General features: G+C 37.2%; 2 protein-coding genes and 1 long non-coding RNA gene across 3 annotated transcripts; all 3 read right to left on the bottom strand.

Annotated features, from left to right (window-relative positions):
- Positions 1 to 414: 414 nt before the first annotated feature.
- LOC102809236 (uncharacterized) lies at positions 415 to 7,448 on the bottom strand. The gene is made up of 4 exons (XR_014929890.1): positions 7,309 to 7,448; positions 3,308 to 3,400; positions 910 to 1,052; positions 415 to 621 (listed from the first exon to the last, which is right to left on the bottom strand). It is a non-coding gene; the product is annotated as an uncharacterized LOC102809236 (long non-coding RNA).
- A 13,815-nt stretch (positions 7,449 to 21,263) lies between these two features.
- On the bottom strand, positions 21,264 to 27,972 carry LOC102809353 (chymotrypsinogen B-like). Its single transcript, XM_078009660.2, has 8 exons — positions 27,717 to 27,972; positions 27,244 to 27,371; positions 25,320 to 25,470; positions 24,341 to 24,509; positions 23,797 to 24,095; positions 23,025 to 23,170; positions 22,291 to 22,447; positions 21,264 to 21,526 (listed from the first exon to the last, which is right to left on the bottom strand). The coding sequence occupies exons 1-8, from the start codon at positions 27,970 to 27,972 to the stop codon at positions 21,519 to 21,521; spliced, it is 1,314 nt and encodes a 437-aa protein (XP_077865786.2). The 3' UTR covers positions 21,264 to 21,518.
- Positions 27,973 to 29,782: 1,810 nt separating this feature from the next.
- LOC146740233 (collectin-11-like) lies at positions 29,783 to 32,592 on the bottom strand. The gene is made up of 5 exons (XM_085501068.1): positions 32,423 to 32,592; positions 31,424 to 31,448; positions 30,935 to 31,247; positions 30,571 to 30,650; positions 29,783 to 30,196 (listed from the first exon to the last, which is right to left on the bottom strand). The coding sequence occupies exons 1-5, from the start codon at positions 32,507 to 32,509 to the stop codon at positions 29,961 to 29,963; spliced, it is 741 nt and encodes a 246-aa protein (XP_085357194.1). The 5' UTR covers positions 32,510 to 32,592; the 3' UTR covers positions 29,783 to 29,960.
- Between the last annotated feature and the right edge of the window lie 28,356 nt (positions 32,593 to 60,948).

Raw genomic sequence — 60,948 nt, 5'->3', positions numbered from 1 at the left:
TTTTTTACACTATGCCCGCTTTACTCGCACGACTTGCCAAAGCACGCTGAGCGTGGTCCATAACCCATCGATATACCAATGCTCATCTGATTTAAGTCTACGCCCGTTTCTAAACACTATAATTTTATACTTGTTTGCATTGATTTTAAGCTTCCATTTTTTTTACAGTAAACACATAATTTATCCAAATGCCACTTTCCAGTATATCGCCTATATCATTAATGAAAATATTCAATGAAAGAGGGAAGAATGTAAATGATTCATTTGAACAAAATAGTGAATATAATATAAATGAAATTAGTCCATTGCGCAGATAACGTGGCAATGTAAAGCATTACAGAAGAGCCATGTAACACATGCGATAGAATGGGACTATGATATGCGAAATACAATACAGATAAAATCACACAAATATTTGAAATTATTATTTTAATAATGAAAATACAATAACATCACGTACATTTTGTCTAATTTTCCATGAATAGATCAATCCAATCGCGCGTGGCAGTCACCCGGGCAAAGGCTGATGGTAGCACATTCTCCCATTATCCACGATGTAATGCCCGCTAAATACCATAGGCCATCCGACTTCTTACATACTAGTGGGCCATCACCGTCTCCCTACAGGGAAGCAAGTAAGCGAGGTTAGTCACAGAAACTACATTATTTTCTCTATACGCCGCGGCAGTAATAGGAGCGATATTGCGATATCATAGCAACGCCTTTCATATTTATACTTCAAATGTGCCCCATTTTTTATGGTTCTCGTTGATGAGATGGAGTTCAGAGTTTACTGGTGAATATCTCAATACATTCATTTGACTCTAACAACGGGTAGAGACCCCCTCTACTCTCAACTGGAAAAAAACAACAATACTTAGCATCAGTGAAAATATTCAAGAAACTTACGAAACAGACTCCACTGGATCTATTGTCATGTACACACAGCATGGCATCAGTGACACTCGCACCATAGTTAGAATACAAAGTGGTGCAGGCAGCGCCGTCTAAAATAGATACTACTACTTGATGCAAGATATCCGGATAGCCAACTACACAAACGAAAATGGAAGCAATAATTGGAAAAAGTTACTTCAGGCACCCACATCTAACCTGAACCCTAACTCCCCAGCACCCAATGTAATTGTTCCTCCAGATAAATATACTGATGAGGGGGTACACGTAGTTAATATGGTTTAGGATTAGCGTTATGGGAGAGGGGCTATTAAAAATATTTCCATGAAAAATACGCAGAGCCTTTCATGATTTGTACTAGTGCACATTCATAATGCAAATCTTGTTATTATATTGGAACCTATTAAATTCCAAAAGAATCTCTTATATTTGGTTTTCAAAAGTATGTTTTGCAATTTATGACCAGAACGTCAAATTTAGCCTAAAGTATGGTTAAAGACAATTTGTAGAATTGCTAAAATGCTATCAGTCTTCCCGGAATATAATCACCAGCATAAGTACTTGTCAGGATACTAATATGTACAAATTATTTATTTCATCCATTCAAATGATTTCGAATGGATGAAAACTACGTTTGGCTTACTTTTGATGAAAACTACGTTTGGCTTACTTTTGATGAAAACTACGTTTGGCTTACTTTTGATGAAAACTACGTTTGGCTTACTTTTGATGAAAACTACGTTTGGCTTACTTTTGATGAAAACTACGTTTGGCTTACTTTTGATGAAAACTACGTTTGGCTTACTTTTGATGAAAACTACGTTTGGCTTACTTTTGATGAAAACTACGTTTGGCTTACTTTTGATGAAAACTACGTTTGGCTTACTTTTGATGAAAACTACGTTTGGCTTACTTTTGATGAAAACTACGTTTGGCTTACTTTTGATGAAAACTACGTTTGGCTTACTTTTGATGAAAACTACGTTTGGCTTACTTTTGATGAAAACTACGTTTGGCTTACTTTTGATGAAATCTACGTTTGGCTTACTTTTGATGAAAACTACGTTTGGCTTACTTTTGATGAAAACTACGTTTGGCTTACTTTCGATGAAAACTACGTTTGGCTTACTTTCGATGAAAACTACGTTTGGCTTACTTTCGATGAAAACTACGTTTGGCTTACTTTCGATGAAAACTACGTTTGGCTTACTTTCGATGAAAACTACGTTTGGCTTACTTTCGATGAAAACTACGTTTGGCTTACTTTCGATGAAAACTACGTTTGGCTTACTTTCGATGAAAACTACGTTTGGCTTACTTTCGATGAAAACTACGTTTGGCTTACTTTCGATGAAAACTACGTTTGGCTTACTTTCGATGAAAACTACGTTTGGCTTACTTTCGATGAAAACTACGTTTGGCTTACTTTCGATGAAAACTACGTTTGGCTTACTTTCGATGAAAACTACGTTTGGCTTACTTTCGATGAAAACTACGTTTGGCTTACTTTTGATGAAAACTACGTTTGGCTTACTTTTGATGAAAACTACGTTTGGCTTACTTTTGATGAAAACTACGTTTGGCTTACTTTTGATGAAAACTACGTTTGGCTTACTTTTGATGAAAACTACGTTTGGCTTACTTTTGATGAAAACTACGTTTGGCTTACTTTTGATGAAAACTACGTTTGGCTTACTTTTGATGAAAACTACGTTTGGCTTACTTTTGATGAAAACTACGTTTGGCTTACTTTTGATGAAAACTACGTTTGGCTTACTTTTGATGAAAACTACGTTTGGCTTACTTTTGATGAAAACTACGTTTGGCTTACTTTTGATGAAAACTACGTTTGGCTTACTTTCGATGAAAACTACGTTTGGCTTACTTTTGATGAAAACTACGTTTGGCTTACTTTTGATGAAAACTACGTTTGGCTTACTTTTGATGAAAACTACGTTTGGCTTACTTTTGATGAAAACTACGTTTGGCTTACTTTTGATGAAAACTACGTTTGGCTTACTTTTGATGAAAACGCTTCTACCTTAGAAAAACACTATTCAGCTATTTTGACAAGGAAAATATTTGGAAAAATTGTATGTTCTCAAGAATACAAGGAGTATATCGTCAGATAGCTTTGTACTGGTAATGTTTACCACCCAATATATGTCATACAAACCTCACAGGATGGTGAGTAAAGGATTAATTGTAAATCAATTTATTGTTTCATATGTGTGCATGTCGAAATATCACACTATGACGTTCACCGGAGTCTAGGTGGATGACATTAGTAACATGCCAGACAGTCCTTGGGTTGGCTATGAGCGATGCGTCTATTCGTGGGCAAAAAAGCGCCACTGCTCAAAAATATCATTTGTAAATACTATCAACTTACGTCCATCGTCCAATGCTCCCCATCCAGTAGTGTAACATATGTCAGCATTGTGAAAGAAGTTGTCAAATTCAGTATTCGGCAAACCTACTGGCCCTATGAAATCATTGAAAAGAATTCTCGTCGATGTGTATAAGAGGGAAAAGTCCCAGTTCAAGGTATCTGGGTCGTATCTAGGATGGACACTAATGGATGCGATGTCTGTCCAATTCTCATGTGGCGATGTTGAGTTCAAAGCCACCATTCCCATCCTTAGGTCGATATGTTCAGGACGGGTTTCTGTAGTCGTATGAGCAGTATAATTAAAGCTGAAATTACATGCATTGGGTACAGTTGAAGTTAGGCAAATAGTATACACGTTGGCACAGGTAGAAGGTAAGCGAATATTGTACCAAGATTACGAAAGATATTACACAACAATTCCAGAAAAGTTTTCCCACAGTCACTCTATCACCGGTCTGAAAACTGCTAGCGTTATTTTGCATCGAACCGCGTTGCGGGTAAACAAACTGTTCAGACCCGGGCCGAGGAAGTCATGTTACGATAACGTCAGAATACTAGTAATCATTCAAATCGGCAAATTTACCGTCATTCAAAGCGATATTTCGTTGTGTGATTTGACCTCAAATTACAGGCAACTATAACGTAAACAAAACATGTAAACTAATTGTGCGTTATTGAACCCTGATACGCATCAAAACCAACCTACCATCTCATACACATTCAGTTCATGCCATGTAAAAATTAATATCGGGAATTATGTTCATCTTCTTGTTTTAATAGGAAAAAACGGCGCGTAACAATATATAAATTAATGAACTACTCGTCGGCTAAAATATGACCTTATAAAGATATCCTGGTTAAACAAGTATGTGAAAAAGCTATAATTCTGGAATATACAACTAAATGGTAAAAAAACACATAGCCCTGACGATGTCGAAAATAGTGACCGGCTGTGTACTGATCACGTGACAATGCTTCGCGCATACCCGCAACACGTCTTTGCCAGGGAGGGAGGACAATTCACATCTAATACAATAGCTGTTTTCAGACCGGGATACATAGACTGCGGTTTTCCCAATTGCATTCAAACTGAGTTTACCATACTTAAGCAATACACCATCACCCAGTATACCACAACCTTGTATGGCTTATATTTGTTAAATGCCATATAGTTTTAGTGTACTTTCTAGGAACCCCCCCAAAAAACAAACAAAAACAAACACACGCCATCAATCAAATCATGGAAACAACATCGACCTCTCGCGTTATGTGTATTCTAATCATTTCAAAACTCATGAGCATATTGATTAGAGTTCAAGTAAGTTTAATTAATTAATATAATTCAACTAATCGAACAGCTATATCCATTGTCCGAAATCAAGTTTACATTAGTGTAGCGATAGCGGTGACGCATAATAGAAGTTGTAGAGGTGGTAATTTGATCATCTGGCGCAGTTTGTGTTATTCAAAACGCAATTTTCCATTTCCCCAATTCCCCAATTTAGTTTTAATTGTAATCGAACAATATTTAACAAGATTCTCGAATGTTACTGGTTTAGTATTAATAATTTCCATTCTTTCTTGTGGAATAAAAAGAACGTCATCATGGTATACTCTCATTATATGCACAGTTAGAATTGGCCACAAGTATCACAGCGATGTATGTTGACCACAAGTATGACAGCAATGTTTTAAAGACGTTGGCCACAATTATCACAGCAATAATTTAAAGAAGTTGGCCACAAGTATGACAGCAATATTTTAAAGAGGTTGGCCACAAGTAACACAGCAATAATTTAAAGAAGTTGGCAACAAGTATGACAACAATGTTTTAAAGAGGTTGGCCACAAGTATAACAGCATGTTTTAAAGAAGTTGGCCACAAGTATGACAGCAATATTTTAAAGAAGTTGGCCACAAGTATCACAGCAATATTTTAGAGAGGTTGGCCACAAGTATAACAGCAATATTTTAAAGAGGTTGGCCACAAGTATAACAGTGATGTTTTAAAGAAGTTGGCCACAAGTATCACAGCGATGTTTAAAGAAGTAAGCCACAAGTATCACATCAATGTTTTAAAGAAGTTGACCACAAGTATGAAAGCAATATTTTAATGAGGCTGGCCACAAGTATCACAGCAATGATTTAAAGAAGTTGACCACAAGTATGAAAGCAATATTTTAATGAGGTTGGCCACAAGTATGACAGCAATAATTTAAAGAAGTTGGCAACAAGTATAACAACGATGTTTTAAAGAAGTTGGCCACAAGTATGACTACAGTATTTTAAAGAAGTTGGCCACAATATGACAGCAATGTTTTAAATAGGTTGGTCACAAGTATCACAGCGATGTATGTTGACCACAAGTATCACAGCGATGTTTAAAGAAGTTGACCACAAGTATCACAGCGATGTTTAAAGAAGTTGACCTTAAGTATCACGGCGATGTTTAAAGAAGTAAGCCACAAGTATTACAGCAATGTTTTAAAGAGGTTGGTCACAAGTATCACAGCAATATTTTAAAGAGGTTGGCCACAAGTATAAAAGCAATGTTTTAAAGAAGTTGGCCACAAGTATCACAGCAATATTTCAAAGAAGTTGGCCACAAGTATCACGGCAATGTTTTAAAAAAGTTCACCACAAGTATAAAAGCAATATTTAAAAGAGATTGGCCACAAGTATCACAACGATGTTTTAAAGAAGTTGGTCACAAGTATGACAGCAATAATTTAAAGAAATTGGCCACAAGTATCACATCAATATTTTAAAGAGGTTGGCCACAAGTATAACAGCGATGTTTTAAAGAAGTTGGCCACAAGTATGACAGCAATAGTTTAAAGAAGTTGGCCACAAGTATGACAGCAATGTTTTAAAGAAGTTGGCCACAAGTATGACTACAGTATTTTAAAGACGTTGGCCACGTCATGACAGCAATGCTTTAAAGAAGTTGGCCAAAAGTATCACAGAGATGTTTTAAAGACATTGGCCACAAGTATCACAGCGATGTATGTTGACCACAAGTATCACAGCGATGTTTTAAAGAAGTTGACCACAAGTATCACAGCGATGTTTAAAAAGTAAGCCACAAGTATTACAGCAATGTTTTAAAGAAGTTGGCCACAAGTATCACAGAGATGTTTTAAAGAAGTTAGTCACAAGTATCATAGAGATGTTTTAAAGAGGTTGGCCACAAGTATCACAGCAATGTTTTAAAGAGGTTGGCCACAAGTATCAAAGCAATATTTTAAAGAAGTTGGCCACAATATGACAGCAATGTTTTAAAGAGGTTGGCCACAAGTATCACAGCGATGTATGTTGGCCACAAGTATCACAGCGATGTATGTTGACCACAAGTATCACAGCGATGTTTAAAGAAGTTGACAATAAGTATCACGGCGATGTTTAAAGAAGTAAGCCACAAGTATTACAGCAATGTTTTAAAATAAGTTGGCCACAAGTATCACAGAGATGTTTTAAAGACATTGGCCACAAGTATAGCAGCGATGTTTTAAAGAAGTAAGCCACAAGTATAACAGCGATGTTTTAAAGAAGTTGGCCACAAGTATGACAGCAATATTTTAAAGAGGTTGGCCACAAGTGTAACAGCAATATTTTAAAGAAGTTGGCCACAAGTATCACAGCAATGATTTAAAGAAGTTGGCCACAAGTATCACAGCAATGTTTTAAAGAGGTTGGCCACAAGTATCACAGCAATATTTTAAAGAGGTTGGCCACAAGTATCACAGCAATAATTTAAAGAAGTTGGCAACAAGTATGACAGCAATGTTTTAAAGAAGTTGGCCACAAGTATGACAGCAATGTTTTAAAGAAGTTTGCCACAAGTATCACAGAGATACTTTAAAGAAGTTGGCCACAAGTACCACAGCGATAGTTGGATGTAAATCTGGTGAGATATATTTAAAATAATAAAGTAAGGATAAATTAGAGAGTGAAAAATCAATGATAAGTTAGTAGGTACCATAGTATCAAATGTATACTTACACACACTGTGCGCTTGTCATGATATAGTGCTCATCAACGATAACACCACTACATTTATGCAAACCCATAACGTCGATTCGGACATGCCATGGCCAACTGCCAATGGAAGCGTCGGAACCACCAACAATCCTCCGTCTCGGTAATGTTCTTGTGCCACATTCTGCGGGCCCCGAAACATTGATTAAAGACTTGATATGTACAATAACGTCCAGGTTTTGAATTGCTGTAGAAGAACTCTATCTTGCTGTTTGTTTACAACCTACATATATAAACGTTGCTGTAAGCGTTGCTACACTTAAATGCATACGTAGCTATTATATTTATAATAGCTACGTATGCATTTAAGTGTAGCAACGCTTACAGCAACGTTTATTCATATGTAGGTTGTAAACAAACAGCAAGATAGAGTTCTTCTACAGCAATTGAAAAACGTTGGCCAAGGGAGGAACCAAAAATCTATCATACCAGGTACAACGCTTGAGCTGTCGAAAATTTGGTCGGTCCATTAATGTAAATGCTTATGTAAATTAATTACATGTATTCAGGCAAGTATTTGCACAACAACCATCTTTTTCGCAAAGACTTCGTGATATACTAGTAATCGGTAGTTGTACGCTTTGTTTTGTGTTTAAGCCTATTTTATTTACAACTGCAAAGCCACTCCAAACCGTGCAATTATCAGCTTGTCTTGTACACTGTGTGTACATACATACATACATACATAATACATACATGTGACTCGCCTTTTCTTATTGTGTCCTGTATCCAGTCACTTGAAGACGTTATGCGTGCATACAACATCGGTTCTTCGCAGTTAGTCACGTGACCACCGATTCCGGCGAGGTACCATCTACCATTACGTATCCGGCACACCAAAGGGCCTGTATTCTGCGTTTATTAATAATAACTGTATGTAATGCTAGAAATATATTTCCAAGACACCTGAACAAACATCACTTCACTCACTTGACAGGTATTGTTGTCGCCATCAGTTTGCAAGGCACACATGTTTGATTTGAATATCTCTCTCCCGTATTATTACACGCGTCATCATTGATCGTCTCAACCATGGTTTCCAGGGAGGGTGACAACCGAGTAGCCAGAATCTGTGGAAAACCAAAACAAATTCGTACTGAATTGTGTAACATGAATGCAGCTTATAGTTAGTTGTATACGTGGTTTTACTATGATATACTAAATTACAATGATTAAAATGTATTATTACAAAAAACGATGAACACGGCGTCAAAACTAACCCGTGTACGCCACCAAGCTAGTTGTAACTGTATACTCACCACTCGATACCGTCGGGTTCCACCCTGTGATCACACAAGCTTTGTCGACCGGATCAAAACCATTGTTCAGCGGTGGAAGACATATTGGACGGACATAGTTAGTATATGGGATTGGCGAGTCCACGTACAGGATCGCAAAATTACATTGTAAGGTTGTTGCATCGTACAACGGGTGAACTGCTATATACCGGGCAGCGGAGGCGTATTCCTCAGGTTCCGACAGAGATGACATGCCCATGCTAATTTCAAATGTATCTACGAGTGTAGCTGTGTATCGCTTTCATAGAATCTGCAAACACAATAAAATCAAGCTGCTGGCGAACTGTGGCCAACACGATGCTTATACGGTCATTGAAACGTATCATATTGATAACCTTTTCGCAAAATCGATACATGCACAAAAAGTTTACACAAAGCCCCCTTACTAGATTGCACATACGGACTGTGGTTCATGGCACCAAAATAAGCAGCTTCAGTGAGAATCAGCCTGTGAGAATTTGCACGTTATTTACGGAAGTTTAACAACATACCCACGAGTTCGCAGATAAAACGTTTTCTTTTTCCACACATTTCGAACGTCCACACGTAATCAGGAATGTTTCTGGCAGACCTACGGAGTGTCACATAATTGTATATAGTAAGCAACTTTTAAATACATTTCATAATTTGATATCGCATATAACAATGATTTATTGCAAACAGATAATGTTATGGTCGTGCTATACAGACTTTAGGGCGCATGCGTGTTTGAGTGATTCGGCATTTTCTGTGCGAGCATATCGATATGTTAAGAGATGTACTAATATAGAATATCAATCAAGCACGGTACAGCTTGATCAATAAAGCTTCCTATATTTTAAGTGCCACAATTTCATTTTAAATTGTTTGTCGTTTTTCCACATAGAAAGTAGTTTTATGTATTGCCACAACATCAGCTTTTATTGTTTGTTTGTTTGTTGGTCTGTTTATTTATGTATTGTTTAATACGGACACGGACTCGAATGGTTTGAAGTAAATATTTCCGCGCCCCACACCAGACTATTTTTATTACTATTCATTACGAAGCCGGTCTTGACTTTTCTGATTAACTTAGTAGATGGAAATTGACTATTTCATAAGACAGTGGTTAAGTCAGAGTAGGATGCATAGGTCATTTGTGTAACAACAATGGACACATATTGTCATACCAACAGTGTAAAAATAAATATAAAATCAAAACAGACTTTAACTAGTGTTGCATGCAATTCCAAGACCTTGGAAGATAAAGAGTTGCTGGCCGATAATGCATGTGAACAGGTACAAAGAAGTACCTCTGATCATAATTTCATAGGAAAAACACGCGATTTTTATATTTTATTTGGCCACAAGTATCACACAATGGAATGATACAAGATACGCAAATCGTTCAGATTGGGAAAAATTTGGAAACTACCATACAAATCGTCAATGAAAGAAAACATTAGAAATTTCCTGTTTAACTTTTTACATCGCATTCTTGCCACAAATTATTCCCTTCTCCAGGACAAAGATAAAATGATAATGAATGTACATAATGTAAACAAGAGGAGATAATGGAGCACCTTTATTGAGAATGCAAAATTACATTTGGGTGGGGTGGGGATTATTGGCGGAATTTTAAAACTACAGAACAATATATTCCCAGAGGAAGATACTCTATCGAATCACCTCATTTTAATACTTGTTCTATACAAGTCACTATACCAATTTAACTAACATATTTTATCAGAAATGTAAAGATAAAATAAATGTTAAAGAAATCTTAAGCGAAAATAATTTTATTTTGAAGTGGGGCCCGCTGACTAGCTATCTGAACGACTAAAGTTCGCAATGATTTGCTTTATTGGCATTCACGTACTTAGTGTTTTGTTTGGATGTGTGTAAATTGTTGATGTAACTTGCTTTGCTTTTTCAACTCTATTTTTGTAGTAATTGTTTTGTTTTGTAATTTCATTAATTGTATGTAAAATAAAAAAAATGAAATTTGAAAAAAAAACTTAAATCACTAAAAGAACAATATGCCGAAGGCAGAGGGAAGGGGGCTGTCTCAAATCTGAAATTTAAACCAACCTTAGTAAAACACAGTCACGTGATTTCATGTTGTTTGAAACCTTTTCAGTCTACCAGTTGTCGACAAATCTTTTCTTTGAGCCATCCGACCACCGTAGTCTACCTTCACGGCGTCGGTCGTTGAGTCCAATCCAAAAATCACCGGCAATGCCTGCATCTCTCAAAGTACTTTCATAGTCAGCATTTCTGGCGCCGGTGGATGGTTTGCCTAACATACCACCGTGAGACACACAGTATGCCGGGGCGTCCGGTCATGCCATCGTGTCGCCGACTACCAATATATCAAATTCAACTGCTTTGAAAATCTGCGTACGACCTAGAATAGCGGAGTTCACAAATAACGTTAACATTCAATGTGATAATTGTTATGAATAAAGTCTATTAAAACGAACTGTTAGTAAACGCATAATAGAAACTTCCTTTGCATTCAAACCCATCGCTGGAAAACAAGTAACAAATAGGTGTAACATATTTTCTCTAATCAAAACGGCATCTTTCTGTTCTTGTTTAAAACAATACCATAATACTGAACAACATCCAGCAAGGTGCGTGTACTCAATTCAAAGTTTATGTGAAATACAATTATAACGACATATCCGACGCTGCTCTTGTTTCCTTGGTAACCTAAACTAGATAGTGAAAAATGTAGTGAATAGTAGATATTTATTTTGAACACATCTCTAAATTGTTACCTCCGCTGTATATAGAACCAATGGTAGTGGGTAATCGTATGCTATTTTGAAAAGATTTGATAAAAGTGGACACTTTCAAATACGTTCATTTCGTGACGAAAACTACTGTAACAATTCTCTAATTTCAATGAATATTTGTTTTGATTTTTTTTTTCTTTTTTTGAAAACGGTTAGCATATTTTCTTTAATATATTATTTGCATGTAATTTGGGTTGATCTTTCTCAGATATGTTAACTTCTTGAAAACAATTAGGCATGTGTACAAATATTTACACAACATATAAATTTCCCCGCTCTATAAAGTGACTATATCGATCTTAATGAATTGTGTGCTTGAAATGTTCAGCAAAAAATATTGAAAACTGTTACGTTACCCAGCCATGTGAGCTTTGATCGATATTATACACCACACACCATATCACTTTTCGGGGACGTCAGGCTACAGTCATTTTTAGTTGTTTGGGGCAGTATACATTTCACTGCAGTCGAGAAGTGAATGGAAAATCGTCCACTAATACTCTTTTCAAGAACAGTACAGTCAGTGTTAGGGCAACGCCTAACATTAACATCTTAACATTATAAGATATTTATCAACTTATTACGATATATCGGAGCTCGTTTTTTGAGTATTATATCGTTATCACATTTTCGTGGGAATATATACCAAAAGACCTAATTAGAATACTAGTATTAACGATTAAGCAACATGACGACAAATTACCAACAAGCACTTGTTTTAGAACAAGGACACCGATCATTTGTTTCTGAAGGTAGACCCGATTGGTACCCTGTAATGAGGACACACGCTGATTGGTTCCCTGTAATGGGCAGGGACGCTGATTGGTTCCATATAATGAGCAGGCACGCCGATTTGTGCATTTACAACACTGATTACTATAATTTTGGTGTATATTATCACGGCTTTCTTTTGCCAACCGTCAACAGACGCAACAAAACCGGAGTTTTACAGCGATACAAATTTCAATTTCGATTTCATGAATTATTCAAATATTCATCGGAAATTTATTCAGATTATGTTGAATCCGTAAGACTAACATAAAATAAAACAGATTTGAAAGATGCCATGTCCTTAACTTATTATATAACAAAAATAGTACAACATTGATTATGAGTTAAATGCGCATTATAACAAACTTCGTGCATCGCCACAGTATGCGAGATCTCGGTAATTAATTATTGAAGGTTAGCGACTCGATTAATATCTCCTGTATAAATAACATCGAATGCAATAATATTCGTATTCATATACCAAGATGGTGGACTTGAACTTCGCTAACAGCATCAATACTACCTACCGCTGTTCCCTCATGTAGAAAAACACAGCCATGTGGAGATGCATACAATGGCAGCAACTGAAAACATGTTTCCGGAAAGCAGACCGATATTATACAGTAATTGGAAATCTAGCACGGTACCACGTTGTACAAAATGTATATTACAACCAGTTCCGGAAACACAAGACACACCCGGTAAGGTCCACTGTTTGTTAGCAGCTCACTGTACGTGTACACCTGTGTCACTCTGCATATATTAGGATTGTCCGATCAAATTATAAATAACAAGGGCGCGTGTAGCCAGAGTCGAACCAATCAGAAGACAACAAAACAACATGTTCAGATTGGTAAGTTACATTCAGTTTTGAATAAGATGAAATATTTTGTCTATTTACGGTCTGAATGATTGCCTTCATTTGGATATTTGGTGGTCTTATTAGCAGATATTATTTAGGTTTATCGAAATTATAATTTCAGGATTTTACCGCGATACCACTGTTTTATAGCTTGCTGTTCATTGGACATTCTCACTGGGACATAGATATTTTAACAACGTAATGTATACCGTCATTTGACAAGAAATGACACAGGTAATCCTATTTTTGGTAAATAGAACACATACATGTTCAACACTTCCCTGACTGCATGGTCATCAACAAATGTTTAGATGTTTGTGTAATTAGAAAACATGTTTTAGTCTCATATCTTATTATTTCACTCGCGTTAAAAATAGAATAAAATGAAATAAACTGCGCCAATCAATTATGGGCGACACAAAATCAGCAAGAAAAGATAGATCGGGAGATTCTTCTCTAAGAAATTATTCTATTGTTTGCAAAGTACACGGTGAATGGCATACACGTATTATATTGAATATACAGATTCTTTTTTGTCTGTATGAACACTTTCCCATTTTTGCAAGTTATCTTGATGCGAAAATAGGCTTTAATTTCAACATTAGACGTATTCTGTAGATTGATAAGAATTGTGATATAGCTGTGTATGTTGTGTGTATATCTCGTAATTAAACATAAAATGACATTCGTTCTTTATGGCATACGTACCACAATATAACAGCCTTGCTTATGAATACATTTTTGCTCTGTGATTTGTTATAGATTTGTTTTAATTTGTTAAATGTATTTCAGTACAGGTTTTTGTTATCACTGATTTGACACCTATGTTTACGTTCAGTTTCATCAAATGTAAGTTTTTTTTCTGAACATGATTTCAGCTTGTAGTCATTTGCAATTACAGGCATTCGTCACGGTGATGTCATCGCAAGAAGATGAGTAGCAACCGGTCAAAGGTTAAACGTGTGGTTTGTGAAAACAATTCGAGAGCTTTTTCACAACGTAGGCATCGCAGTTACAATGCATGGGAATAACATTTCAAATTAGTATGTTGATTACATTGATTATGTGCGAGTATGTTGTTATGGGCATGTTTCAAATTGGATGTAATTGATATTCCGGTCTAGTAATTGACCTCGTACGAACCTAGGCGAGTGTAATTGAACGTCTAATTTTATCATTATTATATATATATAATCTTGACATGTGGAACACGTAAGTGTCAGTGATTGGTTAATAATGTCAACATAAGTGTCCGTGATTAGTTAATAATGTCAACATAAGTGTCCGTGATTAGTTAATAATGTCAACATAGTGTCCGTGATTGGTTAATAATGTCAACATAAGTGTCCGTGATTAGTTAGTAATGTCAATATAAGTGTCCGTGTTTGGTTAATAATGTCAACGTAAGTGTCAGTGATTGGTTAATAATGTCAACATAGTGTCCGTGATTAGTTAGTAATGTCAATATAAGTGTCTGTGATTGGTTAATAGTGTCAACATAAGTGTTTGTGATTAGTTAATAATGTTAACGTAAGTGCCCATGATTAGTTAATAATGTCAACGTAAGTGTCCGTGAATGGTTAATAATGTCAACATAAGTGTCCGTGATTAGTTAATAATGTTAACGTAAGTGTCCGTGATTAGTTAATAATGTCAACATAAGTGTCCGTGATTAGTTAATAATGTCAACATAAGTGTCCGTGGTTGGTTAATAATGTCAAAATACGTGTCAGTGATTGGTTAAAAATGTCAACGTAAGTGTCAGTAATTGGTTAATCATATTAACAACCGTGTCAGTGATTGGTTAATAATGTCAACATAAGTGTCCGTGATTAGTTAATAATGTTAACGTAAGTGTCCGTGATTAGTTAATAATGCCAACATAAGTGTCCGTGATTAGTTAATAATGTCAAAATAAGTGTCCGTGATTGGTTAATAATGTCAAAATACGTGTCAGTGATTGGTTAAAAATGTCAACGTAAGTGTCAGTGATTGGTTAATCATATTAACAACCGTGTCAGTAATTGGTGAATGTCAATGTAAATAAGGTAATCAGTGACAGTCATTTAATCGCTATGATGTTGAAGGGAATCCCCTTCAGTTCAAAACTTTCGTTGCCGTAACACATCGGGGGGAGAAGAGAAGTGAACATTTTCAAAATTCGAAATAGCATTAATAATTGTATTAATTGTATAATGGCCTCCGGCCCATTGCAATCATACAGAATAATTATTGACAAGACATTAATTGATATTACAAAATATGTATGAAAATATAGATGAAGAGGGTGTCAATAGATAATATAACCACTATATAGGGATATATATATATATATATATATATATATATATATATATATATATATATATATATATATATATATATATATATATATATATATATATATATATATATATATATATATATATATATATATATATACATACAAACTTATTAGGTTATTCTGATTTGATCTTTGATTAAAAACACTTATAAATAGAGCTAATGGGCTAATGCTTTGGCTGTCAGAGGAGCTTAATAAATGTACGAGAGTATTCAAAATTCGGGGGAGGGTGTCTCATTTGGGAGATACTTTTTCCTGATTGTGTGCCATGCAATGCATTTTAGTAAAAAATGATATTCATCATCATTGCAGGCACAAATAATAAATACGGCTCTCCCTAGGGTTATGTCTGTCTCTTTCTATTTCTAAGGGATGGCGTGCACATCTTAATCTTGCTATTGCTCTGCGCAATTTCAACTGTGGCAATGCCACATAGTTTTCAATTCCAAATTGTGTTTTGTATTGCCTATGATAGCATTAAAGAGATACGAAAAGGCAGCAGCAAATATAGTACAGCAGCAATGTGAAAACTTGATGAACAGATGATAGCGGGCGCATCAGTCTTCTTCAAACACATAAGTGAAGTGTTACAGATATTGCAAGATTGGGCATAAGTTAGTGCTGGGAAAAGCCGATGAAGAAGATCGGATGTGACGTCTGCAAGTCCACAGCCCACGTGACACAAGAGTGCAGGATGGATTTAATATGCCGCCAAAAGCAGCAATAACGAAAATGAACACTCATTTTGTTTACACTCAGTCATGACAAACAAATCTGCAGTTAAACACAGCTTGTTGGTGGGTGAGGGGGGCACCTACACGTATTGTAGATAATGAGAAATTTGAGAATTTTAATAACAATTGTGATACAAATAGTCACGTGATAGAGGTTGCTGATGGCAGCCGTACAACTAATATAGTTTGTGTTGTATGATGTAAATGGTCGAGGTCATAATGTTATTTTAGAGTATTCTCTATATGTACCATCCTACCAAGCAGGACATTTTTTCCGTTCAGGCTGCTACAAGTAAAAGAGTAATCATCAGTAATCTTTTATCCGAATGGAGTCATCATGAAAGCCAGAGATGGTACATTTTTTGAAGCAGAATATATTGCATTGGCTAGTACTGTTCAAGAAACAAAGTGGACAGTCAGTCAGAAGGCCTGTATTGTTTGCAGAGTGCCACAGCTTTAGCTAAAATTAGAAAAAAATTGTTTTGTTTTTTTGGAGACGTATTAAAAATTAAAGCGAACCTAAATGCGGTCTTAATTTATAGTTGTGTATATTCTAAACTGTATTCGAAATAATATTGCAGTGGTTTAATTTCGTTTTAATTATAACTGTAGCTTGGATAGGCATTTGAAGTGCTTGCCATGGAGGTCTTTCATGGAGGGGAATAATTAACGAACGAACATATTTAACATCCGGGTACTTTTCAAAGCTATGACGTTTTAGTATCTGATCGCATTCATATACGCCATTGTACATAGCCGTTCATGCTGCCAAGCATCGTGTACTATTAGTATAAACTCAACTTTTATATGCACAATGTGCTTTTTAAAACTTGGGTTAGAGCCTTATGCGTTTGAACCACAGTATTCTGAGAGTGAAAGCCCAATTGCGTTAAAGTACCGTACTTCCCCGATCGCAAGCCCCTCTCGAGTATGAAGCCCATGCCAATGTTTTTACTTGGTATTTATCGAGTTGAGGGCATTCTCGATTATAAGCCCAGAGTGTTTTTACTGGGCATCGACGATATTCTTTAAAATATGCCTGTAAAAGGTGTGTTTCATTTCATAATAATCGTGATTGGCATGTTAGTTTGGTTCATGCTTTTAGTTTTATGAGAAAACTCGCATTAATTTCAAGTTCAGAGTGCATGGCGAACGTACACAACGTGATTCGCATCGTTTCTATTCTGTCATTTACTCAGGATGATCATCGATGTTGCAATTCTGGAGTAATTCATATTTCTTTGAGTAGTAGCCTTCGAAAAGCCAAAAATGTGATCGTCAAGACGTGTACCTGGTTATCGGGCATGGTTTACTTTGAGACTGTCATGAAAGGCCTAGGGTTTGAACGATGAGACATGTTGGCGACCGAGAAAGGTGTTTAAATTCTTCCTCCACACTCAATTTACCCACGGTTACTATTAACCGTCGTTCATATTTCGGAAATTGCGAATCGCCAGTTTTTAGGGAAAAAAATCATCGTTTTTTCGTTGCAATCAGTGCTACAGATCGCATTTTAACATTGCGGTAATTCACTTCCGCATTGCGCTAAAAAATCATCGTCAATAATCGGAAAATTTCATCATTACGGCACATCATTTTGATTGGTTAATGAAAGACATGACCTGTTATGTCAAAGGAAGTTGTTCCAGGTCAAATCGTGCTGACAAACCTCATGGTGGAATATTGTTTTGCGTCGAGAGTTTGCGTACGATCGAAAACATACCAAAACGAAGATAATGATAAATGCCTTCGTCCACTGTTTCCTCACAGACCCTACCCATTATTTCACCGTAAATTCAGACGGTATGTAAATCGTATTGTAATAAAATGTGTGTGTTTTTTATGAACATGTTTGTTTCTTCATTGTAAGTATCGTTCAAATCAATGACGCATTTTTTTTCAAAAATAAGTATTATTTTCCCGAGCCCGGCGTGGTGAACGAATATTTCTTTTCTGAGTTGGTCCTCGAGTACAAGCTCATCCCTTACTTTTCCCTTACATGTTCATGCCTCCGGGCTTATGATCAGGGAAGTACGGTATACTGTGACGATTCAGATCAGTCCAGTGTGAGTGATGAGAGTATATCATCGACGATGCCCCTTGTTCGGATGAAAGTTTTATTTCAAATTACACGGAAGTCTGTGAACAATCTGCTTGGTGTTCCTGTGACACTTGTCCCATGATTTGCCAGTGCAGCCCCGTGAATACATGGACGAAAATGTTTCCACCACCACCCTACGAACTCAAGATTGCATACTCCAGCATCCATACTTTGAATAATTTGCACGCCGCACAGTGCAGTACTGGAAACAGCATTTATTAGACAGTTAGACAAAAAAACAAAACAAAATGCCTGTCTCGATCAATCGCACATCCATAATGTTTGTATGTTGATATGCTTGTAAATAACATTAACGTAAAAGTCGAAACAACCTAGACTAGAAGTCAATTCACCAGTCCAGCTAACTATGGCTCCCTAAGTTGCTTATATTTAATCAGATACTATTTCGTCATCATGCTTTGTTACCTTACCTGTTTATACCTCATGAGGGCGTTTTTTATGGCAAGATGGCGCAAACGGAAGTCCTTCGCAGGTTTATGGTTTCTCATATTTAAATCATCATAACTCTGAAGATAATCATTTTTTCAATTTTTTTTTTCAAATTTATAATCAATATACATAAATTGATAAATACAAACACCAAAATAGGCTCTATTTAGTTCCCCTTTAATTCAGAACTTGTTAACTGTCTGCCATGAACGTCACAGACATAACCTAACAAATGCAGGGCGTATTGCATTTCGGGGAGGGGGGGGGTCTAAAAACAGTATCGGAAATATGGTAGTTTATTATCCACCTATTACATTTTCTCGTCACCAACATTACAGTTTTGTGTGCGAGGAAGTTCTCGAATTAAGATAAGCACTTCATTTAGTTTGTTTAGCAATACAATAAATAGCAAAGTATGCACTTGATGTACAACATGCTATGAGTTGGTAACCTAAAGAGGGGTGGGTGGTCGTCGCGTTGCGCATGTGCGACATTTATGTTGATAAACATCGAATTTTTTTTCTACAATCCAATGTGCTTTTCTGGTTGAAGTTTTGACCTGGGCGCGACATGCATTAATTACCACTGGTGACTCCTGATACTTTCCAAACACCAAAGAAATTACATAGTTAATATTACTAACGTCTTAGTTTGTATTCTCTGCGCAACAGTCAAGGGCGCCATCTTTGCGCACACGAGTCTCGTATCTCGCGCATGCGTGGCGAGAGGACCGCTGCCATTTAAACATACCAATATACAATGGTAGGTGGTTTGCCTGTACAAAGAGACGTGCAAAAACTACCATAAATACACAAGTTTTATTCTTCGTATTTGGCTTTACTGGCAAATAACGACTGCCGATCACAATCACTTTTGTAATCAATGCGAGTGGGGAGGGGGTCGTCGTGGTTTATTTTCGTTTTGATAAAGCTGTTCACAATAGTGAAACGTGTAATGCATTGAATGCCATCCATAGCAGTATTATATCTTAACACAGTCAGGCAGTCAGTGTTGTTACCAGATTCCATGGAGTCGTCTGGGAATGTCTGTTTTGTTAACGTCTCTTGTAATTGATCCATGTGTGTATTACGAGTTTTAATGCACAATGTTTTATGGTGTTCGTGTATTTCGATTGCACTCGGCTCGGTACACCCACTGTTAAATTGCACAGAAACTACACTGTATGCCTCATAGGAATATAAAGTACAATAAGAGTAATTTACGACTTGGAAACCACCATGTGAACGAGTTATAAATTGATACGTTTTCAATGGATTACACGTTTGCTGAACAGCTGGCAGATCTGGTAGCTTTTTTCATTCATAATACAAAGAGAAAAACTAATTTGCATATGATTTCTTTGTTATTACTAATACAATGTTTCACAAAATTCGCAATTGTAAATATTTCTAGAAATTACAACAAATTTCATTTTTAACACTATAAATGGTGGTCTGAATCAGATATACTTATTGAATCTTTTTACTGGTTCGCAGGAGATCCGTCAGTGGCCGTGGTCGGTATTACAATACACGAACGGTATTACAATACACAAGCAAACAGTGGAGTCTTTAAATACTCCTAAATACTTACTTCGCTCAACGCAGATACTCAAACGAATACCTTGCATAAATGTGCTTGACGGAAAATGCATTTAATCACGGGTGGATAATAAAAAAGGGGTATATGCACGTGACCCTAGTGTCGTGATATGCATAGAACATTTCTACTTACAACTTTCGCAGGGAGATTTGGATTATAACTATGTAAACCCTACTTTCAGCCAATAAACATTCCTTTGTGTTTAGTGCTGAGCTCTTGTTAAGTATAACAGCAAATATTCTGTTGGTATATTTTTCATCCAAATAGGAAGAGAATCCAGAGAGTAAACAGCCAAACCCATTTACGAGGAAAACGTGAAAACTCGATATTTCATGTAATATTAGGTTTTAAGTCCAGGAAATCACAATAAATGAACCAAAAATCATGCGATAAAAACATACCTACGATTTTCCAGAATTCCATGTTAACACGTTGGCTACTATATTGACATTGACTGCTTATTATATTGAATAGACATAGCTTGTGAGCCAACTGATAACAGACATTCAAAACGTGCACAGAATGGCCGAAACGCGCACGTTTCATGCGGATTATAAAAAGTGGAGTAAGCAGAAATTTTCATATGTGAACATAACGAGAAATGGTTTAGGGGTCGTTTCTGGTGGTTTTCCTAGGCCGAATAGAAAATCTGCAGATAGCATTGACTTTTTGAATAGAATAACATCTCCGAAGCATGCGTCATTTATTTTTCGGCAATTGAATCTTTCCATAGCTTTAGATGAGCCACGACCATAATAATCAGATCGAAGTTCGAGTCGTCAAGATTTATGATTTCCGGAACCCGTACATTGCGTGAACTAGCATCCCGAGATTTCAATGGAATCTGTACAACATGTCACCGTGCATTATACAGAAGTTTTGAGATGAATCTGATTTTTCCCCTTTGTCTCTTCTCTTGATATTTCGAAATAATTACAAAACGCGTGTGTGTGGCTGGGACAGAATGAAAGTTTTAGAAAATAAAGTCTGTGCGCAAGTTTTTATAAGAAAGCACATTTAATAATGAGCAAAAACATACTAATTCCCCCCAGCATTTCGTCAAAAGGCGCTTGTAACACAAGCGTAAATATATTTAAATATATATATTTGTATATTGCTGAAAAATGCATCTGTATATCCGAATCCATTAAAGTAAATTATGGTCAGAAATATGAATTTAATGAACTTGATTAGACATATGTGGCCTAGTCCAACATCCATGCTCTCGCATCCAATTCCGAACAGTGGCCATTTTAACCACCTGAAAACAAAGAGTAAACGTAGCATTGTTAATAACATTCACCAAGCATTTCATAAATATTAAGAACGTGCATGACATATATGAAACTATTGGAATATTATTGTTTTGATGTTTTGTAGTGAGTGAACTTAATAATTTCTTATCATTTTTATTACTGCATTTCTTCACACTTGTGTGTTACTCTGGTTTTGCTTAACCTTTCCCCATTTTACCATAATTAGTATATCTACCTTATATTGGGACGATGCACTATACTATAAATAAAATTATATTCAAGTTATTTTCTTTGGTGTTGTTTTTATTTGTTTATTTCTGTTCAGTCACTATTCACTAAGTACTGTTCTGGCAGCTTGGCACAAAAACCCGACCACCTTAAAATAAGATACCTCATTCACTCGCAATCAGCCACCGTGAGAAGTCAGTAGAGCTCAGATAAAAATTAATTTGCGAGTAAATAAAACAGTAAATGAAAAAAAAATAAAATAAAAAATCGAACAATAAAGACAAATGGTATGAAATCAATAATTGTTTTGTGTGAGAACATCATTTTGACTGACAAAGATGTATTGAACACTAAAAATCATCAAATTTCCCGTACAATCTACGATTTTCCATACTGTTTTAGTAGGAGAGTGTTAAACAAAATGACAACCCATATCCGATCCACGTTATCCAACGTCAACAAAGCAAACACAGAAAAGCATTTACTCCTGCATTTGACAGAGACGAGTTTTAAATTTGAAGTCTCGAATGTGTGTTGTTACCTTGTAAAGTTTGGTCGATCCAGGCACGTGTCGCTGTGACCCGGGTATAGACAGACGGCAATGCGTTGCCACAGCTACCAGTAATCAGTGACGCTATGCCAGCCAGATACCACAATCCATCATTCTTCCGGCAAACTAATGAAGACCCCACATCTCCCTGTGAGAGAGACAACATTGTTAGGTTTGACGTTATCCATATTTGCATATATGTACTTTCAAAATCATAACCTGTCTCTAATTACAAATTACCAGGGCTCAAACGCAACATTTGCATGTGCAACTACGAATTTATTACAAATACGTCAACATTGACATTTGACATTGCGTGTAAAGATGGGGAAACGTTGAGCATTATTCATCGGCCACTGAATTTCCCCTGTTAGTTCACATATTAACAGGTGTATTAGTAAGTAAAAAAATAACTTCTGTTAAACTCTAAATGCACTCTTAATTTTAAGCCCGATTTTGATAATTAATCGCGATACAACAATATATTTGAATTCATTTTAATTACAGCCTGAGCGTAATGAAAGAGCGATTATTGAAACAACTACTTTATTCAGAGGGAGAGCATAAAAAAGAAACATCAGTGATATGCAATATTATAACAAGACCACGTTATTGTTATAACTTCTTCACGATAAATACCTAAGCTAAGAAAAAGTTCAGTATTTTGGAAATGGTATTTATAATATTATTAGATGACTTCACTTCAGTATAACAATGACACTTACCTCACATGGTCCAGTGACGACAACATTGTAGCTGGCGCAGATCTCTGCAATTGTCAGGCGTATTCCGAGCAGCGAATACAGAAATTTACATCTTATAGTGTCATAAATAATCGCATCCGCTTGCTGTAGCGTGTTGGAATATGGAGCTATGATTAAAAAAAGAAACGTAAGCAGTAGAACATCAGACTGAATAGGATCGCATTTGTAATAATACGGAATGCTACCGTATAAGGCATAATTCATGGGTTTCCCGAAAGTTGTCGCCGATTTCACAGCTTTCTTGCATATACTTTAAACTCGACAAGTCTCACTGTTCTCAAAACCAGTATTGTCGAAAATCATTTTTGTAGATTAGTATGCGATAGTTTTTTTGCATCTTAAGTCATCACTTTACTAAATTGCACGTACACCCAACTTCCTGGGTAACAACTGCGTACCGTGGAATTTATGAAACGAATATTTTACTCATGTTTCCACTGGCTACGACAAACATTCGCTAATTCTCAGCTTAGTTGTGTTTAGTGCACAGTAATTACAAACGGGGGGGGGATTATTTTAGTGAAGACACCAATAACTAATAGCAGAATATTTTGAACATGTTACCTTCGTAACTTTCAGATTTGTTTTAGTTACTCAAAATGCAGTTCATTATTTACAGACGCAGATATGCAGCGTTTTCCAAACCATGACCCTAGATTCATTCTATCGGAATTCATTGTGCAAACAATATACAATGAAGGATCAGTAATTATACTACGTAATCGTTACTTACCATTATCATTCAATTTACCCCATCCAGTAATAACACATTCGGTGCCAGCTGCGAAGAAATCGTCGCTATCGGCATTCGGTAAACATACTCGGCTCGTGTAGAAGTTAAACGGTATTGGCGTTATTGTATACAGTAGTCCCACATTCCAGCTGATTTTATCCAGGCTAAATTCATTGTGAATGTGAACAGCATCTATGTTAGTCACGTACTTCTCGTACATAGTTACATATGCATGCTTTTTAACCATGCCAGCTATTACTTGGAATTGCTCTGGTGACGCCAGTGTTTCGCCATCGTATCTAAACAAAACAAAAACGGTGACATGAATGTGGATATTCCATGCATTACGTCTTGTAATTTGTATTGTCGCCCACTGAGTGCCTCATTAGTCAAGGACATTTAATAAAATAGATTTCTTTTCAAGCGCAAAGGTGTTATGTGTATTAGGATTTTAAGTTGATTGTTTCTATTTGATTCATTTATTTCATTAATTGCTGTGACATACGGAAACCAACAAAATCACTTAAAATGGATATACACTTACAAACACCGAGCAGCTGTCATGATCCAGTGATCATCGATAATGACACCACTACAGTTATGCGATCCTTCCACTGAGATGACGACTTCCCATGGCCATGAACCAAGGAGTGAATCTTGTCCTCCGATGATTCGATTCTCGACTACAGATTTCCTGCCACAGATATCAGGACCTGTGGATATAGACATCCAAAGACATAATATATCGTATGCGATAAACACATTGTGAAAGGAAAGTATAATAAGTATTAGAACATTAAATAAGCGAGACACGAGTGAGTGAACGCATTGTGATGTAATTACAGAAAGGTTAAAATCCAACAGCTTACACGCCTATAATAAGTTAAAATTTTGTTTTTCCTGCCAACATATTTTCTTTCCTCAGTGTGAAATTAATTAATTGGCAGCTTTTTGAAGTAGAATTTTGAACACTCGTTTTTTTGGAATGAACACACAATTAGAACATTCCCATATCAAACTTGATGTAATCTTTCCAGTATTAATCAACAATATATTTAATAAAACCACACTGAAATAAAGTCAAATTTTGTTAGCTTGAATAACTATATACGCCACTTTTGCAACATATTTTCACAGAGCAAAATTTGAATATTTCAATTACAAATTCTATAAACATTTTTCTAGACAGGTTGAAATATTCTAACTTTCTAGGTTTTTGTGCTTTGGCAGCTGTTTTTTGGACCACAAAAATGCCTAGACGGGGAAGCATTAGGTATCTGACCTAGTCATCAACACGTAAAATACCGCCGATTCATAGGTCTCCTTGATCAATTACGTGCAAAATTGAACCTACATATTTGTGTGAGCTTTCTAGTTCTTAAATACACATTTTACGTCTACTTTTTCGAAGGTTTCTGCATCAAAAATATTGTTTATAATTTTACACCCCAATTAAAAATTGGACAACCCCCCCCCCCCCCCACCAACACACACACACAAAGAACGCCTATTTGACGACTCACCAGTATGTATCGTCTGGTTTATCCATTCATTTGCAGCAGTTACGTTGAAATATGTAGCAGGGTTGTCGCAGTCTGGCCTCGAATTGAATAATCCAGCTACGTACCATCTAGAATCGTCCATGTAGCATACCAAAGGTCCACCACCGTCTCCCTGTCAATTGTAAATCAGGCACATTCAATTATATAACATAACATATTCGTCTAAATGCAAATGGCCATTACACCCAGAAAAAAAAGTGTCTGTTACTCGTTTTTTTTCCAGATACGTCGGCAGATACAAAAGTATGTCAGGTACGCATGTGGTACAGATGTATGTCAAAGTGGTAGCAAGTTGAAAACTTATTTTGACATTTACTCGTCGTTCAGAGTTGATATTCGAGAAAATCACGTAGAACAAATTCAAAACGTGGCCGGAAAGTTCACTGGTGAAGCCATATTATATAGAAAACACAATACCATTAAGAAATATCATTATGAATATTAACATTGTTAATTATAATGTCAGAGTTCTAAAATTAAATTAAATTATTAATTTAATAGATTCTTGGGATGTTTTATTCCTACAGCAACACTGGCTGAATAATGATATTATTTTCAAATTCTGATGCGTTGCACAGTAAAATGATATCAGTGGGTGCCAGGGTCATAGCTCACGTGGTGTACTGAGGGCAGGTCGCACGTGGGTCTAACTGATTAACGATAGTAAGAATAGAGTTATTGGTAATGACATACTGAAATACCTAACAATGACTAATTAAATGTTTATTCACCCACAGCTGGATCTGATATTGGTAAATTCAAGAGCATTCTTGGCATGTTTCCGGTCAATATTGTTGATTTAGATGTGTCACTAAAATGTGTTTATTTCTTTGAGATGGTGCGCGGATCGAGAACTCGTTTAAAAATAAATTCATTCGTTGTATTGTAAGACAATTGAGAGTGAACTTCGTGCAAATTCTTCTGCTGAAAGTCTGCAAAAAATCCGAACTTCTAATGGGGAGACGTATGTAAACATAAACCATCAGCGACTTCAGCGGTTGGTAGATGTGGGAGATGTGGCAACTATGTAGCTTATGGCGACATAATGTGTTGACGTCACATCCACTATTCCAGCATTCAGTTCTTTTAAAACATGAAAACAGCGCCACTCCCGGCAATTGCACCCACAAACTGTCTCGACATCCGTTTTAGGCTAAATCTAATTATGCCATGGTTGCTGTGACAACAGTCACGTTTAAACAACTAAAATATATATTGCCGGGTTGCTGTATTGAATATCTCACTGCTACAGGCCGATAATTGTTTAAAGCGGGAGAGTCGTCGTCTGCGCGTGCGTCAGATGGCCATGAGACTTTGCGTTTTTAGCGCGTGTTGTTAATTTCGCTTGGGACTCAATTCCCGCGCGTGCGCAGGTGACGACCCTCCCGCTTTAAGTGAGAACATGACACGTTATTTCAATTTTTATCATTAGGGAAGTTTTAGATAATTATGAGCGGCCACGTGATATTCATAATAATAGTGATAATATTGACAAATTACTGACAGTGAACGTTTTACTCGCGGTACGGGGTTAAACGAGAGATTTATATATTCGGGTTTATTTACAATGTATTTAGATACAATGTATTCGTTCTTTATTAATATGGTTGTCACTTTTGTGACGACCAGATTAAGCATCTTTCATCTTTCATATACTATTTTTTTAGTCTAAAATAAAGTTTAGTAATAATACTTAAACCATATAAACAAGCAATCCATCAACTAATTGACTGGTCACTTATATGTTAGCTTTGGGTAGATAGTCGGGAAGTTCGTATAAAGTCACTCATCCAGTAACACAACAAAGCAGAGTTAGATTAGCCACCCTGTTTTAAAATAGTGTTCCACGTTCGTATAAAGAAGTGCACAGTGCAGTCATATTTACTTGACAAGTGTCGTTGCTTATGCTTGACTCGATGGCACATAGTTCGGAATCTGATATAGTAATATTACAATGTCCGTACTCTGTCGTTTCTGTTATCGCTTCCTGTAGTACGTCCACCTGTATTGTATCTACATTGGAAAAATTGTAATAAAATGGATTGTAATTAAACATAAGGAAATCGAAATGTATATAACTTTATAATACACGAACAGTAAAACAAAACTGTGATCATACATATTTTGACTGCTTCGAAATTGAAAGTGAGATTGAAGTTGGCCAAAGCATGACCTAGAAACAGTTGAAGAAAATTGTCAAATATCTTTGTTGTAATGTTTTTTGGTTTTTGACTAAATGGCCAGTAATCAAACTAACTGCGTATGATCCATTCATAAATTCACAACGAACGAGACGTGTCCGATATCACGCGGGCGATGTGTATATATGCACTTGAATTTAATAACTATAATCCTTACCGGTCGCCGACTTCTGAGCCCACCCAACACTAACGCACTGCCGACCAATAGGATCAAAGAAATTGGCATCATCCAACGGCGGAAGACACACGGGTCGAACAAACTCTGTGTATTCTATTGGATTATGTATGTAAAGCAAGGCGATATCCCATGGTGAATCATAGTGGGAATGTGTTGCGATATAATCGACTGGCGAGACATGTTCGTGTATGGACGATTCTGATAGCGAGACTGTGCCCACGTGAACCTCATACATATCTGCACGTAGATATGTGTCCGCATTGGAAATGCTGTTAGGAATAATATTAACATCAAAGACTTACTACGAGTCTATCGAAATTCCGTTCTTTGCCACGTCACAACTGTGTCAGAGGCCAATGCATGATTGGTGTGAAGAAACACAAGCTAAAACATTAATTCAGATTACAAATTGAAAGCTTTTTTTCCGAATCATTTTTCCTTGCACCGTACACGTTTTCATAGAAATACAAATCACATAGAAACACAAATTGTGTTAAATCACTTCTCACACTTCCAAGAGAACGGGACTGTCTCTGATTTGCTCTCCTGTTGAAAAGAAAATCGCAATAACATGCATTGTGATAATCTAATAGGGCAGCCAATCAGAATACTTGTACGTGATGCAGTCAATTTTAATAGCACAAAATACGCCTTCCCTTCATAATTACTCTTATCGTTTTTATTTCCAACTCAGAGTTGTCAAGTTGAGAAAGGATTAGGATTCTAAGTTGTCCATTATTAAAAAGGATCTTCCCAGAAAAACTATAGTAACTGTATAAAAAATACTCAGTATTAGAAGTCAGAAACTACCGAGCTATTGTCATGAATTTGTTTTTGCGTATCTGTTAACCGACTTAATTAGTTGATTATTAGCTGAATTGCTGTGTTATGTCAGTCATCGTTTAGGCCTATTTGAAGTTTTGGACGGAACTTGGCTCAGTGATTTGAAACTAATTACGAGATAACCGTCGCTATTCTGACGACTCATTTTGACAGTTGGTATTCATAGTTATTAATGTAGTGAACGACTAATCAAAAAATATGACGTATTCAGTACTTAGTGTGATTGGCTTTATGATTGAAGGTTACGCCCTAGAGTCTTTTTTCTGCTTTGTAATTGGTTAGAGTTTTGAAAATGAATAAAGTTGTTTTAGTTGGTCTTGGGGAGTACAGCAGAACAGACGCAGTCCTGGAGAGACTTGGGGCGAGCCTTGACACAGTCTAAAAGAGTCTTGGGTCAGCCTTGCGATAGTCTTGGGGATTTTTCCCCAGGGCGCCGTGTCTTATAGAGTGCTCGAAAGACCGACTAAGACGGGAGCTGAAACGTATTTCGTTGTGTGTGTCTTATTTGACTGTAAAGCTTAACTGACTTCCCGATCCCGCACCTCAAGGGGACGAGATATAGAGACGAGACGAGATTCCCCCCTGGCAAGTGTGGAGAATCCCTCAGAGAAGAATTTACCCTCTGATACTATTACAATTGTGCCTGTCTCCAGTTAAATATTCGATTCCATTGTTAATACACAGTTGTTTTATCTAATCTAGACAAACTTGACATTCTTCCCAAAATTAAATTCAGATATTGTGTCAAACAAAATACACAACTAATCATGGCAGAATTAACGACAATATTGCTGGTCATGAACACAGGGGCAACACTTTGGGTATTTTTATCGGTCCGCGGAAAGCCATTGATACCATCAACCACACTACTGGTTGAACAAATCTGTATACTATGGTTTTCGATGTGCTTTTTTGAAATGAATTCAATCCCATTTAATATTTCGAAAATAATATGTTTATGTAAATGTAAGTCTGTCGGATCGCCAACATATTTTATGCGGGATCCCACCGGGTTCTACCTTGGAACCAACTTAATTTGAACGCCTAAAGATAAGGAACTTTGTAAAGTTACTGATTGATAACATTGACATAAATAATTATATGATTTTTAAAACAACTCAAAGGCAGATTGGATATGTATTGCAGTCTATATATCTTAGTGTAATTTTATATAGCTGTCTAACATGGAAAGAGCATACAAGTTCTTACATATGTATTCTAGTTGTTTAAACTTGACTGTCTGTTTGTTTGTTTCAACAACGCTAGATGGTGAAAAATGATATACAATTTCTGAGAGGTCCAATTATTCATAGGATGTAACAATACTGTAGCCGATGTGTACAAGTTTCGGTCTAGAAGTATAGCTTATTGATTTGGAAATTACTTTTTCTTTGAACTAAATTTAAGATTTAAACCACATGATACATATCTAGTGTATACTTGCATGCACAGGGCAGAGGTGAGTATCCAATATTCGCCGATGATGGCGCCACTACATGTATGGTTACCGCCTCGTCTTACAGACACTTGCCATGGCCAGATTGTAGGCGAATCGATGGGTTCAGCTCCAATTACTCTTTCAGAAACCAATGGACGAGTGCCACATTGTACTGGGCCTGTAGTTGAGATAAAAAAGGAAATGAGATTAATTATTGGAGATCTCATCACACAATTAAACACGATTCTCCAAAGCGCAACATGAGAACATGCATTGGATCATAAACCATATCCGAAATTTACGACTTGCAGGAAGATGTATAATTGCACTCTATTATAGTCTGGCAGTCAATGGCAGGATCTAAATGGCACGAACTAGGACGAGTTTCAGGGTCGAGCCATTATTCCACCTTCAGGGCCCTAACTCCAAATCCTCAATTTCACATGCAAAGAACTTTGGCGTGATTGTGGCGTATTAATGCTGCCGGCATCGGCCAATGTTGACATGAGTCTATTAGTTTCAGTCAAAGTTTGGATAGTGTTATTTAAATACCTGTAATTTCACACAAGAACTTTCTTCGCCTGTAGCACTGGGTGAATTTCCACTGGAAGTCTACACCCCCTCGAACTGATCTGAAAGATATACACAATTACAGCAAAATACAATAAAGTAAAACAATTTATATAAAAGAATCAATTTCTTATTATGCAAACCAGAATGTTGTAACCAGTATGCTATCAGATATCGAATAGACAGATTACACGACAGTGAAATAAGGAACTAGCTAATCTCATCAAATATCGTGCATGTGTACCAGGCCGATAAGGCGAGAAATTCAATATGTTAATGATTTTTTTTACAGAATTTGCTGGTATCTTTGGTTTTATGAGGTAAATATTCAGGAAGCTCAACGCACATCGTGAATACACAGTCGTTTTTATCATTATTGTTGGAAATCTTCCCAGTGTGCCAATCGTCTTTGAATCTCGCCTTCGTGCCGTCCGTCCACCGCAGTAAGCCTTCTTTCTTGATGTCGTTCAGCCCTATCCAGTAGACACCTTCGATTCTGGCGCGTTTCAAAGCTTTCTCGTAGTACTTATTTAGACGTAGGGTTGACGGTTGGCCTAACCTTCCGCCTTGCATCTCACAATAGGACTGCGCGTCGTACCATGGCAGTTTGTAAGTTACAACCAAAATAATTAAGTCATCTGCGCTGAGAGTCTTTTCCCCTTGACATAATAAAGATGAACGTATTAGTAAACAAATAGGTTATTATTTGCAACGATGTAATATCAGTGGTTAAGGAAACAGTATAGAAGTTTCAAAAAAGTGTTGGCCCACAATTTGCCGGGCAACACAGGGAAAATACCACATTTCATAATTATATTACTATCTGATCAGTTACCTGCAATGCTTCTTCTCATCCCCATCTAAAGTAAAAAAAACAAACAAGCAGATGTATTTAATATTTTTAATATAATTAACACACACGCACACACAAATGGAAAATGGTGATAATATCCAAGCATTGTTGTTTCGACTGTGTTGCAAAACAATGAACGGTGCCGCTTTGTATAGTATTAATGCTGACTGTCGTTTTCATACAGTTGTCAGTACACAATTAATGACAACATATTGATACACGGATTTCAGTAAATTTCTCAGTCATTTAAAATTAAAGTACAGCATCTTTGACACAAAAATTCTGATTAATTCAAATAGAAATAGGTTTAGTTCAAATAATTGTAACACAGTTTGTCAGATTATTTAAGTGTCTCATCAGCATTGTTTGATAGTTTCTACAGAAATAAAACAATACATACAAGCTATCCCCGTCCACGTACTTTCCTTAGTTGATATGTTAAAGGGCAGTGGTCGTTGCATCACGCATGTGTGAGATATGGGTTTCATATAAACATAGATAGTGACTTTTGCGCAGACCTACGATGCAAACTGAAAGTTTACGAGTTACTTTGAAGATTAGAAGGTATCGAAAGAGTCGCCGGCGCTAATTGGTGCACGTTGCGCCCTGGTTAAAACTCGTACTCGTGATTTTCCTTGGAAAAATGCATTAGATTATGGGAAAATTGGTCATTATCATCACAAATTCTCCATGCACAGTTTACAACAGCATACATCGCGTTACATAATATAAATACAGCCAGCTTTGTGTACAAGTACGTGTTGTTTGGGCCGTACCTGTTTATCACACAGCTGATGACACTGCCACTAATTCCCGGTTGGCTCTTACACATGTACAGTTCTCAGTATCAAAAATGACATTATACAGCAAAACAGATGAGTCTGAGTCGATAACAACTTGTTGTACAATCTTGACCACCCAATGAACATGACAACAGTCGGTTTCTCACAGCCTAACTGTGCTGCTAGTGTAATTACTCACCAGTGTGTCGTTCGAGCTGTTGTTGTTGCCCACAAACGCACCTAAACTCCCTGCAATGACGATGGTAGCGAGAACTACCGGAATCATAGCTCACTGCAAGGTCTAAGTTTGCTGGAAATTATCACACGTGTTGAACTTTCCAGGTGGCCGCCATGAAAAAAAAACAAAAACACGTTTGCATACCACGCGTGCGCAAAGTACATGCGTAATAAGTTGCGTAATTTGCTACATGAGAAATATCTGGCCATGCACACGCAGCTCCCCGACAAGAAAACAAACAAAATAAACACGTGTTTTTCTCCCACAAAAAATAGTTTGTTTTTTTAGTCTTATATTCCTGCAAATTCATATTAGCGGTTATGTTAATGATAAACCCCTATAAAGCCAAATTAACTGTATTTCATCACCTACCCATTGCAGACAGCCAATTGATGGTGTATGTGGTGAATTCAATACAAATGTTTCATTTACATTACCAGACTTCTGACCATCATACAAAAAAGTTTATAAAAAGTGGGGGGGGGTATCGTAAAGTGTTAAAGTGATAAGCCATCGAATATAGTTTTGTTCTTACGCTCACATTAGTAATCAAACAATTTGTTCGTTCTTTACATTATTAAAAAATAAAAAATAAATATATGAATATTAAAATAAAATATAAGGAATGATCTCTAGATTGTAATGAAGTGGATAATATCAGCTTCAAAGCGGAAAGCCACATCGGCTTAACAATTTTAAAGTGTATGATATAGTATTGTATGGTACGATGACAACTTTAAAAGATGCCATTTGCCTAGATCGTGGTACACACTACACTACCGTGGAAATATTCAGTCATGTTTGTAATATATGAAACTTTGGTAATAAAAACAAACTAATTATGAGCAATTTCCTGCGAAATCTAGTGTCCAGATTACACACCATATATAGTCTTGTTTTGTGATTCTTTCTCGGGTAACCTGAACCAGAACTCATACATACTCAAGAATGAACAACAATTAGCCATAGTCAACAACTATATTACTTGTTTGCATCTGTCTGATGCTGACATTTGAGAACAAAAACGGACAAGCATGTCAAGGACGGCCACGGTGTCGTTGAAACAACAACAAAACACGAAACCCATATTGTACTAAATTTAACGAACTTTTGTATCAAAGATATGGGCGAGGACAATAAAAAAATGAGCGCCAATTTGTTACATGGAAACACAACAATATTCAAAGAAAACATCTTAATTACTATGTCTTATCCACCACAAACAGCAAGAACATTTGAAACAACTTGACGTGTTGTCAGCAGAACATTCAGAATCAGATCCACTACAAAACAACTTAACGTACATCACTAACCTATCAAGTACCAAGTTCCTACCAAGTTGAAATGAAATCGGTCTAGGCATGTACGAGAAGCCATTGGCGACGTGTTGGAAATTCGTATTTTGGTGTCTAGATTGTTGGGACAGGAATAGCTATCAGTCGGTCAAATATCAACTACGCCATTTGGACAAATGTCGAGAAAACGAGAAACAAATTTACAAGTATACGCAACTGGTAAAGTCGACCGATCCCACGTCAGACATATGTACCAAACTTGAAAACAAAAATCGGTATAGGCATGTCCGAGAATTTCCATCATATGGATAAGTCTAGGTAAACATTTATGAGACCGTCAAATATTCATACCACGTCTGAATGCCACTGTTTTTTGATTTTTGGCTAACATTCGACTTTTCAATTTACCAACAATATTCGTTACAATTTAACGCTGCATCCTCTATAGTGCCATAGTGGTCGCTCAACGCTCGCCGAACAAGCAATACGTCGTGTACGTCCCTTGAAACAAACGCCTATCGCGACGACATTCAAGCTGAAAATAAAATGAAAGGTGTGAACCGCCCTCGCTTTTGAACTCGTTGATGTTTATTTGACAACCATTAAATACATTTACTCTCGTCATCCACAGAGAATTTTTTAAAACAAACACTAGTTTGATATATTTTGTTCATTTTAAAAATGTGCCTACTTTGTATGCTTGAGTGTCATGTAATTGTTCAAAAAATTGCTTTTTTTTTTAAATAATAGACCAATTATGCTGCAAGGGATGCTGTTGGCATGTTACCATGGAATTCTAGCTCCATGATTGTACAGAATACACCAATGAACATTCTTATGCGATTTATGACCAACTTTATGAAATAAATTAACAGTGGTCCGACATTGTTTTGTAACAAGATAACTCGTACGCTATCATTGTCTACCGATGTCAGTTTCCGTAACAAGATAACTAGTACGCTATCACTGTACTGTCTGCCACTGTAAGTTTCCGTAAGATAACTAGTACGCTATCACTGTCTACCACTGTAAGTTTCCGTAAGATAACTAGTACGCTATCACTGTCTACCAATGTAAGTTTCCGTAACAAGATAACTAGTACGCTATCACTGTCTACCACTGTAAGTTTCCGTAAGATAACTAGTACGCTATCACTGTCTACCAATGTAAGTTTCCGTAACAAGATAACTAGTACGCTAGCACTGTCTACCGATTTCAGTTTCCGTAACAAGATAACTAGTACGCTATCACTGTCTACCAATGTAAGTTTCCGTAAGATAACTAGTACGCTATCACTGTCTACCAATGTAAGTTTCCGTAACAAGATAAATAGTACGCTATCACTGCCTACCAATGTAAGTTTCCGTAACAAGATAACTAGTACGCTATCACTGTCTACCAATGTAAGTTTCCGTAAGATAACTAGTACGCTATCACTGTCTACCAATGTAAGTTTCCGTAACAAGATAACTAGTAAGCTAGCACTGTCTACCGATGTCAGTTTCCGTAACAAGATAACTAGTACGCTATCACTGTCTACCACTGTAAGTTTCCGTAAGATAACTAGTACGCTATCACTGTCTACCAATGTAAGTTTCCGTAACAAGATAACTAGTACGCTAGCACTGTCTACCGATGTCAGTTTCCGTAACAAGATAACTAGTACGCTATCACTGTCTACCGATGCCAGTTTCCGTAACAAGATAACTAGTACGCTATCACTGTCTACCAATGTAAGTTTCCGTAACAAGATAACTAGTACGCTAGCACTGTCTACCGATGCCAGTTTCCGTAACAAGATAACTAGTACGCTATCACTGTCTACCACTGTAAGTTTCCGTAAGATAACTAGTACGCTATCACTGTCTACCAATGTAAGTTTCCGTAAGATAACTAGTACGCTATCACTGTCTACCAATGTAAGTTTCTGTAAGATAACTAGTACGCTAGCACTGTCTACCAATGTAAGTTTCCGTAACAAGATAACTAGTACGCTATCACTGTCTACCAATGCAAGTTTCCGTAACAAGATAAATAGTACGCTATCACTGTCTACCGATGTCAGTTTCTGTGAATTATGATCTACAGGTTAATAACGTTGGCCAGAATTCAGCGTTACGATAAATTTCATTTGGACCGGCAAGACTAATATCCACAGTGGGCTCTACATCTTTAAGTTGTAGAAAGAATATAGTTTTTACTATTAGATACTGTTCTATTTCAAAGGACCAGCGCCTGCATACTATAGACGCAACAGCTTTCTCAATTTATTTCTCCACTTACTCATTCTGACACGTATAGTAATCAACGCAATTGTTCGTTACATCATTAATAAATTAGTATCATCTTGAAAATAAAATTTAAAAAAAACGAACTCCAGATTTTAATAGAGTTAATAAACAGTTGTTAAAGGTCCATGTATATCGGGCAAAAATGATCTTTGTGGAACAAAATGAAAACAGACGGGGTACAATACTAGGATGTTTAGCTTATGTATACGCGTGCGCAACCGCTATGCAACCTTAAAGTACATTTTCGTTGAAACAAAAACATTTATTTGTACATAGCACTACACTTTTACCAGTTTAATAACACAGTTTTTTTTAATTTTTTGCTTCAACATTACATTGATTAAAGAATACAAAATACAAGGCCAGCTCCCGGCATAAACATAAATATAATAGAATTTAATAAATTAATCTGGTAAATATATTACAAATATTGGTAAAACAAATTATATGAATCCACACATGTATGAATAAAAGCAGCACTGTATTCAGTCGACTTGCATCGTGACTGCGTACAGGAAGAGTGTCATTCACCTGAAAGAAAGTAAACCACATTGTTAATTTAATTTGAAAAATCGTTTACAGCGGAACTCACGCTCAAAATGTATGAAACACTTAGGTCAAATATAATACCTAGGTGACACGCATCGACTACCCATAATGGTAAACACAAACACAAAGAAAATCGGACAACACATGCTCGAGATCTGTCGAGAAATGTCAAAATAACTGATTTTAGTGTATTTTTACATAAATGGCCACCAGACAGCCAGCATTAACATATTCACAAAATAAATATATGCATTTTTAAACACATGCTTGAAATTAGCTTTAACTTCATTATTAGCCCAATTTTTACATGCGTTTGGCAATACAATACAATGCCAGTACCCCATGGCTCCATCTCTGGTACTGCAGGTACCCCGTGGCTCCATCTCTGGTATTGCAGGTACCCCATGGCTCCATCTCTAGTATTGCAGGTACCACATGTCTCCATCTCTGGTATTGCAGGTACCCCATGTCTCCATCTCTGGTATTGCAGGTACCCCATGGCTCCATCTCTGGTATTGCAGGTACCCAATGGCTCCATCTCTGGTATTGCAGGTACCCCATGGCTCCATCTCTTGTATTACAGGTACCCCATAGCTTCATCTCTGGTATTGCAGGTACCCCATGGCTCCATCTCTGGTATTGCAGGTACCCCATGGCTCCATTTCTGGTATTGCGAGTACCCCAGAGTTCCATCTCTGGTATTGCGAGTACCCGATGGCTCCATCTCTGGTATTGCAGGTACACCATGACTTCATCTTTGGTATTGCAGGTATCCGAAGGCTCCATCTCTGGTATTGCAGGTATTCCAAGGCTCCATCTCTGGTATTGCAGGTACCCCATGGCTTCATCTCTGGTATTACAGGTACCCCATGGCCCCATCTCTGGTATTGCAGGTACCCCATGGCTCTATCTCTTGTATTACAGGTTCTCCATGGCTCCATATCTGGTACTGCAGGTACCCCATGGCTCCATCTATGGTACTGCAGGTACCCCATGGCTCCATCTCTGGTACTGCAGGTACCCCATGGCTCCATCTTTGGTATTGCAGGTACCCCATGGCTCCATCTATGGTACTGCAGGTACCCCATGGCTCCATTTCTGGTACTGCAGGTACCCCATGGCTCCATCTTTGGTATTGCAGGTACCCCATGGCTCCATCTCTGGTATTGCAGGTACCCCATGGCTCCATCTCTGGTATTGCAGGTACCCCTAGGCTCCATCTCTGGTATTACAGGTACCCCTAGGTTCCATCTCTGGTATTGCAGGTACCCCATGGCTCCATCTCTGGTATTGCAGGTACCCCATGGCTCCATCTCTGGTATTGCAGGTACCCCATGTCTCCATCTCTGGTATTGCAGGTACCCCATGTCTCCATCTCTGGTATTGCAGGTACCCCATGGCTCCATCTCTGGTATTGCAGGTAGCCCATGGCTCCATCTCTGGTGCTGCAGGTACCCCATGTCTCCATCTCTGGTATTGCAGGTACCCCATGGCTCCATCTATGGTACTGCAGGTACCCCATGGCTCCATTTCTGGTACTGCAGGTACCCCATGGCTCCATCTTTGGTATTGCAGGTACCCCATGGCTCCATCTCTGGTATTGCAGGTACCCCATGGCTCCATCTCTGGTATTGCAGGTACCCCTAGGCTCCATCTCTGGTATTACAGGTACCCCTAGATTCCATCTCTGGTATTGCAGGTACCCCATGGCTCCATCTCTGGTATTGGGAGTAACCCAGAGCTCCATCTCTGGTATTGCGAGTACCCCATGGCTCCACCTCTGGTATTGCAGGTACCCCATGGCTTCATCTTTGGTATTGCAGGTATCCCAAGGCTCCATCTCTGGTATTGCAGGTACCCCAAGGCTCCATCTCTGGTATTGCAGGTACCCAAGGCTTCATCTCTGGTATTGCAGGTACCCAAGGCTCAATCTCTGGTACTGCAGGTACCCAATGGCTCCATCTCTTGTATTACAGGTTCCCCATGGCTTCATCTCATGGATACGCAGTTCAATACTGGCAAATACTGATGGGTAAGATGGTTTGTCGCATTCACGTGGTTTCGATGCTACACCCGCTACATTACATCGACCATCCACCTTAAGAGAAACCAAAGGTCCTCCTTTGCCCTGAAGAAAAGTAGTTAATTATGAATTCATATATATTTTTAAGCTGGTCCTTATTTCCCAGTAGAGAACAATTCTCGATTGAGTGCGTCAGTGGAGATAATTTAATGATGGTGTTCGATGTTATATATATATATATATATATATATATATATATATATATATACTGTTCAAGAGAAGTTAATAACTAGCCAGTAAAGTTGTTCGACCATTGTTTTTACCGGTTGTGGTTGCCAGGTGGTGAAAAAGCCAGGATGTTTGCTCACAAGATTAAATAAATGTATTTGTTCCTGCAATAGCAGTGAGCATTATTTTCGGACGGGTGAGCATTATTTGCTATCAGACATTCGCATGCCAATTGGCAAAAAATTGACCATATAACATCATAGTACAATGGCCTATGCATATCGCGGAGTTCGAATCTGCTTCATTCTATTGTAGGATTTTTTTGGGGGGTGGTGGTGGGATTTGTGGTAGTTTGACTATACCTCTGTTTAGCCCTCAGATGAAGTATCACCAAGAAAGGTACGAAGAACCAATGTCCGGCAAGGAGACTATGTAGTCATCTGTATTTGCGTTTATATGACCTGCATTTTATATGGATGCATGTTTTAATTGACCAATAGAAATTCCGGAGGGAGATGGTAGAAAAACTGTAATTCGTCTTAATCGTTTTGTTTTGATCAATACATTTGTTTCTGTACTTTTACATGTATGTGCAATTGCCCCCCCCCCCTCCTCGTGTTTTAATGCTCACTTCCTAATGCGCTAAAAACTGAATTAAATTGGAGATGGACCTTTATTTCAATAAGGGTGGCAAGGTAGTGTTATATTTTCTAAGCGTGTTGTAAGTTGTGTCTCATCTTATACATATAAGTATGCTCGTCAGATATCTAGCAGAAATTATAGTTCACTTCTGTAAACAAAAAAAAACATACCATGCATGTTGATGTTGCTGTGGTGCAAATCTTCCCCACGTTCTTGGTATAATTTGCGTAGACATCGGAGCATACTTCATCGTCAATAATTATCACTGTTGACTGCTGGATATGATCTGAGAATCAAATTATGTCAAGTTATTAACTAAAAGTTGCCTATGTGTTTTCCTCAACATATATGTATATTAATATGTACTTGGGGGTGCGATCAAATTAACATTACTCCTTAACGCCATGTAACAGTGAAAGTTCTATTCTGTAAAGTACGCCGTCTTTGAATTGTCGAATCAAGAAACGACAAAAATATACAAAATACTGATACAAGGGCGTGTACAAAATTACACAAAAATCAGTTGGTGACTATAATAAAATTGCAGCATTCCAACGTCGCAGTACGTCCAATATATAGAAATGGTAGTTGGTAACCTTGGTAATTATAAGTAGACGTACTGAGAAATCTTGTATATTTATTTATTTACTTACTTACTCTCACATTGTTCAAACAAGAGATATCATTATAGAACAAGAATCACCCATGTACATTTAGTTCACATGACGTTGCAGTATTATTTAGGGCTAACAACTTGCGTGCTAAAGTTAGATATTATAAACATGTATTACAGTACACATGTCAATTTTGCAATGCTTTAACTTTTGAGACACGTCCCTGGTAATCACGCGATCACGTCAAAAGCTGCAGCCAACTGACCAATCGCATGCTTACTCTGCCACGCCTTGGAGTTTTAGTAGTGTGTATGTAAGATTATGTAAGTTGCAAGTGGGCAGCGAGTCGTTACTTAAGCTGACTGTTTGGATGAATGAAGTTGTACTATCTGTATCGAACTAATGTGTATTAAATTGGGTAGAACCATGTATCTCAACAGTGGAAGTGTTATCTGTCAGGCAAGTCGAAGTTCCCTACATATTACGCTAATTTCGTAGCATAAGAATAGTGGGGATCAAGGGAATAGTACAACAGAACTAGTCGAGTTTCTGGTCCTATGAAATACATAACGGAAAAGTGGATATTAAGAAAAAACAGAAAAAGAATAATTAAAAGTAATGGGTAAATAAATATCTTCAACCGTATGAGCAATTAGCAACTGAAATCGGCATAATAAACGATAAAAAGAATACGAATACGCAGACAACATAAACAAAATGGCCGCCTGGTGAATCAATCTTTGAACCAATGAAAGAGAACGTGGAACTCCCGCCTTGAAGAATAATGCGATTATCTGCTTAGTACAAACACTCGACACTAAGACCATCATTAGTGAATATTACAACAACAAAAACTTCAATTTTATTACCTGCAGCCTGTACTCGGCCCCAACCAGACGTACTCCTCGCTGAATTGGAAGAAGTCGTCATATGAAATAGCTAGCAACTTGAAACACACTGGTCGAATGTATTCACTGAATGGTATAGCGGTCTTGGTGGAGATTAGTGCGACGTCCCAGTCCCATGTATCCGGGTCGTACCCATTATGAACATGGATGGAATTGATCTCATCAGTGTATTCTTGCGATGACGACGAAGACAGCGATACTATACCCATTCTTATCTGGTTTAATGTTGGGCCTGTCCTGTTTTCTTCATCTGTTTTAAGATTGTACCTAGAGAAATATAGTGCGTATTAAATAGTATAAGCAATGAATTCAATGTCTCGGAGTTTAAATCAACTGATGATAACAACTATACAAGTACTCACAAGCATTGGGCAGCTGTTAAAATCCAGTGATCACCAATGATTACCCCGCCACATTGGTTATAGTCTCCTAATTCGATGAGAACATGCCATTTTTACCGATAGTGTTGTCCTCGGCGAGTAGCCTGATTCCGCAAATTGTCGGCCCAAGTGAGAGTAATGGTGCACATAAATAAAATGATTATGCGACCTTGCCGATGCGATGTTTTATTCTTTTCTTTCTCTTATTTGTTCACGCTTGATATTGGACATGCGCGAGTTTGTAAACAATGACACGCTAAGGCCATCTGACGCATGCGCAGGTAACGACCCCCCTCCGCTTTAAAGACGAACTATCAGCGCCACAGTCGTCTCACATGGGTGTGATGTATATGCAACAGGTGTGATTCGCGTGTTTGTTTTACTCGAAATTCGAACGCATATTGCACGGCAACTTTAGTCCTTTCAACCAAGGCAGAAGTGCACGGCATTGTGGTATAGTAAGGGGGAAGGAGGGACCTGCAAAAAATACTGACAGGATTGTGGAGCTGGTTGGCTGAAACCCCTCCCCCTTATCAGACAAACTGTGATTATTTGACACCCCTTTCCAGGCAGTAAGCATAAATGGTACCAAGGGAAAAGCAGGTGGACTCCCGGGGATGGACTTTGACGATCGAAATGAAATTACAGAAAGAAAAAATCAGCTTCATTCTCCTGATTGTTGGATCACTCAAGCTCTAGAGACAGTCTTTGGAAAATATGGACCCCTTTTTGACAGCAAAAATGAAAAAAGGATATCCCTTTTCAGACAGACAGGGTAAAATAACACACAGTGGTGAATTTAGGACCCCTTTTGGCGACACATATACATATAGCACTTCAATGTGAGTACACCCCCCCCCCCAGAGTAAAACGAATTATCCATCTCGCTTTGTCGGTAGGTGGCGTGATTTGAAAATCTTATTAATATTCACCCATATCAATCGTGGAGCGTATCCATTTGTTGGTATTAATAACGTCAGCATACACGGCGGGATAATACGAGTCGGCACACCGAACTCCCCAGCTTGTAATTCCAACCAGATACCATTTTTCATCTTCCATCTGGCATATCAACGGGCCCCCACTGTCGCCGAGTACCGCAAGGGTTAATGTCTTCAAGAACACAGAAATAAAATTATGTCTGGGATAAATTATCTTTACATAATTTTAATATTATATTAATATTTAATAATTGCTATAGGATATCTGCGATGAATTAATAATGATGACTTCTGAGTGGATTTGTTACCGGTGAAAGTTGCACTTGTTATTTATTGAGAATATTTATTGAACCACAACAACCAATCACATAGAAACCAATAATAAAAAAAACTACATTCGTAAAAAAACATTAGTTTATTTCGTGTAACGAATATTACATAGCATAGTTTTCAAAAAATTGTTCTTTTTAATGATGCAATAATTTAGGTAACACGCACAAGATGTATTCATTACATTAAGTAAATCTGATGATAAATAGGTACTGACATTTACCGTTGAGGGAAGCCATAGTTTCTGAGATCCAGGTGTATGTAGTAGTGACGCGTGCATAGACGGAAAGTAGATATGGACTAGCACATTCTCCCATCAACCAAGATGTAATGCCCGCTAAATACCATCGACCATCAGCCTTTTTACATGTCAATGGGCCTCCGCCATCTCCCTACACACACACACACACACACACACACACACACACACACACACACACACGTCAACAAAACTAGACATGCAAACTTGAATCGTACCAAACACCATCTAAAATATAAGGTTATCATTGAATCTCACCAAGCACGGCCCACTTGTCCCATCAGCTTGCGCACATAACATGGAATATGTTATATTTACGCCATACTGTGTAAAAATCTTGGAACACTCATCCGCCTCCAAAAGAACGACTGTGGACTGTTGAAGTGTGTTTGGATAGTTAACTGTGAATAAGAGAAATATTTTAATAGGTATGAACGCATATTATTTCTATATTGACCGAATGAAAGATTTTGTAAAGAAAAAAGTAAACTTACTATTGTCATCAAGGAGCCCCCAACCACTTATAATACACTCTTCTCCGGCTTGAAAAAAATCACTAAATGTCAGAGGTGGTAAACATATTGGTGAAATGTAACCATTCAACGGGAAAGGCGTCCAAGAGTACAATAACGCAAAGTCCCAGTTGTAATTGATAGAGTCATAATGATCATGAACGTAGAGTTGATCTATTCTTGATGAATACGAATGAGGTGATAAACCAGTCAACGACACTATTCCTAACGTCACCTCAAACTCTTCCGTTCCAGCCACAGGCGTGTCACCATTATGAGAATGAGTTTGTCTGAAAAAAACAAGTATTTTTGTGAAGACATCTTCATACAAAACTCAAGATACCAAATGGTTGTTTGAAGTAATATTTCATAATTGTAATTTTAAAATAACTAACGGCTTATAACTAATTGGTCAGTTCATAATTCTGGAGGTCCAATCAAATTATACTTACACGCACTGAGCAGCCGTTAATATCCAGTGTTGGTCAATTAGCACACCTCCACACTCTTGCGAGTTTCCGATTTTAACACGTGCTTGCCAAGGCAGGTTAACAGTAAACACATCCTGGCCACCAATAACTCTGTTTCGACTATCTGACCTTGTTCCACATATTGTGGGATCTATCAGGGGTAAAATCTCCTCTCTCGGGTTCTCCACACTTGTCAGGGGGGAAACTCGTCTCGTCTCTATATCTCGTCCCCTTGAGGTACGGGATCGGGAAAGTCACTTATACTTTACAGTCACATAAGACACACACAACGAAATATGTTTCAACTCTCGTCTTAGTCGATCTTTTGGAGCACTCTATAAGACACAGCGCCCTGGGGAAAAGTCCCCAAGACTCTCCCAAGGCTGAACCAAGACTCGCCCAAGACTGGACTGCGTCAAGGCTCGCCCCAAGACTCTCTCGGACTCTCGACTGCCCAGGACTGCGTCTGTCGTGGAGTATTCGCCAAGACCAACTCAAACTCTCTTTATTCATTTTCAAAACTCTAACCAATTACAAAGCAGTAAAAAGACTCTAAGGCGTAAACTTCAATCATAAAGCCAATCAAACTAAGTACTGAATACGTCATATCTTTTGATTAATCGTTCACTACATTAATAACTACGGATGTCAGAATAGCGACGGTATCTTGTAATTAGTTCCAAACCACTGAGCCAAGTTCCGTCCAAAACTTCAAATAGACCTAAACGATGACAGACATAACACAGCAATTCGCTAATAATCAGTTAATTAAGTCAGTTAACAGATACGCAAAAACAAATTCATGACAGATCTGTCAATCATCAATAAAAGTAGAAAATATATGAAATCCTATTTTACTGCTCAGTCATACTTACTGCTACATTCGATATTTAGAGTATCAAATGCACTAATTAGGAAAACTGTCAAAGATTGACACATTTGTGCCGATGGAGTCGGCAATCTGAGGGGCCCTAGTGCCCTGAGTAACCAGCTCTTTTTATTTATGATGAGTAAACTAGTAAATACACTTAGGTTTTCCAAAAATCCTTTTCGGCAGATTCGTCCTGAGAACAGTTATTTTCCAGATTTCTTCGTTTGAAATAAAAATATTAAGTTTAAAATAGTATGTTATAGAAGGTTCTGTGACAGCACATGCATAAGCTGCTATTTTGAGCGTTTTCAGATGTTTTTGAACATCTCATCATGTTATATTCAACTATATTTGTTTTAGTGTTTTTTTTTCAAAAATTATAATGGTGCTCACACCTAGTGATAAGCATGTTATTTGTCTTATGCTCCAAAAAGAATCTTTTTTTGGAATATGCATCTTAGATTCTTCTCCTGGTAGCAACGACGACAACCGAAGTGACTGCCATCCTTCCTAAAGAGTAGTAAAATTGATGAGAGAAGAGAGTTGTTGAGGTTGTGAGAGCAGCTTACAATGGGTTCTTTGCGGACTTCTGGCAGATAGAGTAACCATGATGGTCTCAGTGGTTCAGGGATGTCTAATGGGTCTCAGTCTTGTGATAATTTAGTAGTAGAGAATCATGAACAGAGTTTCAATCAACTGCTGCTTGCTGCAGCTAAGTGATGTGACTGGAAAATAATCTACAGGGTTGCGGTAGAATTAATTAGAATCTGGTTATAGTGATGTTAACTATCAGGATCTTGTAAGCGACGAGTAGCATTGTATCATGATCTTGAACACTCGGTTCTGCTACTGCGACTGAGAGCAGATGATTTCAATGTTATGAAGTAGTTGTTACATGTGGCCACATTGACAGATACTTCTACTAATAAAGCAGGCCTGGGATTCACACATTTCAAAGGCAACTGAGGCGGCCCATTGACCTGGGCATAGTGAAGTATTAATACTGCTACTACCTGCTGCTACATTGCACAGGGAGTGTCAGAGCCTGCCAATAAACTGGCAGATTCACTAAACTTGGTCATTAACTATTACAAAGGTCTTTCAAAGTAATAGCAGATTTATAAGAAGTGGTACATGCTACCAGATTTCACTCAGGATCAGAGGTACACTATATCTGTATGAAGCAATACCACTCATTCACCTAAAAAAAAAACAGAATATGAAGGGAGTTTGACGAGTTCCATGGGATGACAAGGTTTTACATAGGTCGTCGGATGCTCAGCATAACTGTTCTACATAATTGACATGGTGGCTGCATTACGGGCTATTTTTGGTGATCTGAAGTTTGACTGTTGAATGGCCTAATGTATTCTGTTGTTGTGCAATGCAGCACTTTCATTTTAGATAAACGTTAACAGTGTTGGAGTAGACTAACCTAAAAGACTGTTCATTTACATTTACAAATAAGTTTAACCCACCTCTCAATTAAAAAAAACACAGAACTTAAATGACAGCTGCCTATTAGCCAATTGAATACCATTGGAATTTCTGCACGAGAGAAAACAATAGCGTTTAAAAGCCGCTCTTTAGGTATGCATTGAGTGGAGAGTTACACTTCTGTTTAGTCCGAATGGGCATAAGTGCAAGAAAATCCTTTATATTCACTACTATTTATGAAGTTAGCTATTTTCCTAGTTACATTAGTTAAATAGTTAAACATACTTCAATCTACGTTATTGGGTTTTAGTTTACACTTGAACTCTGACAAGGTAAGTATGACTGAGCGTAATCAAATACACCAATTCCCATAGAGGATATTCTGAAATTAATTTCTTTACATTTTACTAAGTCATACTCACCTTACTCTTAGTCTCACTGAAATCAATTTTCCAGTGGCAAAAATATTTCTAGTTGCTTGGGGCGCTAGAACCCTTCAATATTAGCCCGTCAAAATACGACTCTTAGCCGACTGGTATTATTTTATACTTATCGAATAATGTTAAGGTATCGAATAATGGTAAGGTAAGTATGACTTCGCGATAATTTGAGTGATTTGTAATTTGAGTGAAAATGATGTAGATATTAGGAGTGAGATTAGACATGCATGAAGCTGTAGGGTACATTAACACAGAATATATTGAACATACATGAATATTGACTAGTTATGAACCTGTCCAACAATGCTAAACAATTGGAGTTAGAATGATGTATATGCAGCTCATATCGCCATGTGATAATTAATTAAGTGAGTATTTCATTGATTTTACCTTGATTTATTGTAGTATGAATCCAGTTATTTTAAACAGTGGTTCGAGAATAAATGTTAAAATTATCTCGCCCAGTAGTCCTACTGAACATACCAGCAAGATGCCATTTGGTATCATTCATATAACACATTATGGGTGCACCTTTAAGAGACTGTGAAAGAAATGGAAATTTCAATTTGAACAAAAGTCAATGAAACATCTGGTAAACGTATAAGGAATGAACTAATTCATCCAGAAATTATGTGCTTACATGATATGCATTAGATATCTTATCAGCTACACGTCCAACAGTACATATCATTGACTTGGGTATTACCAGCTCTGGAGTACTTTCACATGGAACAGTCTCGAGAATGGTTTCTTGGAGAAGAGTTTTGTTATCAATAGCTGTAGAACAAACATGAAATATGCTACACCAATTCTATACTTCGAACTCTCAAACAAAAACCCCTTTTTGTGATCAAAATGTCGTTCAGGTCGACATCTTTGTTTCGTTGTACATTCATTCGTCTTTTGAAAAATAGAAAATCGCCTAAAACAGTATGCGAGATTGACGGAAGATATAATTATGTCAATGCTGTGAACGGCGCTGAATTTCTACTGATAATCTGCATGACCACTAAGCAACAACATTCTTAATTCAACAGCGCCAGAGTAACTTACCATCGTTCAATAATCCAGTTCCTGGCACTACACAATGCTTGCCTAACGGACCAAAAGAGAACGGATCATCTAGTGGTGGAAGGCATATAGGTGCAACATTGTCACCAAATAATAGTGGATACTCTATATATAGCATATATAGCCAGGTCAAAGTTGAAATGTATATGATTATAAAGAGGGTGGACTGCTATGAAGCCAACTGGAGAACTATATCCATGTGCACCAACACGAACAACAAACGTATTAGAGTTCAGTGTTTTGCCTTCTGAACTAACTCTACAAAATGCAAATATAAAGACGAAGTCGTCAAAAGTGAGAATGCAATTATATCACAGTGATAGGCTACGAAAAAATCATTATATAGGTTCGCACGTTACTGGGAAATGGTGGTTCATATAAGTTGTAATGTCTGTGTTACTCACACACACACACTGAGCAGTAGTGATAATCCAATGATTATCAATTACTGCACCACTACATTTACGATACCTTCCCTGCTGTAAATGTACCTGCCAATGCCAAACATCAGTAATATTGTCCTTAGTGGAACGATGAGCGCCACAAACTGCAATACAAACACAGAAATATAAATAAATATCATGCAATATAAATACAAGCAAATAAAAAAAACACTCAAGTTAAAAATCGTGCCACATACGCAAAATACATTTAATGCTGTGGCACTTCGGATAATGCGACACAAATACATGCTAAATAACTTGATCGCATCATCTTTGTGGGATGCCTATTTTCGTAATTATATGTGAACTTTCAGTACATAAATAAATTAGAATTATAATGCCTAACACAAGTCATAGTGATGAGATTGTGTAAATCCACACGAATTTGTTAAATCTGAAACAACTGTGTATGTGCAGACATTGTCACTATAGCTAACCTCTAGTATATTAAACCATTTTCTTGTGCGTCCTATTGGAGTTTATTTCACCGAATTGCATTTCATGTCTTTACTGATTTCTAAAATGATGTTTATAGCCGCGATGCGAGTGTTACTGGGGTCACACACGACTGAATTTATTTTCTACATTATAATACAAACTATATATCAAGCTCTCTTGCAATTTACCAATCTGTAATGAATACCATTATTTGCGCGGACAGGTAAGAATGAACTAGGATCCGCTAAAAACTACGGGATAACTGAAAAAAAAACTATTAACTTGACGAGTAACAGTGAGAAAAAGTTTGCAGACGTTTGGGTTTCAAACGACAGTTTCAAGAATATGAATTTATATCTGAGTATAGGATATAGAACCTTTCGAAAATAAACTTAGAAGCGGAACCGCAATGTTTATTTTCCGTTCGGGTTTCTATGCCAAGTAACCCGCAGCTGTTTTCACCCTATACTTAAGTTTGAGGGAGGACAGTTTAAGTTTGTAGCATTTGTATAATGCGTTGGCAAACAGTTTGTAGTAATTTTAAGGTTACGGCATGACTTATCACACGAATGAGAACATGTTAATGCGTATGAACTATAAAGGTAACATAGTGGTAGTACAACAAATCCGCCATGAATTTGAAACATAAAAATTGGAAATACAAAACAATATAAGAAAAAAAATATAATAGAAAAATAAATAATAGAAAATCAATCCCAAGTGCTGAAAGTAATGGAGACATCCTAATAATTAATTAAACATTAGATTAGTCTTTCAAACAAGAAGCTTGGCAACTAATATTTGTCGGCTATTCGAGATGCACAACATGAAAACAATGCGATCTACATTATCGAAGTTTATAATACTCACAGAGAATAAATTTATTCCAGAGCACCTCTACAACAGTTGCAATTTAAATCTAATTATTTGAGATAATTGGCTAATAATAATCGATGTTTTTCAACATTAAACCAATCACGTCTGTGGATTACCTCAGAGCATCTGTGAACCAAATTTCATTGAAATGTAATGATTATGCACATTATGAAAATTAGGCAAGTATTATGCTCGAATTTCAATTCAAAACTAATCAGGTCTTTAACATTGTTCCCGGACACTTATATACAAAGTCTTATTGAAATGAAATAATTTTGATATGTAGGTAGAGAATTGCTAATTATTATGTAAATTAGTCTATTATTATGCATTAACTAATCCAAAACTAAATAGGCCTGTGTACTGTTCCAAAGCACGTATGCACCGAGTTTCATTATAAAGCAATGACTTCATAAAATCAGTGGAAAGCCGAAATGTAAATTATTATATTATTATATTTATGTACCAAGATTTATTGAAATAAGTACTTTGAGATATTAATGAAAAAGCTAAACATTGACTAATTATTATGCAAAGAAGGTTATTAATATGCACAGATCTGAGCAAAGTCACAAACCATCTGTGTATATGCTAATCAAACTATGTGGCCATATCTAAATCAAATTATACGTCATAGGTCTATGTGCCTGCGAGTCGTGTGTTAACGTTACGGTTTCTGGAATGCTAAACGTCACCGGTGGCAAGTTGATACTTACAAAACTCTCAAATGTGACAGAAATTTTGGAAGGTATTATGGAATATAAATACACACAAACCCATTGGAAGTATGACGAAACAGCTACTTGTGACTACAAAAAATCTAGATGTTGTCATTGAAAACTTGAGCTGAAGAGATCTTACAATGAAGCCTTTAACAAAATGTTTTTTTTTCAGTATAATTACTGACATGGACAGGTTTCCCTTCAGTTTGGAGTTTTGACGATGTTTATATATTCGTTAAGGCAACTGTGCCATATCAACACAAACCTTTGAATTGCACTTCAATGGCATTGGCAATATCTGATTTTATAACTGTGGCATTCAAAAGAACGTCAGAAAACTGGTTCACTATAGCAACGCGTGAATGAGCAAGCAGCTATGGAATATGACTGAATAATAAGTATGATAATTGTCAGGATGAGAGAAGAATCTGAACAGCGTAGTTGAGGAATATATACTTATTGGCACTATATTCCTACAATGGAATAGGTAATACCAGTTCTCATGCAGTTGTATGAGTATTTTGCCAAAGTGTGTGATGGAATAGAAATGTCCCATTTTAGTATGCAACAGGTTTACACTCCCTTCATGAGTTGGTTTCTTATAACTTCAGTTTGCCTTAAGGTGTAGATATGATATTAATGGGGTGACTTGTGGTGGGCACAAAGGGGATTTTCCTGGTTCAGTTCCTATTCATGTAGACTGGCCTAGCTGCGATGATTATAAAAAAATGAAAAAAATAGTTTTGCGAAAGGTGGGGTGAACGCGAAACCACCATTGATTTCGCGGTTACAGAGGATTTCGCAATAAATTTAAAAAGAAATAAATCGCCCGACTGTGCCAGTTTACTATTTATGGTATGTTTACGGTTGGTCTATTTCAGTTTTGAAAAATGTAAATTAAGACTTGATGGGTCATGGGTCATACCTGGACGAATTCAGTATAGCTCGTTTTAGTCATTGAGAATACAGAATCGACAAGGGCAGATAAGAGAAGGAGAACGACCTTGTATAGGCATTGATGGATGGAATCGTATTCTGGGGACATATTTGGTATTTTGATACTCTATATATTATACACGTATATTAAAAATACATGCAATATTGTGGCTGGAAGTATATTGAATATATTGTATTGTATTCAAGAGAAACCCAATGTTCTAGATATATGAATCTCTGCATTATACAACACAATCTGGTCACAAAGAAACGCTATCCACAATTTCACCATTTAATATAATTATTATTAGTTACCAGCATCAAAACAAAGTGTATTTTTCTTTCAACTATCTACGCTGACCAGAACTTTACTTTTGTGAAAGTTTACGTAAAACAAATGCGAAAAAGTCTCCAAAAGTAGAGTGTGCGACATTTACAGACAGTGTTAAGATTTCCAGAAATAAATAACAGTGTGATAGACAAGTTGAAAAACCTTACACTTCCTATGAACATAAACAAATGGTTGTCATTACCTGTTATTTTGCACAATGATTTTCTCTTGTTTGAACATCTGGCGAACGTCCACTTAAAGCCTGCTCCCACAGATCTGTAACACAATAATTCTGACTGTTACAAACTAAGACATTACGACACTATATATTCTATTTTGTGAATATTCTAAAATCTACGAGAACAGAGATAAATATAATCCGACGATTTGACAAGCATTATTATTATTATTATTATTATTATTATTTGAACTGCACTTACAACCATTTTGGAGAGTTTTTTTGTGATTTGTCTATCAATGCATAGCGATTTTAATGCAAACCGTAATTGTGCGTGGTGTTTCTTATTAATCTTAAAATGGTCCGGATAAAGATCTCGTGAGTTACCACAAGGTCAAATGCATTTTCCTCATTAACATTGAGGGCACAGTAATATGATAGATAATATATATAATATGCATGCGGCGTTAAACTGTGTTTCTTTTTACTGCAATAACGTAGCCATTTTTAGTTCTTGAAAATCTATATTATATACAATTACGATGCACGTTACATGGTATATTATACACAATTACGATGCACGTTACATGGTATATTATACATAATTACGATGCACGTTACATGATATATTACACATAATTACGATGCACGTTACATGGTATATTATACACAATTACGATGCACGTTATAATGTATATTACACATAATTACGATGCACGTTACATGGTATATTATACACAATTACGATGCACGTTACATGGTATATTATACACAATTACGATGCACGTTCATGGTATATTACACATAATTACGATGCACGTTACATGGTATATTGCACATAATTACGATGCACGTTACATGGTATATTATACATAATTACGATGCACGTTACATGGTATATTATGCACAATTACAATGCACGTTACGTATTATATTATACATAATTACGATGCAAGTTACATGATATATTAGACATAATTACGATGCACGTTACATGGTATATTATACACAATTACGATGCACGTTATAATGTATATTACACATAATTAAGATGCACGTACGTTACATGGTATATTATACATAATTACGATGCACGTTACATGGTATATTATACATAATTACGATGCACGTTACATGGTATATTATACACAATTACGATGCACGTTACATGGTATATTACACACAATTACGATGCACGTTACATGGTATATTACACATAATTACGATGCACGTTACATGGTATATTATACATAATTACGATGCACGTTACATGGTATATTACACACAATTACGATGCACGTTACATGGTATATTACACATAATTACGATGCACGTTACATGGTATATTATACATAATTACGATGCACGTTACATGGTATATTATACATAATTACGATGCACGTTACATGGTATATTATACACAATTACGATGCACGTTCATGGTATATTACACATAATTACGATGCACGTTACATGGTATATTATACACAATTACGATGCACGTTACATGATATATTATACACAATTACGATGCACGTTACATGATATATTATACACAATTACGATGCACGTTACATGGTGTATTATACACAATTACGATGCACGTTACATGGTATATTATACATAATTACGATGCACGATATGTGTTATATTATACATAATCACGATGCACGAGGATATAGTTTTAACAAAATATCGAGAATTTGATCATATTATCTCTATGTGATTATATTTAAACAAAAATAATGTACAATATCACACGTTTTAAGTGCTAGTTTTTTTAACAAACTATGACAAAACACCAATAATTGCCTGCACTTCGCAGCAATATCCCACTCTCTCCCACTCCTATCTCTAAGAGGCTGTCTTCTGTCGTCCAAACTATTAAACCATGGTTTTATGCAGGGAACGACTGACCTTTACATTATATGCGTGTTTTGGTGAACACGATCGTAGTTAAAGGGCGGCAGTCGTTGTGCCGCGTCTTGTTCGATATGGGACTCATAGCGACATATACAACGCATGTAAAATACATTGTTTATTTACATGAAATTCGAACACGCGCTGCGCGACGACCACCGCGCATTAAATATAATAATATCATAGTATAAAACATTTTCTTGCATAAAAATTTGCTTTTGACTCGTACTGTTGTGTGTGGAGCATGACAGTCTCACTCGAAACAACTGACATTACTTCTCGGTTGTATAGCTCGGGATTCTTGTATCGTTCCTTGGCAGATTTGATATTGCTTTCTATTTACTTTTTTGTTTGTTTTGTGTATTTTATGCATCTAAGCTGGCGTACGTTATTTCCACTTCAGATGCGACAGATGTTGCATAACTTAATTGTTTTTGTTTTTACTAATGATAACACAACTAACTACAAAGAAGTACAACAAATAAGTTATTTGATTACGTACTGGTACAGAAATACCACATGACAATGAGATGCATTGCCATGTGAGAAGTGACGACTTACTTGATCATGACGCAATCATTCGCCCGACTGTTGGCGAACCATTTCCCGCACCATCTATCGTGATACCTAATTCTCACGCTTGAGGTCGCTCAAGCCAATACAATAAGTGCTTCTCTCTCCTGCTTCTCTTAGCATCGTTTCGAGGTTGAGGTTTTTTTCGTGACTATCTGGTTGGTTTACCGCCTTTAGCCGAGCAATGATTTTTCGCCGCTCTCCACGATTTCTTTTGTGATATTATCATGATGCCATAAGAACCAAATATATGTAACTTGATATCTATATTTATATTTATATTTAGGTGCACGAATTAAATTACATATATGGAAATTGTCTCGTATCGCTGTCACACGCAACGTAATATTACCGTAATTGGTATAGTACAGGTGTGATGGTTCAAATACCAAAATGGCAACAGTAACAGAAAGACTTCCCTGGCGGCAATGATAAAATACGAACACGGAGCCAACAGATGAGGTTTCAACTGGTACTGGTATTATTATACTCTGCAAACATCAAGTACAATAACGCGGCAAAACTCCACTACTCCAATAACTAGATACTTAAACTCCAATACAATTCAACGAGATCTCCGATCTGATCTCAGTGCTGAACAACTCCCCTATATATACCCACACTGTCTATAAATAGACCATTACATAAGCATACATAATGAGTCTGGAACTTACTACAAATTTCTAGAATGTTCCATTACCTTCTATTGCTTCCTACAGTGTCCTATTAACTATTCAACAAACTTCTAAAAATTCCACCCAGACACAGTACGGTTCTAGAACATTCCCAGTCACACGGAAGTGGTAAACAAGTCGTATGCGACAATCGCATTGATTAAGATTATACAAGTGCATGGGAATTATAATATATCCTATAAAATAAACTTTGAATTATTATAAATATATTCAAATTAAATTTTATTCTATAAATATGTGGAATTAATTATATTATAATTATTTATATAAATGTAAAATGAATTGAATTTCATGAATGTGTGGTAATTTAATATATTCAAACATATTCATTGTTCATGAAATATGAATATATTCCATCAAAATAAGAGAATTTATACTCTTTAGATTGCTATAGGTGGTAAACTATTTCTGTGAAAATAAAGAAGCCTAATTATATTCTGTATGATACCAACATAAGTGAGATGCTTTTTTATAGTATAATGGTACTGTGCCCTCAACGGCCAGTTTGGGTCAGCTTTCACTTTGAATTATGTAGTTTGGTAAAGGATGTCTTTTGGGCTAAACGAAAGTCCTACGATTTGCTAAAAAATGTTGTTTTATTAATTATGAAGTTCTGATGTGTTATTTGTGATTTACGATGGTTATTTCATAAAAGTGTTGCCCCATTTTATGATGTATTTTTATTAGTTAAGTTAGGGAGGCGAGCGATCGCTCGCGCTCTCTCTCTCTACAAATGTCGGCAGAGCACATGTGAGGATTGAGCTGCTTCGCAAAACGAAGTATTTGCGCTGGATAGCTTTGAATCCGAACTGATCGATTTTGTCCAGTCAACAAAGGACACTTGGTGCTCTTATTGAAGGCGTTTTGATTTGATTTATAATTTAGTAACCACTGTAAAATAGCGTTTTTCCGATCTCTACTCGGACGGAGCTGAATTGAACTCCCGCAAAACGCGAGACTCGGTTTCCATGGGAAACAAGATGGCGGCGCCCATGAAGTAAACACGGAAGTGTGAAATCTCTCAATCGCAAGCCAGATAAGTGCGTTACGAATATAATCGATTGCTACCATTGCCTTATGTACAACTTAAGTGCATATTGGTGCATATGAATTGTTTCCAGCCTCAACATTATTCATTCTCTTCTGCATAATTATACTGTTGATGTTCGCCATTGCTGAGCATTGTACGTGCATACGTGCCACTTGTTATAGTAATACGCCTATGATCGATGCTAGATGTAACGTTACTGCCAATATAGACATTTGTTTATTTTACGTCTTCGTGGTTGAAGACAGTGCCCTCAACTTCAAGAAGTACACCTGTGCAGCGGAAGCTATGCCCGTTTTCTGCTAGGATTCGTGATATCTACGACACCTTTACGTGCCGCAGAGTTTGTATTCAACGTCTCTGTATGACTAATGCCAGACATCCTACATCCGTCGAGCAGTTCAACGTACACCTGAGTGAACTCTTGTATTGCTGATGCGAACTCTTTTATTTTATATCTGTATTGGGGTAGTATTTTATATTGAAAAGGAATATTGTACCATCACTGTTGAATGTTAATACATTGTTTATGCATACTTTGATTATTTCCCTGCTTTTGAGTCTCTTGCATGTGTGTGTCCTGCGCTACCATTTCGGACCATATAATTTGATTATTTTGTCTACCCTTAGTCTGCTCTATCGCTAGCCCTGGGGCATTGTTTTTGGAAAGAAGGGTAACATATACAAGAATTGAATTGACCTCAAAAAGGTGTGGGATGATGATGTAAATGAATTGAAGTATATTATACTTTATAAAGGTGTGTGAATTAATTACAATTGATGATAACATGTAAATTTATATAGTCTATGAACGTATGTATTCTATAAATGTGTTATATTATGTATGAGAAATGTATTCTTTATTATATAAATATGAGTGAGTGAATATGCAAATTAATTATTAGTCCCCGTTCGGACGAAGTCCGAAAACGGGGACTTATAATTCGGTCTGTGCGTCCGTCCGGAGTCATATCTCAGAATCCCTTGGACCGATTCCGTTCATTCTTTGCATGTGCCTAGTACTTTATGTGGGACATATGCACATGCAGTGGTTTAGCGATTTGATTCAAAATGGCCGACTGGCAGCCATCTTGTTTTTTGAAAATGTTGTATTTTGGACATGCTTTGTCAGTTGTCATTCAAACTTGGTACATAGATTATACATGTTAGGATACATGTCCATGACGATTTATTTCACAATTGGATCAAAGATGGTCGACTGGCAGGCATCTTGTTTTTGTTTTTTTATGCGGTATCTTGGACGTGCTCTGTCAGTTTTCATTCAAATTTGGCACATACATGTACTTTATACATGTTAGGATGCATGTCCATGACAATTTGTTTCAAAATCTTGTCAAGGATGGCCGATTGACAGCCATCTGACTTTTTGGCCTTACTACGATATTTCCACAATTTATGTACCATTTTCATTCGTATTTGGCACATCATACATATCAGTGTGTTTCATAATCAGATCAAAGATGGCCGAATAACTGCTGCTTTTATTTTGGCCATATTACTATGACACGAAACACGTGTTTTGATGTAAATAAACAATCTGTTGTATACGCCACTTGGAACTCAATTTTCAAGGACACACTCGCAACAACCCCTCCGCTTTAATATGATGAGCACAAAGAGAACTTAACGGGGACTGTGTCATTTTCAATGACTTGTTAGGTACAGAGGGCTTCTTAGGTGTAGACAGTTGTACAGAGGACTTCTTAGGTGTAGACAGTTGTACAGATGGCGTCTTAGGTGTAGACAGTTGTACAAAGGGCTTCTTAGGTGTAGACAGTTGTACAAGGGGCTTCTTAGATGCAGACAGTTGTACAAGAGCTTCTTAGGTGTAGCCAGTTGTACAGAGGGCTTCTTAGGTGTAGACAGTTGTACAAGGGGCTTCTTAGGTACAGAGAGTTGTACAGAGAGCATCTTAGGTGTAGACAGTTGTACAGAGGGCTGCTTAGGTGTAGACAGTTGTACAAGGGGCTTCTTAGGTGTAGACAGTTGTACAAGAGGCTTCTTAGGTGCAGACAGTTGTACAAGAGCTTCTTAGGTGCAGACAGTTGTACAAGAGCTTCTTAGGTGCAGACAGTTGTACAAGAGCTTCTTAGGTGTAGACAGTTATACAAGGGCTTCTTACGTACAGAGAGTTGTACATAGGGCTTCTTAGATGTAGACAGTTGTACAGAGGGCTGCTTAGGTGTAGACAGTTGTACAAGGGGCTTCTTAGGTGTAGGCAGTTGTACATAAGGCTCCTTAGGTGTAGACAGTTGAACAGAGGGCTTCTTAGGTGTTGATAGTTGTACAAGGGGCTTCTTAGGTGTAGACAGTTGTACAAGAGGCTTCTTAGGTGTAGACAGTTGTACAAGTGGCTTCTTAGGTGTAGACAGTTGTACAAAGGGCTTCTTAGGTGTAGACAGTTGTACAAAGGGCTTCTTAGGTGTAGACAGTTGTACAAGGGGCTTCTTAGATGTAGACAATTGTACAGAGGGCTGCTTAGGTGTAGACAGTTGTACAATGGGCTTCTTAGGTGCAGACAGTTGTACAAGGGGCTTCTTAGATGTAGACAATTGTACAAGGGGCTTCTTAGATGTAGACAGTTGTACAAGGGGCTTCTTAGATGTAGACAATTGTACAGAGGGTTGCTTAGGTGTAGACAGTTGTACAATGGGCTTCTTAGGTGCAGACAGTTGTACAAGGGGCTTAGATGCAGACAGTTGTACAGAGGGCTTCTTAGGTGTAGACAGTTGTACAGAGGGCTTCTTAGGTGTAGACAGTTGTACAGAGGGCTTCTTAGATGTAGACAGTTGTACAGAGGGCTTCTTAGGTGTAGACAGTTGTACAGAGGGCTTCTTAGGTGTAGACAGTTGTACAGAGGGCTTCTTAGGTGTAGACAGTTGTACAAGGGCTTCTTAGGTACAGAGAGTTGTACAGAGGGCTTCTTAGGTGTAGACAGTTGTACAAGGGGCTTCTTAGGTGTAGACAGTTGTACATAAGGCTCCTTAGGTGTAGACAGTTGTACGGAGGGCTTCTTAGGTGTAAACAGTTGTACAGAAGGCTTCTTAGTTGTAGACAGTTGTACAAGGGGCTTCTTAGGTACAGAGAGTTGTACAGAGGGCTTCTTAGATGTAGACAGTTGTACAAGGGGCTTCTTAGATGTGGACAGTTGTACAGAGGGCTTCTTAGGTGTAGACAGTTGTACAGAGGGCTTCTTAGGTGTAAACAGTTGTACAGAGGGCTTCTTAGATGTAGTACAGAGGGCTTCTTAGATGTAGACAGTTGTACAGAGGGCTTCTTAGGTGTAGACAGTTGTACAAGGGGCTTCTTAGGTGTAGACAGTTGTACAAGGAGCTTCTTAGATGTGTACAGTTGTACAAGGGGCTTCTTAGGTGTAGACAGTTGTACAAGGGGCTTCTTAGGTGTAGACAGTTGTACAGAGGGCTGCTTAGGTGTAGACAGTTGTACAGAGGGCTTCTTAGGTATAAGACAGTTGTACAGAGGGCTTCTTAGGTGTAGACAGTTGTACAAGGGGCTTCTTAGGTGTAGACAGTTGTACAGAGGGCTGCTTAGGTGTAGACAGTTGTACAGAGGGCTTCTTAGGTATAGACAGTTGTACAGAGGGCTTCTTAGGTGTAGACAGTTGTACAAGGGGCTTCTTAGGTGTAGACAGTTGTACAAGTGGCTTCTTAGATGTAGACAGTTGTACAAGGGGCTTCTTAGGTGTAGACAGTTGTACAGAGGGCTTCTTAGGTGTAGACAGTTGTACAAGGGGCTTCTTAGGTGTAGACAGTTGTACAGAGGGCTTCTTAGGTGTAGACAGTTGTACAAGAGTCCGACCGTCTGTGTGTCCGTCTGTCCGTGCGTCAGCCTGTCCGTCATATTTTAGAATCCTGTGGACCAATTCCGTTCATTCTTTGCATGTGCCTAGTACCTTATGTGGGACATATGCACATGCAGTAGTTTAGCGATTCGATTCAAAATGGCCGACTGGCAGCCATCTTGTTTTTTGAAAATGTTGTATTTTGGACATGCTTTGTCAGTTGTCATTCAAACTTGGTACATAGATTATACATGTTAGAATACATGTTCATTACGATTTATTTCACAATTGGATCAAAGATGGTCGACTGGCAGGCATCTTGTTTTTGTTTTTTTATGCGATATCTTGGACGTGCTCTGTCAGTTTTCATTCAAATTTGGCACATACATGTACTTTATACATGTTAGGATGCATGTCCATGACAATTTGTTTCAAAATCTTGTCAAGGATGGCCGATTGACAGCCATCTGACTTTTTGGCCTTACTACGATATTTCCACAATTTATGTACCATTTTCATTCGTATTTGGCACATCATATATATCAGTGTGTTTCATAATCAGATCAAAGATGGCCGAATAACGGCTGTTTTTATTTTGGTCATATTACTATGACATGAAACACGTGTTTTGATGTAAATAAACAATATGTTGTATACGCCACTTGGAACTCAAGTTTCAAGGACACACTCGCGACAACCCTTCCGCTTTAATATGATGAGCACAAAGAGAACTTAACGGGGACTGTGTCATTTTCAATGACTTGTATTCTATAAATATATGTGAGCTGAATAATAATTTGTAAATTTTGTGAATTGAAGTGAATTTAATTTCGTTCTATAAATATATGTACATTGTATTATATTCTATGAAATATAGAATCTCTAATTCGACTCGTTGTCCACTTCAAGTAAAATAAGTTAATATTCATAAATTTACCTTGGTCTTGTTCCAAAATCACCTACAGAATAATAATATTCGTCTTCTGGTCAAATTACAAATATTTACGATCACGTGGCCTTAAATGAAATTTGACGGTCACTATTTGACGGTGTGAGGTGGTGATGAAATGAGAATGGTCACTGTCTCGCTCTTACCGTCTCTTCCGTCCGCCATTCCTGTAGTGAACTAATACATACAGCAAACAAGACGAAAAACACCACTTTTACGATCATGGTTCTGTCAGCTGATCTTAACTAGCGACGTGAAAAGAACAGCCCATGTCCTTCGTTTGATACAGTGCAC

This window comes from Saccoglossus kowalevskii, chromosome 7, assembly GCF_978046115.1.
Source record: "Saccoglossus kowalevskii chromosome 7, keSacKowa6.1, whole genome shotgun sequence".
NCBI classification, from domain to species: domain Eukaryota; kingdom Metazoa; phylum Hemichordata; class Enteropneusta; family Harrimaniidae; genus Saccoglossus; species Saccoglossus kowalevskii.
Note: the sequence above shows the minus strand (reverse complement) of the source record. Positions and strands in the feature narration are given on the sequence as shown.

Excerpts from the sequence above, each read along its gene's own strand:
- LOC102809353 (XM_078009660.2), bottom strand. The coding sequence starts at position 27,972 with ATGTATGAGGTTCACGTGGGCACAGTCTCGCTATCAGAATCGTCCATA. Across the intron at positions 27,372-27,716 it reads GGCTCAGAAGTCGGCGACCG|ATACAATACAGGTGGACGTA; the intron begins GTAAGGATTATA and ends TTTCCAATGTAG. Across the intron at positions 23,171-23,796 it reads GGGTAAATTGAATGATAATG|CTCCATATTCCAACACGCTA; the intron begins GTAAGTAACGAT and ends TTTTAATCATAG.
- LOC146740233 (XM_085501068.1), bottom strand. The coding sequence starts at position 32,509 with ATGATTCCGGTAGTTCTCGCTACCATCGTCATTGCAGGGAGTTTAGGT. Across the intron at positions 31,449-32,422 it reads ACAGCTCGAACGACACACTG|ATGGGGATGAGAAGAAGCAT; the intron begins GTGAGTAATTAC and ends TTTTTACTTTAG. Across the intron at positions 30,651-30,934 it reads AACGACTGTGTATTCACGAT|ATCAGTTCGAGGGGGTGTAG; the intron begins GTGCGTTGAGCT and ends TATATCTTTCAG.